Genomic DNA, 72089 nt, shown 5'->3' with positions numbered 1-72089 from the left:
AAAATAAAATTCATAATAAGGGGGATATGAATATGAAAAGTTTATTTATTTAAAAATTTTACAATAGGAAATATACGTATCATATTGGTCCATAAATAGTTCTCAAAAGTTACCATTCATGATTCTCTTCAGGATATAACACTGCCTTTACGTCTTTCCAAAGGACATGATTTCGCACTTATATTTAAACTGGGTTTTTCTTTCGGGCAATGACGTGTAATAACCATGTATCTACTTTTATTCCGCTTAATTCGTCGGATTTCAAACATTGAATCTAATTGGTTCAATTATTTTAAACATCGATTAGTTGATTACTTTAACTCTAGCATAGAGATATCATACTTCTGAAATAGTCTAAACAAATCTACATATATGAGAACTCATAAAAGAGAAAAGGGCATAAGAAGATATAAGGTAATAGTTTTTAACAAACCTAGTTTCATGATATAAACTTTATTCACTTTTCCTTATTTACAGAAGAAATACTTGAAAATGTTACTGGATTGTTCATTGTACATTTATTTATTGATTCATCAACTATTTCAATCATACTACTACTATTACTACTACTATTACTACTACTCCTACTACTATTGCTACTACTACTACTAATAATAATAATAATAATAGCCAAATGAAATGATAGTTTTAACATTAAATATAATCCTATGAAGTAATTTCAATACAATTGTAATGACATTCTTGCTTTAGATTACCTGTCAACAATTTCCTTTTCATTCAGTCCTTTAAAATGAATACACAAGTTTATTTATAACAATAAATAGATAAACTAATAAATAAACTTGAGTGAAATAATGAAACAGTTGGCATATGTATATATACTATTCAGTGTCAGTTTTACGGGATTCATATTCTAACTGTTTACTTGTGATAACAACTAAATGACAATTTATATAAAGGTGAATACATTTGGAAACGACAGGATACTATTTATTCTTCCAGATTGTTTCTATATATCAAAAAAACAAAAACGAATGAATTACAATTTATTTATAGAATAATCGGAAGTAAATTATAAAAAAAGTGGGATTTTTCGTTTGAATTTATTTATTATTATTGTTATGGGTATTACTGTTAGCTTTAAAGTAATTGTCTTGTTGACTTAGAATACGCCGACGACATAGTTCTATTTGGTGAATATACTGACAAAATTCAGAGTCTTCTGACCACTATAAGCAGCTATGCAGGCATGTTCGGGATGGGATTCTTTCCCTGGAAGTGCAAAACGTTATTTCAGGATTGGGGTGCATCGACACCTGAACTAATGATAGGGAGTGAAGTAGTTGAGCGTGTTGACTGCTTCACTTATCTTGGAAGTCTCGTCAACCCTTGTGGTCTGGTGTGTGACGAAATCTCAGCACGGATACAGGAGGCCTGTCTAGCTTTCGACAACTTGCGTCATTTATGGCGTAGGCATGATATCCATCTAGCAACCAAAGGACGGGTTTACTGCTCAGCAGTTCGTTCCGTCCTACTTAATGGCAGTGAAACATGGTCGATAAGAGTAGAGGATATTCGTACGCATATTCGCATTCGATCGTAGGTGTCTTCGAAGCATTGCTCGTATATCCTGGGACCACTGAGTAAGCAATGCAGTTGTTAGGAAACGGGTACTAGGTAAGGATGGCAAATCGATTGATGAAGTAGTGAAACTTCATCAGTTGAGATGGCTTGGACACGTGTTACGTATGCCCAACCACTGACTGCCTCGACGTGTAATGTTTTATGTTGTAGGGGTAGGAGTAGGTCGGAAGAAAGCTATGGGGGGCCAGACCAAAACGTGGAACAAATCCATGAAGTCACTGACAAGTGGACTGAGCCATGTTGGTAGGTGTAGACTACCTGGTTGGGATTCGCGAGATGATAGCAATCGATGGTTAGAGACCTTGAATGACATGGTTCAAAATCGTTTGCAATGGCGAAGGTGAATCCACTGTTTGTGTTCTGCCAAATTCTAATCTTCTTGATTCTCCAAGACTCTTTTTTTTCTCTATCTAAATTTATTTCACTGGATTATACTCCTTGAATAACATCTTCAAACCCTAATCTTTTGGATTACTGCTTATACTTTTACTACCATGATGGGTTTTGAATTGACAATTGTATGTCTGTGTTAATGTGGTATGGCAACTCGAACTGATGTACGTACGTACGAAGTTCTATGTTGTGACTGACTGACTGAATTGTCCCTAGAAACTGATTGTATCAACGGAGTAAATAATTGTTGACTTTAATATATATATATATATATCATCGACGACATTAAATTTTCTTTGGTACTATATCATCAACTGATAATGTCAACTACTAAATTAAGGAACGAATCGAGCAAAGAAATTTATTTTCAATTAATTTTTCATCATGGCTCGTGTTTTGCACATAGCTGAAGTCATCGCAATCCATGTTCACAAACCAAACCTTTGTATTCAAAAGAAGTTTGTACAACTACTCTCGCTGCCCTTGGCCATCGATATAGCGGAATTTGGGGGAACAATTTTCGTAATCCTTCCATTTTTGTATTTTACTTATTCTCTACATTCGTCTCTTGATTCTTACATAATTACTACATTATTGACCATTCATCAAAATATTTTGTTAATTCTTTCTTCTCATTTTACAACGTGGCAACAGCTTCCAATTAATGATCGATATGTCACTATATGGTTATTACGTAACGTATCTATTCCATAATGAAAAACTGATTGAAAAGAAATTTCTTTGCTCGATTGGTTCCTATTTATTTGCCGAATGTCAAAATGGGATTTTTCACTATACTTAATTAAGGTTAAACCATACAAAATGAAAATACGCTTATCATTAAATCCTAATATTCATAGTATAAGTCTCTTAGTGAGAGACAACAAACCAACTTCCAGTTGAAGAGGAAATTAGTAAAGATGCTTATGCGGATAGGACATACATTGAATGAATCATAAAACTGCATCATGAGGCAAGTGCTTACCTAGAATGCTGAAGGGAAACGGAAAATTCGAATATCAAGGAACACTTCGTCAAGAATCGGAAAAGAATGAATGAAAAGAATATGATATGAAAAGAATAAATGGCAAATGAAATTAAGTGGAGAGGATTGTCCAGGACAGATTTGGATGAATAATGCTGGTTGGTAGCTTATGCTCCTCCACGAGGGGTAACAAGCGTAAGTAAATAATTCCCTTCCCCAGTTTTTGCAGTTTCTCAAACTTGGTTTCTCAGATGAATTCCATACATGATGTCAACTGTTTTTGTACTCAAGCAATCTTTATATAAAGCCATTGATCTCTCATATCAATGCTTACACCTCAAAAAAAAAAACATTATCTAAGCAACATTTTCATTCAGTAACTTTGCTTCTGCTTATTATGAATATGATTGATATAGAATGAGATAATTGTTCACAATCAAGTTTTTTTTTCTAAACAATACATGATTTTATAGGATAATAGAACATGTTTTATTTTCACTGGAACTAGCAAACCCTGTTTCCTTTCCTTCTGTACATTGTTTTGTATGAAAGAACTGGAAAGTTTATCTAAATATTTAATAATAACGTTAGTACTACTATTACTACTACCACTACTCCTATTGTTACTACTACTACTACTACTACTATTACTACTACTACTGTTACTACTACTACTACTACTACTACTACTACTAATTGTTGTTATCATTCCACAATAATTAATTATCACTTTAGAAAAAACTCATAAATAAATGTCACCGTTATAGTCAAATCAGATTAGATTATAAAGAGAGAAAAAAAACATGTAACATTGGACTAGTTTATAATTTAGTATAATAAAAAGTATCCTGACCATTCTGTTCAGTTATGGGTATATGATTATGGATTGATTCACATGATAATTGAAAGTAGATTATTTAGAATTTATAGAGAAATTATACCTAATAGTAAGTAGTATCGGATTAGTAACATAAATGTTAATGTATAAATTGACCTTTCATAGTTGATTAATCACTGAGTAGTTATAAATGTCATGTATGTGAAATCCATCTTGGTGTTAAACGGATTTTGTTAATCAAATTACAGTAAGGTCACGAGTGTAATTAAGTTGACATCACGTGCACTATGTTGGGATGTAAGTTGATGATTTAGTGAAGCAGTATGAAGCACTGGTCCGACGTGAAATGGGTTATTACTCAGTAGTTTGTAGTGTCGGTTGCTTAGCAAGTCCACATAGGTTATTCTAGCCTCTGGATAGATCGATCCGCCTTGTGGATCAGACCTTTAGGTCAAAGTCTCCGGGTGTGGTCCCCTAAGAAAACCATCTGCTTCAGTTTGGGCACCTGGGCAGTATCACAGCTTTCACACAAATCGAATGAGATTTGTGTGGCGCATATTTATCTGGTGCTACCTTGTACCAATATTTATGTGTTTGAATAAATAATCTCAATCCACATTTTTACCCTGTCACCTATTCGTTTATTAACCTTTACTGCTTTTTATGAAAGCGTATATGTGTGCATTTCTTATCCTACTCATTACATGTCTGTAACTTATTTTTGTCCGACAATAAATATCAATTCGCGCCTTGCTAAATTGAATAGGTTCACACTCCTTTTCCGTCGCGCATCATTTCGTTTTGCTCCCTTCTCTTCGTTTCTCTGATCGTTTGTCTGGATCAACGATTGTGTGAAATATACGCATTCGAAATTCAATATTGTATTTGGTTTATTTAATTCTGTTATTCACTAATGCGATTTAAGCTGATAATTATATACGAGGATTGGCGGTAGATATATTTCAATAGCAATCATTCATACGATCTAAATGGAGTCAGATTTAAGGGTCGCAAAAAGTCAATCGATTATACATACATCCTAGTCTTATAGGAGTTTAGTCGAAGTCGGTCAGATAACGGAAATGATCGTTTCAATTTCAACAAACAATTAGAGACAGAAGTGTTTACAAAACATCTGGTTTTTAAATCAGTAGAAAATCAGATCGATTATTGGAAGCTTCCTTATCCAAATAATTGATAACTACAAAAAGTAAAAATCTCAGCAAAACAAATAGTTCTTCTCTGTATTTGCATATTACGAGACAGTGTCAGTATTTTCCGATAAAATTGGGCTAACCGGAAGTATTGCAATCGTCAATAAACAGATTAATATCTCAAGAGTTGAGATCATGAATCAATTGAAGCTAGACCATCATGGAAAACCTGGAAGCACTGGACGGTCGTTTCGTCCTATTATGGGACTCGTGGATGCGCCCTGCTGAGGAGTCCCACGGTAGGACGGAACGGCCGTTCAGTGCTTCCAGGTTTTCCATAGTGGTCTAGCTTTAATTGACTCATGATCTCAACTATTAAAATTACTATAGTATCCACAAAACCCCTTCTGATAAGAATAATATCTTCCATTCTATACTGAAATGGAAAGTTCACAAAAAGTGCAATTAGATTATCTAAAAAGCGTTTTATCATCAACAAACTGAGTGAAACGAATATTTATGATTGATTGATCACTGAATGGTGATCAATCAGTTGTAAATACCAATCCTTCGTGGGGTCAGATGAGGTCTAAATAGATTAGTGGTGACATCTTTGACTGTGAAGCTGAATTATACAGAATCGTATCTTTCAGGGGTCAACACGTCCCTCATGATAACAGCTGTATCTCGCTAACGAGTACCGAATAGCACGAAACTTAAGTCTACAGTTTCCTGTCGATTACTTTTAATCACTGACTCATAAAGTTGTTTAAGCTAGTTTTATGGATATTGTGTATAATTTTTATGTAGAACATTACATGAAATAATAAACAATTGGTTTATCTTGATTCTAGATTATTCAAAAAGTTCCCTTATCAAATCAAAACTTACTCTTACAAACAAATATTTTTGTATTAGTTGATTTTATAAATCGATCTAAGCTAGATCGTCACTGAAAACCTGAAAGCACTAGGACTCCTCTTTTATATTCATTGCCTTTAAAATTATATAATCTCTTACTTCAATCGATATTTCCTTGCATTTATTTGCTAGAATCACATACAAATGTCTCAGACTTCTTCAATTAACTGACATTTGAGTCCAAGAGTGAACATCAACTCTGAGCTACAGGTACATCTAGCTGACGAGTCACAAATAGGACGAAACGCGCGTCCTGGATTCCACTGCTAGCCACTATCCATCTTTGCTTACTATGCTAGTGAATTAAGGCTATATCGAGGCAATACTCACAGTATGAACATATGCCAATTAGAGACTGACCAGTTGCAGTCCTAAAACATCAATAGGAAGATTCAAATAAACAATACTAAGTGAATGACATTAATTTTGTTGTTGTTGTTGTTTTAATTTGTAAATATTTCATCCCTGTTTATAGTATGTAACAATCTGATGTTTAAAAGAGTTGTATCTGTCATTTGAACAAGTATTTCCTTGAATTTCATAACAAGAATATACTTTTGTAAAAATAACAAACTATAAGGGAAACAAACTGTAACAAAATAATCAATTTAAAATAGCAATATTATTGATTATGTGATGTGAGCTACTTACATTCACATAAGTAGTATCTAACGATAGTCAGGAATAGAATGTATTTCAGTAGACGATCGAGAAGGAAAGAACGGAAACGGAAAGCGATTGGTATGAAACTTACTTACTCCTGTCATTCCTCGTGGAGGAGCATAAGCCACCCATCAGCACTCTCTATCCAACACTGTTCTGAGCAATCCTTTCCAGTTGCTATCCACCCTTTTAATATCTACTTCTATTTCCCGACGTAATGTGTTCTTTGGCCTATCTCTTTTCCGTTTGCCTTCAGGATTTCAAGTTAGCGCTTGCCTCATGATGCAGTTTGGTGATTTTCTCAGTTGGTATGAAAATACAAGAATAATGAAATGTGAGACTAATATTTGCGAAAGGAACAGTCAAGTTTCAGACAATTGATTGATGTTTTTCAAATTAAGTATTTACCATATGATTCTCAGATTTTACTAAGATTTTCTGTAATGTTGGGTTTAAATACATTCGATTGTCCCCACTGGTGTTCTTGTTCATTACAATTATATTACATTACAACATGTTTCTATTGTAATTATGCAGAAATATTGACTATTGCATGATGTACCATAAGTTAATGATAAACATCTAGAAACTAATATGAACACATTTGTATGAACTATTTGTTATATCCCGAAGAGAATTATGAATGGTAACTTTTGAGAACTATTTATGGACCAATATGATATGTATATTTCCTATTGTATAATTGTTAAGTAAATAAACTATTCATATTTGTGTTCCTCTTATTATAGGCTTTATTTTGACCTAAGAACTATTATTATACGATTTACCATTCTTGAGTTATCCGTAGTTCATTAATTACTATCTCCCTTATTCACAGCCACATTTAGCTAAATCTTGTACAAATGTTATTTTCTATTTTATTGTACGACGTGGTCTGTTTGATTGGTATATAAACCCAGTATGTTTGAAATACATGATTCATCTTGCAGAGGCTGCTATTGATGTTCTGGACTTAACTGGCTGGGCTAGGCTAGACAGAAAGCAGGACCGACAAGTGCTCTAGACTGCTCGTACAGGTCTTGTGTGTCATTGGTTCGATTGATAAATCACTCCTCTCTAATTGGCGGCATCATCACTTTATATATTAATCGAGGCACAAACCACAAGGTATATCACTATTTTTTTGATTAAGTGAATGGTTTGTTTTGATAAAAATGAGGACGTTCATGGGTGTATTTAGAAATAAGATGTTCTTAGAAGTGGAATAGTAATTATTGCAATTCGCATACATAGATTGATCGACTATCAATGTAATATAAATTAACGGAGTCCTGATAAAAATGGGATAAAATAATGTTTGAATGGATCTTCGACATTGAACGAAATGTCATAATAATGTCCACCACATCAATTCAGTTTGAACGATGCTGTTTCATTGAATCGACAATTTCAGTTCAACATTGATACCTTTTACTAAAGTTACAACGGATTATGTGTAGGAATTTTATCGTAAACATTAAATTCAGCCAATAGATCTCTTTGCAACTAATTTATCATCAAGCTGTGCAATCAAATAATAATGTATGGAATTTCAAGTACGAATTCCGGGAGAAAACATAAACTCAAAATAAACATGATGATGTAATAGCAAACTGACCATGGAATAAAATAATCAAAAAGTTCTATGAATAGATACACCTTGATTGAGATCATGAATCGATCAAGGTTAGATTACTATTAAAAGCCTTAAAGCACTTAACGGCCGTTTCGTCCTAGCATGAAACTCCTCAACAGTGCGCGTCCACGATGCCTGAAGTAAGACTCAAACTTAGGACCTTCGGTCTCTCTCGCAAACGCCTAACCTGTAGACCTTTGGGCCGGCATCCAACGCTTTGTCTAACTTGAACAAATCCACGCTATTGCGCAACCATCTTCCATTGTCTTCGGTAGGTAACTGCCTCACACTCGACATGGGTGAACCCCGTTGGTCACGGATTTTCACTAGAACCCGAGAATTCCTTTCTCAGGGCCAGTCTTTGGTGAACATATGATAATTAACAGTATAGGGTAGTGGAGATTGTTGAGTTCAGACTGGTATCATGAAACGATCAATATGAACAGATATATATTATCAAAAAGTAATCAGATGACTGATTAAGAGATTAGTTTAATGAATAATGGGGTCAACTTGATAATTTATTCACGAAATTAAACACTAAATTCTAACTAAGCTTAATGCAAAATAATAAAACCATTGGATAATAGATATCATGAGTATACAGTTCTACCAAAACACTACACTTGAACAAGAACGAATGTCTAAAAACTTGCCAACTAATCGATTTGCTCTTACGAAACCATAAGTCAAGTGCCACAGTAAAAAAATTAGTGATTGAATGCATACGAAAACAATCGTAAGTGCATTGAATTTGAAATAGACAGATACTTTGTTCAATCTACTCTAAATAGCAGCTGCATCTTGCGGTGTGTTCTGTAATCCGGACTGTCTTCTCTTTTGGTCTTCAGGTGTTCTGCCTAGGCCATGCTTTAAATGTACTGAAACTCTTCTCTTCATTTGACGACTCTAACCTCTTCGACGACATGTTCCGCTACATGCTACTTATAAGCACTCCAGTTGGTAGCGTTCACCACAGGGTTAATATATTCACAGTCGGAATTTAGGGGAGGAAATCTAAGAGAGAGAGATTTTTCACACAAAGTTCACAAAACTACAGAAAGGAAACCTAGATATTTCACACTGTCTGTTGTTTGAAAATGTAGAAAACTAATTACTTTTCAGAAAAAGATATCTAACGGAAGAAGAGTGTAGGAATACTGAAATAATTATAGAATTATTACGCACAGAACCTATAATGTTTCACGAAGCAGTCTGAGAACAAACGAGAAAGTTCATGACATACATTTAACTACACTTGTATCCGGAAGAGAATTGTGAATGGTAACTTTTGAGGACTATTTGTGAACCAATGTAATATGTATATTTCCTACTGTATAATTGTTAAGTAACTAAACTATTCATATTTGTGTTCCTCTTACCACAAGCTTTATTTTGACCTATAGACTATTATTATACGATTTACCATTCTTGAGTTATCCGTAGTCCATTAATTACTATTCCCCCTATTCACAGCCACATTTGGCCAAATCTTGTACAAATATTATTTTCTATTTTATTGTACGATGTGGTCTGTTTGGTTGGTATATAAACCCAGTATATTTGGGAATAATGATTCATATTGCAGAAGCTGTTATTAATGTTTTGGATTTAATTGGCTGAGCTAGGCAGAAAGCAGGACTGATAAGTACTCAAGACTGTTCATACGATTTTGCGTATCATAGGGCGATCGATAAATCACTGCTCTCCAGTTGGCGGCCTTATAACGTTCATATATATCAACTGGGCAAGAACGCACTCAATCGATATAACAACTGGGCATGCACACGTTGTAACAACCACCTTTTAAATTGATTTTAATAAGAGTTATTTCGTGTTTAGTGTTTCACAATATGTATTATTCAATTAACACAAAATAACTCATTTTCATGAATAAGTATTCTGTCTTTTGATAACCATGTGTTATTAGCCCTTCTGTTATTAATTCAGTTTTCCTGGGTAATCGTCGCCTGGTTAATCAGTGGTCATATCATTTCATACACAGTTCTCATATATTAAATGCAACTTACCTCCATTGTAACTTCGTTCCATCAGATTGTTACAGTTTATGGTTCTATGAAGGCATAAAATTTTTAACTTTTCACAAAACTAATCATATTATTGATTTATTTTAAAAATATCCTGTATCTTAATTTTGTCTGAAATTTTTGTGAGGACGACTCACAGGGGAACTCAAGAAATCTCTAAGAAGCTCGGAAAGAGCCGATGACACTCCATTCAATCATCTATTGGAAGAACATTCCAGAAACGTGACATGTAGCTTCCATATTGGGCTAAAGCTAAAAACCACTGTATGCAGATTGGATGACTATAATAATGATTTCACTTTTACTAAAAACTATAAATATCCGAGAGCTTTGTACCATATTTCATACTGTCAGAATAACATTCCTTTTCAATCATCTGTCATCTCATTTTGTGACTTAGACGGTTCTATCGTTCGAGTGCTCAAGTAGTACGCCATATATCAATAATCTAAGCTCTAGTTATTATCATTTTTAAATTTGGACCCAATCTATTTCTTTTAATCTTTTTATTATAATTCGTTTACGAGTATTACTCTCCACAGAAATTCCTACATTATAAATTTATTCATTTTTCAATCGTCTGAATATTATTTGATCCCTTTTGTATTCTCTTAGAAACCTGAGATTTAAGTTTATATCACACTTTTTATACTAGAAGTTCCCCTAAACTTCTCTGTCCTAGGCTCTCTTTTCTAGTTGCTATCAATTACTACTCATTCTCTTGAAACCTATGTTCGATTGCCGGCACAATATGTTCTTTGGTCTACCTTCTCATATGTCTATTATCTCATATATAACGATTTTTAGTTATTTGCTTTAATTTTTAAACGAAATATGAATGAGGATATTTGAATTTCACTATATTTAGTTGTTTTCTATTCAGATATATAAGTTAATAAGGTTAATTAACATGATCATAAGTCAGTTGAAGCTAGACAACCATGGAATCATGATCTCAGCTATTAAAATTACTATAATATCCACAAAAACCCCTTCTGATATTAATCAACATATGCTCACTAGTGACTGGCTTCAGGAGACATTTCCTGGAGTTCTAGTGAGAAGCAGTGACCAGTGAAGTTCAACCGTGTCCGTTGTGAGATAGTAACTCACGGAAGACAATGGTGGATGTGTCGCTCAATTTCGTGGATCGGTTGAAGTTAGACATTAACACCGTTGGATGCCGACTGGCTCAATGGTCTAGAGGTTAAGCGCTCGCACGTGAGACCGATCGGTTATGGGTTCGAATCACGCGAGGCAGCATCGTGGATGCGCACCGCTGAGGAGTCCCACAATAGAACAAAACGGTTATCCAGTGCTTCTAGGTTTTCCATGGTGGCCTAGCTTCAATTGACTCATGATCTCAACTACTAAAATTATAATTTTAACAGGGTTTTTATTATTGCTTGATATGATAGACCTAAAATATTTAACATGGAATGAAATTCTTATAGGATGTTGTACTAAGAAAATGAAGTGTGAGTTTAATTCACTAGATTGTTGTAGCGATTAATCTTAAGAGAAAGAAGGTCAAAATATTTATTTCATGTGTTACCGAGGTAATTGAAGGTTGCCTACTGACTCTTTCTATATATATGAATGTCGGTTTTAAGCTTGATTAATTCTTATGTTATTACAAATTATTAAAGTGTATCAATAATCAATATTAAATGGCCAAATGCCTCACTTGGTACAGGTTATTTGTTACTTATCACTTGTCAACCAAACATATCTAAGATCTGAACTGAAGCTTTCATTGTGGTTGAGACTAACATCGATCATCGTTAAAATAAACGATGTTACTACTGAAAAGGCTATAACCATTTCATGTGGAACTTATTCATATTGCATCTTGGCAATAAAAATATATCTGGTCAATAGTTATGTGATGTATGCTACTTATGTTAACATAGTATATATCACTAATCAGAAATGGAATGCCTGGCAGCAGAAGGTTTAGAAGATCGAATCGAAGGGAACAGGGACAAAGAGTAATTGTTGTAGTAATGAGGGAAAGACGAATTCCGAGACAATTGATGAAGAGTTTGCAAATGAAGTATTGACCGTATCGTTTTCACATTTGACGAAACAACTCTATAAGTTTGTATTAAAATACAAATACATGTCCCCCAACAGAGTTCTCAATTACTACAGTTATACTCTTAGTAATACATTCATCACCAATAAAGGATTAATAGAATACTCTCTGAATCAATATAGTTCATTAATTCAACAAACGTAGATATTTTTGTTTCATTCAATAAGGAGAAAAATTGACAAAATTTCCCGGAAAAACAATAAAACAAAAAAAAAACATAGAAAATAGCTTTCTTTTTTCCTACCTTTTAGAAGTGTATGAAAGGGGGGAAGGGGCTTTTCCATCTAACCATTAAATTATTGGTATAATTAAAACAAAATTACAGACTAATTTTATTGCTTAAATTTCATAATTTGCTTCTCTTTTTTTCTTTTCAACGTTGGAATATATATCTAGTATATAACATTTGGGCTACCTGTTCCTGTTATCTGTTTTTGGGAAGGACCAGATAAAAACAATACACAGTTCTATCTTGACATATCTAATTGATCATGGTCATAATGTAGATAAATCGAAATCATTTCGAGTGATCTATTGTATACCTCCATCATTTCCCAACGGAGTTCGTTCCCGTCTCCTTCATAGAGCAGAAGCAATAGGAATTCATACATTCCACCCAAATTTGTATTCTATTTCATTGTGATTATTGACTCATATTACCTTTATTGGTCTGAAAATTTTCGTATAAATATTCATGTATATTAGAGTAAAGCCTGATGAAGATCAAATTGTTTGCTTACATGTGTTTGTTTTAATACATCATTATGGTTAATAATCGCATAAACTATTCAGGTTAGTTTATGAAAAGTGTACAACTTTCCGCTGTATAAGGTACAAAAAAGTTCAGAAACATCGTGGTTGCTGTCAATATACAGCGTAAAGAATGTGTATTATTCAAATGACGATTCCAGGACAGTTAAATTCTAACTAGTGATCACTCAATATTTGTCATCAGGATTGATCAAGAAGTGAGAAACAGAAACTTGTTGAAATACATTGTTCTGAGAATTCTTTATTGTACTAAAAATATAATATTGAATAAAGCCATTAATAATAATATTTATGTCTGACTATTCAATAGATTAAAAAGTTTCTATATGCTGTTTTAAGCAAAATTCTTCCACAAAATTTAGTTTTTTTTTCATTTTCTACGTGTTATTATTTGAAGATTATTATGTGCTTAATTTCTAGCAAATCACGTATCTTTCTTTATTACGGCTTGTTTAAAATAGTTATTGATGTTCACTCTGAAGCGAACGGTACTGGGTTCGAGTCTTGGAGTGAACATCAACTCTGAGATGCAAGTACATCCAGTTGACGAGTCCCAAAAAGGACGAAACGCGCGTCCGAGATTCCACTGCTAAATAACTGATATTATTTTAATATTCATTTTATTGTGTTATAAATTAATGTTATTTTTAATATAAACTAACCTAATCATACATCTAAACATAGATAATTCAATGGAATATGATATCAAATTACAAAGAAAAGAAAAGCAGATTAATGGAATTAGAGCAAAGAAAAAACGAAATCGATATTTCAGAAAGATTAAAATTTATAAGACCCATCCTCAAACAGTAGATTATATATATATATATACCCGGGCGGCCTCCCCGAATATCTGGGCTACCTATTCTTGCCATCTAGATATTTCAACAAGTTATCTGTTTCCTTGTTTGTATTAACAAATCATTATCTCAATGAATTGCATAACCTATTCAGGTACGTCTATGAAAAGTTTACGACCTTTCGCTATACAATTTACAAAAATGTACAATCGGAAATATCATGAAGGCTGGCAATATATATTGAATAAAATGAATATTATTCAGATGTCGATTGACTGGACTGCTAATTTCAAACTGGCGATTACTCAATATCTATCGTTAGGATCGACGAAGAAGTAAGAAACGGAAACTTGCTGAAATAATTTTTGCTGAGATTTATATATTGTACCAAAAATATAATATTGAATAAAGCTTTATATATAACAGCTCACGTACATTTGAGTTTGTTCACATTTAATTTGGTTAAGCCCTTTTATTGACTTATTTAATAGATAGAGTCATTTGTACAACACCAATTGTACCTTTATTATTGTTGCGTTTGTTTGAACATGTATACTTGAGCATTGCTTACTGCCTAAGCTCATATTCATTCTACTAGCTTTACTGTTAGTCATTTAAATGATTCGGTGATTCATTCATTTTCCATTCATTTTCCTATATATATATATATATATATATATATATATATATATATATATATATATATATATATATATATATCACTGAGATTTGTATCAACGGTTTAAACATATGCAATCACATCTTATTCAGTAGTCATTAAACAAAAAAAGCAACTAATGTTCAATTTGTTAAAGTAAACTATTAAGTGGTACCTGGGTCTTGAGTAAACTAGGTGAGACTATAATTTCTGGACGACCTTTGAGCGACGCTAGAGTAACCTTGAGAGCGTCCACATAATAACTAGGATCAAATGAGGGTTATAAACCTGTGTGAAGAATTGGAATTATGATTTACAGTTGATAATTAAGGTTAGGGATTAGATTTAGAGTTTTCATCACCAACTGACAATAGCTAGAATGCCAAAACTCTATTTATCCAAATAGATGAGTTTATTTCGCGCCTAAATCCGGTACCTATTATCTTATACCTGAATGGTTCGTTCAAAAGTTTTAGTCATCCCGTAAAATATTGTGACTATGATGTGGCGGTTTGTCTTATTATATTACTCATAAATAATAAGATAGATTATTATTTCGTTTTATTTACTTATTAAACTGTAAGTAGTATTCACTACAAATCGGTCTGAGAGGACTGAACGAGTTGTTTCATTCAAATATAGGGTTATCAATAAGAAGAATTCACTACCCCACTGGTGTTAGAATCCTAATCTTACTCATAATATTTAACTAATTGAATTATTGAACTGTTTTCCATTGTTATACTATCAACTCCAATCAATATAATAATTGGTTAGCTTTTCAACTAAGAATATTTCAGAAGGGCTTTTTGTGGATATTAAAATAATTTTAACAGTTGACATCATGAGCCAATTGAAGCTAGACAACCATGGAAAACCTAGAAGCACTGGACGGCCGTTTCGTCCCATTGTAAGGCTCTTCAGTAATGCACATCCACGATCCCACCTCGAGATATTCGAACCTAGGACTTATCAGTCTCATGATCTCAACTATTAAAATTACAATAATATCCACAAAAACCCCTTCTGATATTAATCAACATATGCTCACTAGCGACTGGCTTGAAGAGGCATTTCCTGGAGTTCTAGTGAGAAGCAGTGACCAGTGGAGTTCAACCGGGTCTGTTGTGAGATAGTAACTCACTGAAGACAATGGTGGATGTGTCGCTCAATTTCATGGATTGATTGAAGTGAGACAATAACACCATTGAATGCAGGCTCAATGGTCTAGAGGTTAAGCGCTCGCGCGCGAGACTGACACGTCCTGAGTCCGAATCTCGCGAGACGGGATCGTAGGTGCGCACCGCTGAGATGTCCCACAATAGGACGAAACGGTCGTCCAGTGCTTCTAGGTTTTCCATGGTGGTCTAGCCACAAATGACCCATGATCTCAACTATTAAAATAAGAATATTTCATTATTTTGTCATCTCTATTTCCTTAGAATACTTTTCAATCAAACAGTTTTTTCCGTTATGGTGAAAGATTCATATTCGGACTATCACTACAGTGACATTTATCTTTATTTTTATTAAATTGTTTCACTATATTGTTACCGGTTATGTAACGAACAAGAAGACGAGTCAGGATAGTCAAATGTATTTAAGCACATTCTCACTAAAATCTGATAACTATACAGTAAACAGTTAATTTGCAAAACAACAATCAATTGATTCAATCTTGACCGTTCTTTCTGTAAATATCAGTCCATCTTCTCTGATTTCATTGTTTATGCATTTTCATACCAACTGCACCTCTTTCCTGTTCTTTCCTTATCGATCTTTTGCCAAAATACATTATATGCTTGGCCATTATCGTTTATTACTTATGTGGATATAAGTAGTCTATACCACAGTTAAATTAAGTAATTTTATAATTACGACTTCAATTTACTGTCTAAATTAGCTTTAATATAATAAGTTTTTTTTCAGTAAATCGACTGTTAATAGAAAGAATATAAGAGTTTCGAGTGGCTTTAAAACACAATTAGAATGTGAGGTTAGTTTTTGTTGAATACAGTCTTTAAAAGTCATTTTATTATCATTATTACCACATACTGTCACAGTGCAGCTTTTATTTAAATAACAAGCAACTTTTTCGAATATGTATACTACTTCTAAAGTTATTGAATATTGATAAGATACCACGGTAAGACTATAATTTATGAACGACCTTTGAGCGACATCTTAGTGACCTTGAGAATGTTCACCTACTTACTAGAGCTAAATGAGGATCATAAAGCAGTTTGAAGAATAAAGATTATAATTTACAGCTGATAGTTAGGGCTAAAAATTACATTCATGGTTTTCATCGCGAACTGACATCAGCTTAAATACCAAAAAGCTATTTAGATAAATAGGTGAATGAATTTCGTTCCAAAATTCAAGATCTATTATGCTAAATCTGATTGCTTTATCCATAAAATATAGTCTCACTCATACTACTTATTGTTATGGATTACTGAGAAGGAGTTTATATACATAATAAGTTGCCATAGAAAGTTAATAAACTTAGTCAGTATAATATATGACTGATTGTTGCTAATGTTAACTTATAAAAGGATACATTCATGTATGAAACATGAAAGCTAAACAATACATGTTTAATAGTTGTGACAAAATTAGACATAAATGTCAACAACCCGCCCCCCCCCAAAAAAAAGAAACAACAACAACAACAACTGTGAATGTACTAATTAAAGTGGTTCACATAGAAATTTCTTTATTCATATGAGAAGGTGTAAACTTTTCCGAAAATGTTTAATAAAAAACCAAACCAGTTCCTTTCTTTCCTGAATCCATCCATAGATTACCGAAAATGTTGTCTATCGTTATTCACTGTCACTATGATAGCGATAATAATAATAATAAGTGTTGACTATCATTTTTCACTAGATTCTGTTGATTTATTGTGCTTATCTCTTTTTTGGGTGAATATGTTTACCTTTATTTGTTACATGTCTAACGTTCAACTGAAATTATTTAGACTACTGATTTACTACTACTTACTAGTAGTATATATATGTCACATTTGATATCTATTTCACATGTGAAATGTTAACATCTTAAAAACATTTAAATTATGATTTAATTGATATTTTTTAAAATTAAACTATATTTTACTTGTGAGAACATGTAATCATGGAATAATCTAGTTAAAACAACAAAACATATAAATTTATTTGTCATGTGGTAATTAGCAAATTGAAATAACTTACTTACTTACGCCTGTTAACCCTCATGGAGGAGCATAGGCCGCACACCAGCATTCTCTATCCAACCCTGTCCTGGGCAATCCTTTCCAGTTCTTTCAAGATAACATTCATCCTTTCCATATCTGCTTCTATTTCCCGACGTAATGTGTTCTTTGGCCTTCCTCTATTCCGCTTCCTTTCACGATTCCAAGTTAGGGCTCGCCTCGTGGTGCAGTTTGGTGATTTCTGTAATGTATGTCCGATCCACTTCCAACGACTTTTCCTAATTTCCTCTTCAGATGGAAGCCGGTTTATCCTCTCCCATAAAACGCTGTTGCTGATGGTATCCGGTCAGTGAATGTTGAGTATTTTGCGTAGACGACTGTTTATCAATACTTGTACCTTCTTGACGATGGGTGTAGTAGTTCTCCACGTTTCAGCTCCATACAGTAGGACTGTCTTGACGTTCGTGTTGAAGATTCTCACTTTGAAATTAGTTGAAAGTTGTTTTGAATCCCATATGTTCTTGAATTGTAGAAATGCTGTCCTTGATTTGATAATCCTCGCCTTTACATCTGCATCCGATCCTCCTTGTTTATCAACGATACTTCCCATGTACGTGAATGTTTTCACCTCTTCCAGAGTTTCGCCACCAAGTATGATTGGGTTGGTGTTCTCCGTGTTGTATTTGAGGATCTTGCTTTTTCCTTTGTGTATGGTGAGGCCTATTGATGCAGAGACTGCTGCTACACTAGTTGTCTTCATCTGTATTTGTTCATGTGTATGAGATACGAGGGCTAGGTCATCTGAGAAGTTCAAATCGTCTAATTAAATTGAAATAAACAAGTACGAAAAAATATAGAACAATCAATCCATTTTCATAGTTCAAATCATGATTCCTTTGAAGCTAGACCACTATTAGAAGCCTGAAAGCATTAGACGGCCGTTCCATTCTAGTATGAGACTCCCCAGTAGTGCGCATCCACGATCCCGCGTCGCAAGATTCGAACCCAGGACCTACCAGTCTCGTGCCGGAGCACTCATGCTTTCAACTATGAAAATACTAAATCTCCACAAAACCCCTTCTGACTATAATCACTCCATTATCATTTCTACAAATGACTTACACAATTTTTTTGGTGTTATTTTATGTTTTCTTGTATATTTCATCTAGTGGTCTTTTTTCTTCTACTGTTTCTATAATCTAAAGGTCTCAATCTGGATATCTCAAATTTTCTTGTTGTATCATTTTGAGTAAATTAATCAACTTCTTAGATTATCTATCAGCAATATTTCCCTTTCGGTACACTATAAATGTTTGATATAAGAATATGAACTTAACAACACATTATTTATAGAGACTGATTGTTACTACCTGCCCCCCTACCTCTATTTTATTTCTAAAACTCATTATTGTATGTTTTTTTAATTAGTTCTACATTGATAATTTCGTTATTTTGGCAAATTTTTAATTAGCGTTAAATTCTTTTGAAGGTGTCGGAATAATTAAATACATTGGTTAAATTATTTAGATAGATGAGGTAATCCAATCTATAATTTACTCATACAGCTAATAATCAAATCCTAACCGGATACATTTTTGGTAACAGAAAGATATATACGTATTGACACATAGAATAGCACAAATTGTTTAAAGATTTTTAATCCGAAAGGATTTTGTGGAGATTTTCAGTATTTTCATAGTTGATAATCATGAATCAATTGAAGCCAGACAACCATGGAAAACCTGGGAAGCACTGGACGGCCGTTTCATCCTATTGTGTGACTCCTCGGCAGTGCACATCCCCGATTTTTATCATATTAAAAGACTAATAATTGAACGAGGAATATTCTTTTCGATAAATTCTCTTCAGGTTCTACAATTATATATCCAAATTAATAATTCGTAAAATGGTCAGGTTGAGAGTAAAGTTCATCGTTTAAAGTTAAAACATGTGGATTTCAAATTTTATGGTTGAATTCATTAGTCAATTGAAGCTAGACCACTATTGGAAACCTGAAAGCACTAGACGGCCGTTCCGTCCTAGTATGGGACTCCCCAGTAGCGCGCTATCACGAACGCGCTCTGCGAGATTTGAACCCAGGACGTATTAGTCCCGCGAGCGAGCGCTTCACCTCTAGACCACTGAGTCGGCCGAAATCTAACGGTGTTAATATGTAACTTCAGCCAATCTACGAAATTGAAAAACCATCCACCATTGTCTTCAGTGAGTTACTATCTCACAAAAGACCTGGTTGAACTCCACTGATCACTGCTTCTCACTAGAACTCCAGCACTTGCGCGCGAGATTGATAGGTCCTGGGTTTGAATCTCGCGAGGCGGGATCGTGGATGTGCACTGCTGTAGAGTTTCACAATAGGAAGAAACGGCCGTCCAGTGCTTCCAGATTTTCTATGGTGGTCTAGCTTCAATTGCCTCATGAATTACTAAAATCTCCATAAAACCCCTTCTGAGAATTTCGGATTGTCAAACCAAATAGAATAAAATTGTTAATGTTAATATGACTCATATGGAATGTTAATTTGGATCTGCTTATATGTTAAATCAAAATGTAAGATCCATGATCAGAATAAATATGGGTCGGATAGAGTGAGAGCATTAATAGTGCAATTACAATTCGATCAAATGTTTAATGGAAGACTAAATTGTGAGAAAAATTAGTAAGGCATAATAAAGAGATGAATAACAACTGGAACGAACTGGAAAGGATTTTCCAGGACAGAGTTGGATGGAGAATGCTGGTGAGCGGCCTATGCTCCTCCACGAGAGGTAACAGGCGTAAGTAAGTAAGTAATAAAGAGAGATAAATATGAAGTGAATGAATCACGTATTGTGGAGGTTAACAGTGATGATTAATTAATTAATAATACAAAGATTTGTGAATAAAGACAACAGTGATAACTATATTTTACTACGAAAAGTCGTAAGTACAATAGTCAAATTAGGTCAACCAATAGCTAAGATTACTATTGATTAATCGCCCTTGAGTTTGGTCAGGAGAGGAGAAGTGATTTTAGATATTTCTTTTGTGCGCATAGCTCCAGTTTCTTCATCCAGATAGTTATCGCTTCAGCATGGTTAAGGAAAAGTCTGGTGAAGAAAGTGAATAGCTTGACATTGACCTATTTAGTGCAAACTGGTGATAGTGCCAGTATAGTACAAATTGTTTGTCAATTAACAATTGAATTATCAATGATAGAAATAAACGTCATACGAAACAACCAGTCATTATGCATTTCTTTCTTTTGTGACAGAAGGCTATTTTGAATCACTAAATTTTCATTTGTATTCTACTTTCCTCCAAAATTCTGAAACGTTTTGTTAAATCCAAAATGGCAGATAGTATACAAAAATTTTGAAGTTACCCGTAGTAAAGGTTGAAGTAAATTTTTTTATGGATTGTATTAATTTTTAATAGTTGAATTCATGAGTTGATTAAAGTTAGACCAACATCAAAAACTTGAAAGCACCGGATGGTCATTTTGTCCTAGTATGTGCGGAGAGTTTGCTCTCCCTCTCCAAATGCTCTCACATGGACACGCATATACAGCCTCTGCAAGAGAAATCCTGCTCACTGCCTTCTCGTGGCATTACTGTTGTTTACGAAATTGGAAGGATGGAAAGCGAATGTCCAACGCTTTACCCGGGTTGGTGGACACGGAAAGTCAACCTAGGGCAGTTGAAAAACCTTGATTCCAAACCAATAGTGCGCATGGGCTCCAGTATCCTGAGGGAAAAATGGCGTATGAATCAATCGTTGGTCACCGGCTACCATGGGACTGCATCTCCTCACGATGCTCCACTGCCTTGTGGATCGGATCTTTAAGTCAAAGGCTCCAGGTGTGGCCCCCTAAGGAAACCACCTGCTTCAGTTTGGGCACCTGGGCGGTGTCATAGCCCTCACACAAATGAAATGAGATTTGTGTGCGCATATATATCTGGTACCCCTTTGTACCAATATTTATGTGTTTAAATAAACAAACAAATAAGTGTGAGACTTCCTAGAAGTCTATATTTTAATTTCAGAACTAATGTTAAATAGTTTCAGATCACTTTCTGTTAGAATACTTCCTCAAAAAGAGCTGTTCAGTGTTTTTTCTTTAAAGACTTTTTATAACAAAGCAACTTTCAAAAGTAGACTGTGATAATATAAATCTAAATAAAAGAGACAACAAGGATTCTTAGGTTTATATTTTCTTCAGGATTGTTTTTCGATAGTCTTTTTTTGTGAATACATCAGACTTCGAGTCTTTCACGACAAAAATAATACAAATAAGGCTTACATAATCGCTAGTATGTTGAATCTTTTAATTTACCTTGGTTGATTTAAGGTTTAGCATAATGGTAAACATCCAGTTTGTGAAATAATTTAATATTCCTTTCCATTATACAACAAAATTTGATAGAACTAGAACGGAAGGCTCAAGACAGAGTGGTTTGGAGAATGCTGGTCGGCGGCCTATGCTCCACTGGGAGTAACAGGCGTAAGTAAGTAAGTAAATTTCCATTATACTTTCATCACTTAAATGAAGCTTAATTAATAATCAACGTTATTCGCGGATGATATTGGTCACGAGATGAGACTAATTAGGTTACCACCAACAGTAAGGAAGTACTGGATATTTGTTTTGTCATAGTATACGACTCTGAAGTTATGGATACCTAGGACTTTACCAGACATTAAGTCCTTCGATATTTTATGGAGCATCCAACCTTTAAACCACTTTGTCAGAATTTAATATATGTCACATTTTCAGAGTCAGTCAATTCGTGATGTAGTGAGATCATTCAAATGGTAGAAACAAGTAATCACATTACTAATGAGAATAAAGCCTTCTACACAACAATTCAAGTATTCCAATAACGTAGATATTTTAAGAGTTCTTGGCGACCATTTCGTCTTGTTGAGTCAAGTTGATTATCATTGATAAGATTATATCTTATCTAGACAGTTGTGTGCCTAGTGTAGTCGGTTCTTAAAAGAAATACACTGAGTAAATAATTTCATGAAATATAATTACAATAATAATCTTGTATCACTTCAATTCTCTGGGTAGGTTACTTAGCTAGTCAACACGCACCTACAATTGAAATAAAGGACGTGTGCTAATTCGTTATTAATCTTATGTCCGGCTTTTTATCACGTGAATTATCCACCAATCGAAATATGACTTTTCCGATCTTAACACTGTGACAAATCAGTGACGTTCATTCCATAAAATAGAAAATAATATTTGTACAAGATCAAGCCAAATGTGGCTGTGAACGTGGGAGACAATAATCAATGAACTGAGTATAATTTAGGAACAGTAAATCGTGCAGTAATAATTCATACGTCAAATGAAGCTCATAAAAAGATGGATATAGATCTACACAATCTAGTAACTCAATAGTTAAACCATAAAAATATATATAGAATAATCGTCCATTAATAGGTCCCGGAAGTAGATATCCGTACTTACTACTTCACAAAGATATAACATTAAGTCTTTTCATTTTGTATTTTACGCCACACTACTTATTGATGATCAGTAGTTTGAAATATTTAGACATTTTAGTGAACTTATATAGAGTTGGGTACAAACGAATATAGGTGATTAGTATTGCTTGAAATATGTCTCAGATAAACTTATCCATTTCTACCATTAGTTTATTGCATCAATTATCACTTCCGCCTGCAGTATCATTTATGTATCCTTTTGTTGTTTGATCCTTCTCATATGGTTCACTGTTTTAAATTTTGTTTGTTTTGAACAGGTTACTCAATTTTGGAACACACTGAGTAATTTATCTTGGTTAATTCAGATGGGCGAATCTCTTTTAATTGTTTCATTCAAAGAAAGTACATTTTCTTTCATTGTGTTATGGCAATTCAGTTGACATGAGCGAAACTTGCAATTCAAAAACTTTTAAATTTCTTATATACCTTCCATTTGCTATTGTAGTGTAGGGCCAGTGGGGTCACTAAATATCGAACAGATCATCGATCCCCGTAAAGGTCAAGGACAATCAATGCACATCAGTTAATCATACACCATGGACTAGCCCATGCAGCAGTGGTTCTACTTTCTCTTCTATCTACTTTAACTAATATATTTCTATAATAGCGTCCTTCGTGTTGTACAGTCTCCAAAGCATCTATGGTCCCTTGATACGTCGATGGGGCAATCCGCGTAAGGTGCTGATCGCGAGGTGGGACTTCGAAGTAAGCTTGTTTGTTACACCGTTCCCGTCTAACTTGAGTAGGCCTCCAATCATTCGACATAGATCATCAACGTTGATGGTCTACAGTAGTGATGAATTATCAAACCAACTTTTTTATTTTTTAGCTTCACGATTTCATGCACAATTCAGTTTTTTGGGTAGAACTGCTAAACGTTTCTTGAATCGGGCTAATAGGTTTTTTATAACTTACTACTTACATTTGTATAGTATGTTAATGTTATTAACTCCAATTCGTTTCTCATTGTTAACAGACTTCTATCATTAGAAATATGTTGGTTAGTCGGGAAAACGCGGCAGTCTGGATCATTAAAACACTGGACATTACTTTATTTCCTAAATATCGTAGTTAAAACGTAGTGGATTTTTGAGATTGTAATTACTTCAACCAAATTATTTAAGAGTGTAAGTTTATGAAATTGCTGAAAAACTCAATCCTTAAACTCAGCTATAATTTGGTACGGCAGTTTACTAACATCTTGAAAATTGACTCTTACACTACCACATTGGTAACATGAGTAGTATCAGTTCGCTTGAATAACAAACTAGATAAGTTAACAGGTTTCATGGATTGAAGTAAACATCTATTGGTATTCACAATGGTTTTCCTTTGTTCCTGTTCGAAATAATGAAACATTTCCTGAAGTTTTACTAGTCTTATATACATATTATCAGAAGGGGTTTTGTGGAGATTTAGTATGTTCGTAGTTGAAAGCGTGAGTCAATTGAAGCTCGACCACCATGAAAAACCTGGAAGCACTGGACGGCCGTTTCGTCCTATTATTGGACTCCTCATATTATCTGTTGACTCAACTATAACCTCTAATTAAATGCGTTTTAAGAAATATGTAACTAATTACACAAAATTCAGTTGACTTTTTGAAACTTTATTACACATAAACGATAACTTTATAGATTAAACCTGCTTAACGGTTTTTGGTGAACATTGTTCTATACCTTACTTCATTTGAATATCACTTCATATCATTCTAGATTTACATTTGTTTTTAACTTTGTATTTCACGATTAACATGAAGGCTGTTCATTGTTTTCCAACTTTGATGTTTTTGCTATTATACTACTTGTTATTTATCAGTAATCCGATACTTATACAGACAATATAATGGTGTACTTAATCGTTTCATAGCACCGATTCTATTATTATATTCTCTTGTCTCACTGATTGTTTCAGTATCCTACTAAATTCGTATTTTAATATTCATTTCTGTTTTGGTCTTCTTAACATGAACTACTCTTCAACAACCTCATCATTATTAAACGATATGGTTGTTTCTGAAAGGTAACACCCAGAACGCATTCTAGTTAATTGTTGATATTCGTTGTCTAAAGTAGGCGTGATATATTAACACGTTATACGCCAGATAATCATTTACTCACATCTATTCAATAATGTAATGTTTATTCCATTCTGTGCCACTTATTTTATGAAGACATTTAATGTATGATTTCTCATTTATGCTGTGTTACAATCTGGTATTTAATTCATGTGATCCGTAATATTTTTTCATTTGAATCAATCTACACATGTAATATTTCCTAATTACTAGTATTATTCAAAGCGCTGATAACTATATAATGACCCACTAGCAATTCCGATCCAGTAAAAAAGGATTTAGTTCCAGCAGGAGCAGTTCAGGCAGTAAAATCCGACTCAAATGTTCCTCGTTACACAGTTAGGTAGTAGGTGTAACCTAACCAGAAAACTTTGGTGGCCATTGGACTACTCAGAGTTCACTCTTCGAGACTTTCAAATCTTGACGGGTTACCCATTGTTTATGCTTATGTATATGAAATACATGAATCTTGGCTCAGTGGTCTACAGGTTATGTGTTCGCGAGAGAGAATGAAGGTCCTGGGTTTGAGAATCACGTGCGGGATCGTGGACAAACACTATTGAGGAGTCCCATACTAGGACAAATTAGCCAATGAGTGCTTCCAGACTATTAATAGTGATCTAATCCTGATTGTTTTATGATACCAGTAAAATCTTCAGTATCGACCTCGAGTTTCATTTTGTCTAACATTTTTGTCTACTGAAAAACATATTAGTAGTATAAATGTAATCAGTAAATGTTCAACCATGTTCGGAATAATCATGAACATTTAAGTTATTCAAATGAAATAGTGCAACTAAAAAAAATGAAAATATATTTACAAATAAAAAACCCGTGTTAGATTGTCATATACGTTAAATATTGAACAAATGAAGTCATTGGTATGTAAAATGAATATTACTATTAGATGTGGAGCAGTTGTAAACCATATTCAGCAAATTATTATCATTATCCGATAGTTTACACATTACATTTATGAAACTTATTAAAATGAACGAAATCATATGAATATAGGATTATATATGAAGAAATACGAAGGATACATATATTCAAGGCACATTTATGGCCTCCGTTTATTGTACAAGTCAATAATATAAGCATTCAATCATGCATATTATCTTTGGTATGTAAATTTACGCATATGATATGTATCTGCCCATTATTAAATCAAAACATTTGAAGCCGATTCGATTAATTGAAAGATGATGATGACGATGTTATCTAATTGTTGCATAGTTTGTTGCCGAAGAGATCCTAAAGCAAGTTCAATATCCATTAGTTTATTGTACCAACGATAAGTTGCTACAAAAAAAATTTGAAAAAGAAGCAACATGGAATAATATATTTGTATGAAATATAGGTCAAATACAGTCACAAGTGATTACAACAAGTGTTTTAAAAAGGGTTTTCATAGAAAGAACATGGGATAATGAGATGATAGAGATTTGTAGCTCAGGTGAACGACTTTGGTAGAGTTTTGTTCTTTGAGCCGGATGGTATGGTCATGCAGTTTTCATCGTTTTTCAGAACGACATCTTCAACACAAACTTCAGGTAGAAGTTTGTCGATCCCGCCCGCGAGGTTCAAACTCAGGACATTCAGTCTCGCGTGCTGACGCCTAACCTTCAGACTACTGAGCGGGCATCCAACTATGTTATTGTCTAACTTCAATCAATCCATGAAACTATTAAATTACTACAATCTCCACAAAACCCCTCTTTCTGATAATAATCATCGTGTGCTCACTAGTGACTGGTTTGAAGTAGTGTCCCCTAGAATTCTGTTGAGAAGCAGTGACCATTAGAGTTCAACCGTGTTTGTTAAAATGCAGTAACTCACTGAAGACAATGGTTGACGGTGGATCAGTTTCGTAGATTGTTTGAATTTAGACATTAACATGATTGGATGCCGGCCGGCTTAGTGGTCTAGAGGTTAAGCATTCACGTGTGAGATCGAAGGTCCGGGTTATGAATTCCGCGAATGGGATCGTGGATGTGCTGTTTATGAGTCCCATACTAAGGCGAAACGGTCGTCTAGTGCTTTCAGTTTTCCAATAGTGGTCTAGCTTAAATTGACTCATAAATTCAACTATAAAATTACTGCGATCTCCACAAAACCCCCTTTCCGACAAAAATTATAATTCTTGAGAAAATGCACACACTACAACACACTTACAGTGTAGAAAAGTAGGGAGGATATCTATTTCCCAAAAAAACGGCTACCTAATCGACTTTATCAAAAAATATCAACCCGACTCATCGGTAGAAACAAAATCAAGTACGGAGACCAACAAAAGGATCATCCTACCACACGTAAAGAACACATCAGAAATTACAACGAGATGATTGTAACCATCTGCAATATGTGTAGCACACAAACCAACAAAATCACTCCAATCAATTCTTTGCAAACCAAAGGACGAAATGAAAAAAGAAGAAAAATCGAACATCATCTATAAAATAAATTGTTCCCACTTCTAAAAACACTACATCGGACAAAGTAGACTCCCCCTTCGTCTTCGCTTGTACGAACATCAATTAATGGTCAAACGCCATAACATATTCTCGCTTATATCAATGCATGTGGACAACTGTGGACATACATTCGACTGGAACAATGTTGAGATCTTGGATGGAGGGAAGAATAAAAGCATCAGGGAATTTTTGGAAGCTTGACACTAAGGTCAATCAGCAATCAACAAACACATTGAAGTCAGTTCAATGAAACCTTCAAAACTAAACCATCCAGTTCAGAGAAAAAACTCCACTTAAAAATGACACATTCAATATTACTACTTCCACTAATTATCCATTAGTAGTGTAGTGAACAAGAACACGACCGGGGACAATCGAATGTATTTAAGCACGAAATTATAGACTATCTCACTAAATTCTGATAACCATACAATGAATAGTTAAATTGCAAATTAACAACCAATTGTCTCCATCTTCACTGTTTCTTCTATTCATATCAGTTAATCTTCTCTAATTTCATTGTTCATGAATTTTCCTACCAATTGCACTTCATTTCAGTTCTTTCCTTATCGGTCTTCTGCCAAAATACATTCTATGACTGACCCTGACCATATACTACTTATATGGATATAAGTATACTACACTACAGTAGTATTTACTGTTTTCTTTCTTCAGAGAGAATCAGATAGTATATGTACGTGTGTTTGCCTGTGTGTGTATGAAAAAGTTACACACATACAACCTAATTGTCCAAATGTCTAAACAATAAATTCCCATTTCCTTTACTTGAAATTATGTTTATTATTATAGTAATAGTGTAGTATTACCATTGGCATAATTCTCTTGCCTTTACTATCAATCAATTCAAATGAATAAGTACATCATCTGGTCAAGTGATCATTTCCCTTTGTAATTCATTATAGAAAAAGAACTTGTTTCATTTGGTAGAAACTACCATGTTAGTTACTGAACAATTTTTTCTCCCATTCACTATTTACACATGCCAACACATACACACACACATTAACATTCTGGGTCTTGTTTCTTTCAACTGTAGAGTAATGTGTGTTAGTTTACAACTTTTTTTTCTTTTTCTTTTCATTATCAATTTTATAGAAAGTGGTAATGGAATATATATGAACAGTTAATTGTTATTGTCAAGAGAAGTCAATCCTTAAAAATTTCCGGTTGTTTTTTTTCATCCATATACCTTTTACTACTTGCAAATTATTATTATTATTATTATTATTATTATTATCAGGAGGGGTTTTGTGAAGATTTCAGTATTTTCATAGTTGAAATCATGAGTCAATCGAAGCTAGACTGATAGGTCCTAGGTTCGAATCTCGTGAGGCGGGATTATGGATGCACACTGCTGAGGAGTCCCACGGTAGGACGAAACGATCGTTCAGTGCTTCCAGGTTTTCCATGGTGGTGTAGCTTCAATAGAATCATGATTTCAACTATTATTATCATTTATTAAACGCGATGGCGTTTGAAGCAAAAAGTACTGGGTTCGAGTCCCAAAGTGAACATCAACTCTAAGACGCAGGTACATCTAGCTGACGAGTCCTAAATAGGACAAAACGCGCGTCCCAGATTCCACTGCTAGCCACTATCCATCTTTGCTTATTATTATCATTATTATTCAGAAAATTAGAAATTTTAGTGTTTAGAAATTTTATGATTAGATTACATTAGAAGAAATTATAATTTCATACTACTATTATTTTATGAGTGAGAAATGAAGCTGGATAAGAAAACAGCCTACATCATCCATAAAGAGTATTAAATAATTAAAAACACCAAGTTCAGAGAATAGGGCCACTTCTTATTCTTTAGCTGTAGAATCGTATATATATATATATATATACAGAGAATAGGGCCACTTCTTATTCTTTAGCTGTAGAATCGTATATATATATATATAATAGGCATATAATTAATAAATGGTTATCGTAACAATCAACTCCACCTGTAGCTCTTCTAGAGTTACTGCCGGTCCCATGCCCGGGTAAAGAAGGAGGGTTGCGCATGGGGTTAGCGACCCCAATCCGGTAAGAAAAACTAACAAGAAAAAATAATTCAAACCATTTAAACTTTGCCCTGGGATTTGAAGGAATAATTATGACACCTCATGACGAAAACCGAAATTTTTCGAAAGTCACGAGGCAGATATGAAAAAGATGAATAACAACTGGAAAGAACTGGAATGGAAGGCCCAGGACAGAGTTGGATAGAGAATGCTGGTGAGCGGCCTATTCTCCTCGACGAGGGGTAACAGGCGTAAGTAAAGTAAGTAAGTATCGTAATAATCATTTCAATGGTTGACTAACCAATATCACTCCATAGTATAAACTATAAACGAAATTTCCTTTATAATGAATAAGAACCATAGAATAAAGTTAACATTCACTTACTTCTTACGATTTTCATTAATCATATTTGAAATAAATTGATTATTAACACAAATAGAATGGTTGTTTCGTCTTAAATTACTTTCATCAATATGACGATCATAATTGATCACTGGGAGTAATGTTGTAGCAGGAGTAGTAGTCGTTGTCGTTGCTTGTGATCCATTCAATTTGAAGCTTCTTTGTTCTCCATTCAAATAATAATCCATATTTTTAGGTGATATAGAATTAGAATTTAATTCAGATCCAGTAAATATTGATCCAGTTCTTGTTAAACCATCATTTATTTGTCCACTACTTATTCCACTACTTGAAATTCCTGTACTTATGGAACTATGGTTATTAGTAATATTTAAACTACTATTATTATTGTTGTTGTTGTTTAAATGAAGCATTGAAGATTTATGCGGGCTATTCAAACTACTACTTAATGTAGAAAAGCTGGGATTCATTGAATGACCGGATAATTGTGTTACATAACTTCTTGTATTAGTTATCATGAATTGATTATCAACAGTAGTACTATGATTATTATTATTATTACTAAAACTATTGTTTGTATGATAAGAATTTACATCCCCATATTGTTGTGAAATGGTACTACCATCTATAGAATAATATGCACCAAATGATGATTTATATTGTATATCATGATTAGGTACATCATATGAATGTGTAGAAAATGGTGTAGATAATGGATTTAAAGCAAGTAATGGATTTATATTTGATAATGTTCCATTATTGATAAAATCATATGATGTGGTATTGTGTTCTTTTGACGTCGCCGTCATCGTCGTCTTCGTCGTCGTCGTCGTCGTAGTAGTAGTAGTAGTAGTAATTACAGTTGTATTACAATGTTCATTATTCTCAATAAATATAGGATATTTATTCATTGAATTCAATTTTGATTTTATTCGTGTATCGGTTAACTTTGTAACAGTTGCCATGGAAACATTCGATGGAATTTGTATCCAATGTTTCATACGTCTTTTATGATATATATCTTGTTCAATACAATTTGGATTAACTAATAAACCATTACAACTACTACTATTATTATGTTTATTAAATTGAAATAAACATTTATTACCATTAAAACAAAATCTTCTCCATGTATCAATTGTTTTATTAGACCATATCCAAAAACCTGATATAATACCAATCATTAAAGTCATAAAATGTTTTAACATATAAATAGAATATTCCGGTTTCGATGGATTCCATATGGGTAATGCAACGGGTAGAATTGGTTCCACTTCTTCATTATATTGACCAATATCATAATGACAATGACATGCAATACCTAATTGCCATATATATGTATTACGTAATTCATAACCAATGATAAATAATACAATTAGATTTGGTATAGTATATAACATACCATAGATACCAATACGTATGATTAATTTATCCAGTTTATGGATTTCTATGATACGGGGTCTTTGTAATTTAATCGTACCACGTATATGAAATAAGGCAATGAATCCGATCATCATGAATAGGATACCAATAATTAAATAGATTAATAATGGTATAAATGTAAATAATAAGAATGGTATAGATTTATTAGATTGTATAGTACATAAACCACTAATTGGATCACCTTCTACAATAGATAATAATAAGGCTAAGGCTGTTTGACTTGCTGGTAATGACCATGCAATAAAATGAAAAACCTAAAAAAGAAAAAGGGGAAAAACATACATAAAAGCATCAGTAATTATTTTTCATTCTCTTAAGTGAATGACTAGTTTAGGGTACTGTACTTATTCAGATCCTTTTATTGAATCTGGATCAATGGTCTTGAGATCAATAGTTTGCGCTAGACTGAAACTTTTGGGTTTGGGTTCCATGTACGGGATCGTGGATGTAAAGTGCTGATGAGTCTCATACTAGGAAGAAAGGGTCATTTAGGTTCTCAATGGTAGTCTAACCTTGATCCATTCATGATATCAATCACATCTATGTGAAGGTAACCATCTTCAATAAACATTCAATATCTAGCTTTTTTGAATACTTTTTTCTATCTTTATTAGAAGGGGGGTTTTGTGGAGATTTTAATAATTTTATATAGTTGAAATCATGAGTCAATTGAAGCTAGACCATCATGGGAAACCTGAAAGGACTGGACGGTCGTTTTGTCCTATTGTGGATCTCCTCCTAATAGGTCATGGGTTCGAATCTCGTGAAGCGGCATCGTGGACGCGCACTACTGAGGAGTTTCACAATAGGACGAAACGGCCGTGTAGTGCTTGCAGGTTTTTCATGATGGCCTAGCTTCAATTGACTCATAATTTCAACTCTATAATACTTTTTCTATCTATTTAACGGATCTTTACTGGATAGAAAAGATTAGTTTCTAATGAAGGTTTCAATTTGATCATCCAAAGTTATTTACATATGTCTTCTATGAACATGTTATTGTGGAGCAGCTTCATTTTTCAGATGAAAAGAAAGGAAATTAAGTGAAAGTTATAGTTTAAAATGAAATCCTCAGTGAAAATTATGTTCTTTTATGCAGTTTTCACTTAATAAATGAACGAAAAGAGCTAGCACACATATTGGACACTGAAAAGCAAATGGAATATAGATTCAGGGACATTTATCCTATACCTAAAATCCGTTGGGGTTTCCCCTCATGGGTTTGAATCCCATCGCCGTTGCCAAATTTGCTATATTTGAAACGATTACGAGTTCACTTAGTCTGCAAACGGAACAGAGAATTGTGACCGGAGACTAATAAGCTAGCTATTTTGATGCGTTTCAGCCCCACTAAATAGAGAGAGAAGTCGAAGTCCGAACGGGGAATAAATATATTCCGCAAGCAGCTAGAAGTACAACCGATCCAACAGGCACAAATTAAACGTATATATGCAACATAAAACTGTCTTTGGGAAGCGTTACAAAATAGCATACTAAAAGACACAACGGACCAATAGCATTTAAGATTTCCCCAGGTGGGAAACACAACATGAAGGTGCTTTTGGCGCGAAAACAAAAAAATTCAAAATTCCAAAATAAAATTACAAAAATAAGGTATTTACCATATGAGTTCTGGGGATCTATCATCCCCAACATTAACCTTAAGGATCAAAAGGAACAATGTAAAAAGTTGATCACTCCCTTTGGCTGTCATCATGATATCATGAGTTCAGCTTAAACTTTTTTGCATTTTTCTATATTCTTAAGAAAAAACTTTTATTATACTCTACAACACCTTAAAAACTCTATACTCTGATATCAGGTGGTTGGTGGTTGTTAACAATGAAGCTACATTTTTAAGAGGAGAAGGAAATAGTCCGCCTAAAATAATCTAAGTGAATAGCAATTAAGTTCATCAACTATATGTGGTATACAACTAACACTAGAATTCAGGACAAGTATTTCGTCTTATTTTGAACTCGTCAGTTGAATGTACTTGGATTTTAATACTGATTTTCACACTAAGACTCTCATGAAATACCCTTCACTTCAAACGATTCACGCGTTATTCATTGACCTACTGAGTTCTCATGGCCACCAACTTATTCAACCGGTATATATATATAACTCCGCATGTAGCTCCTCCTGGGGCTACTGCCCGTCCCAAGTCCGGACAAAGGAGAAGAGTTAGGCATGGAGTTAGCGACCCCATCTCGTAGAAAACTAACTCGCTAAAAAAACGCTAACCAGAAAACGTTATATACATATATATCACTATGGTTTTACAATTAGACATTGTAAACAATGAAATACACTATTAAAGTACAATCTTTTTTTATTACCTGAGAATATTTTGATATTGCTTCACTGCCCCATTTTAAACCTGCAGCTAATAACCATGTCAATGCTAATATAACCCACCAAATTGATGCTGCCATATTAAAAAAATAAATCAATAAAAATACAACTGCACAACTAGCTCTACCATTTAATGCATAACGTAAAATTTTTGAACGTATTAATTGATTTGGTGATTTTAATAAATTCGAAGTTGTTTTACTTGTTATCATTGATAATTCATTAGTTGTCATTGTTGCCTTAGCAACTGTTGTGGTTGTTGTTATTGTATCTGGGTAAATGGTTACACTTTTTAAATTTTCATGTATATTAGTTGGATTGTATCCAAACCAATCATGATTATGATTATTATTCATAGTGGTTTGGGTGAGATCATTTTGGAGATTCTCATATTGATTTGGTAAACTATCACAAGCTATAGCTTGATGTCCCATAAATACACGAATTAAATAACCCATGGATATCATAAAATAACATAAAGATAAATAAATTAATGGTAATTCAGGATATTGAAAACGATATGAATCAATAATGAATGTAAATATTGTAATCAATGTTGATATAGCACAAAATATTGACCAGATACCAAGCCAAAATGTTGTAAAATGATATGATGAATTGATTGGATAATAGGGTGTATAACATGGCATTGAACAATCTTTTATATCAGCTACGGTTATCTATAAAGAAAGAAAAGAAAAAAGAAAAAAAATGTAAACAAAATTTATTTGAATAAAATTAGAAAAAAGTTTTATAATAAGAAGGGGGTAAGATGGTGGTTGGAGGTGGTCAACAGAAAACCCTGGACCCGAGTTTCGTGCTACTTGGCACTCGTCAGCAAGGTGTACCTGTAATCTTGAGGGAACTAATGCTCCCTGACAGATTCGATCCCGTGTCACTCAGCTTCACAGTCAGAGACGTCTCTGACTGGCCACCTAGACTGGTGGCCACATCGCAACTTGATCGATAGCATTCGATCAGCACTAAGAAGGACTTGACACGCATGACATTGACCACCACCCAGTGATCAATCAATTGTGAATAAGAAGGGGGGTTTTGTGGAGATTTCAATATTTTCATAGTCGAAATCATAAGTCAATTGAAGTTAGACAATCATGGAAAACCTGGAAGCACTGGATGGTTGTTTTGTCCTAGTATGTGCTCACTAGTGACTGCCTTCAAAAGGTATTTCCTGGAGTTCTAGTGAGAAGCAGTGACCAGTGGAGTTCAACCGGCTCTGTTTTGAGATAGTAACTCACTGAAGACAATGGTGGATGTGTCGCTCAATTGCGTGTATTAGTTGAAGTTAGACATTATTACCGTTGGATACCGACCGGCTCGGTAGTATGGAGGATAAGAGCTCGTGCGCGAGATTGTTGTTACTATGTCTGATTCCTGAATGCAGTGTCGTGGGTGCGCACTTTCGAGGAGTTCTGCCTTAGGATAGAATGGCTGTCCAGTATATTCACATTTACAATGTTGTGCTAGTTAAGATCAGTTCTTGATTTCAATGGTGAAAATAACCATAAGTTTAAAGATGATACTCATATAGAATATCGTAGTTTTATATTATGGAGTGAATTGAGCTAGATAACCATTGCATAGACGTTTACTTCTGGTTTGACACAAGTCAACAGAACCCATCTATATTCTTACTTAGAAACAATTGTATCAGTACTTCCTTGTTTCCAATTATTGTCTACTTAAGGTCAGACTTTGATGTAAAACTAAAATCCAATAATCGTCACAATCTCCTTATACCGATGTAGAATAGTTTTATTTATTTATTTATTTATCTAAACACATAAATATTGTTACAAAGGGGCACCAGATATATATGCGCCACACAAATCTCATTTAATTTGTGTGAGGGTCCAGGTGCCCAAACTGAAGTAGGCGGTTTTCTCAGGGGGAAACACCCGGAGCCTTTGACCTAAAGGTCTAATCCACAAGGCAGTGGAGCGTCTTGAGTAGATGCAGTCCCATGGTAGCCGGTAACCAACGATTGATTCATACTCCATTCGTTCCATCAGAATCCTGGAGCCCATGTACACCATTGGTTTGGAATCAGGGTTTGCCAACTCCCCTAGATGGACCTTCCGTGTCCACCAAACCGGTTAAAGCGCTGGACATACGCTTTTCGTCCTCTCAATTTCGTAAACAACAGTAATGCCACGAGAAGGCAGTGAGTAGGACTTCTTTGGCAGAGGCTATATACGCGTGGCCATGTGAGAAGATTTCGAGAGGGAGAACGGACTCTCCACACTCTCGGCCGTACCAGGGCGTTGGGGGGGGCAATAGTTTACATGTTCATTAATAGTGAATCCACAACATTACGTTTCATACCATTAGTAAATATATGCAGGAGTAGTTTATACATACTAAACAACTATTTGAATCCTAATACTTAAATCAACAAATCTTATTCATAATTCAAATGGTTATTGTCATTCAATTTAATTTTATCTAACATTACATTAAATGTTCTTCGATACAACAAATAGTACAATGATTATTACCAATTAATCAATCAACCAATCATCAATGTACATTTAATAATACATTTGTAATTTCAATATACCAGACACCATTGAAAAAGGGGGTTTTTTCGTTGTTGTTGTTGTTGTCCGATTTCCTCTACGACGACGAAAATTTATTTAGATACCAAAACAGTGTACATGTACACATGTGTACAATGGTAGAATCTATACAATATTGTAACTCGCAATGATTATTCATTAACTTTACTAGAATTGTTGTTATTCATGTTTATAATGGCCACCTATAGTGTTCAATAATCAATGATATTATGTTGTTGTGGTTGTTGTTTCCTTGCTATGTTACATGTTTTCAAAAGATGTATTACATTAATTTACTTTAGTGTATTACATAATAATAGAAATGATAAATGTATGCTTAATACATTCTAAAATAAATGATTCATATATTTTTGTCCAATTTTGTCGGGTAGAGATAGGTATATACTTCAGACAATGGATGGATGGTTACTCAGTCATTCATGGATTGATAAAAGTTAGACATTAACATCATTGTATGCAGGGTTAGTGGTCTAGAGGTTGAGCGTTCGCACGAAAGACCGAAGGTCTTGGGTTTAAATCACGTGTGCGAGGTCGTGGACGTGTACTACTGAGGAGTTCAATGCTAGGATGAAACGGCCGTCCAATGCTTCTAGGTTTTCCATCATAATCTAGCTTACATCAACTCATGAATCTAACTATTAAAATTACTACAATCTCCACAAAGCCTATACTGATAATAATCTATGTATGCAAAATTACAAATGTTATGCTTTATTCTTTATCTCTTGGTGGTGATTTAGTTCATTGCATCTAAAATAAACTGACAGTTTTATTCTATTGATAGAAATACACTTGTATAATCGGTTTAACTGCTAACTATATTTCATCTGTAAAGTTTTCAACTCAGCTATAAACAAATTCTATTTTCTGATAGGTAACTAAAACCATGATAAGTTTATCATTTCAAAAATGAGTCGTATGGCGGCCTGCTTGAATCTCTGGGCTACCCGTTTCTGCCGTCTAGATATTTCAATAAGTTATCTGTTTTGCTTGATTTAAATATCATTGTATTTATTAATCGCACAACCTATTAAGATACGTTGATGAAAAGTTTACAACCTTCCGCTGTAAAAGTTAGAAGAAAGCCCAATCGTGTGTGTTGACAATATACAATGAAAAGAATGTATACTGTTTAGATGTTGACTCCTGGGTTGATAACTTCCAGCTGGCGACCACCTAACATTCGTCGTCAGGATTGACCAAGAAGTAAAAAACAAAAACTTGTTGAAAAACTTTGTTCTGAGAATTTTATGTAAAAAATATGATATTAAATAAAGCTAATAATAATAATAATAATATACTATTTTTTTCCTAATTGAAAAATAGATGGGGAGGGAGACGTGGAGAACTACGAAAACCATCATCCAGAAGATACAGGTGTTTATTAACAGTTCTCTACGCGAAATACTTCGGATCCGTTGGCCAGACACCATCAGCAACAAGCTACTGTGGGAGACAACAAACATGTGGATAGGACACACATTGAGGAAATACCCCAACTGTGTCACAAGACAAGACCTCACATGGAACCCTCAAGGTCAAGGGAGAAGAAGAAGACCGAAGAACACATTAGGCCGAAAAATAGAGGCAGACATGAGAAGAATGAACAACAATTGGATAGAACTAGAAAGGAAGGTGAATGACAGAGTGAGTGGGTTGGAGAATGCTGGTCAGCGGCCTATACTCCATCGGGAGTAAAAGGCGTAAGTAAGTAAGTAATTGAAAAATAGACTTACTTATTAGTAGTCAAGTTTGTTCTATACAAATAACTTGATAAAATACCATTATTTACTTCTTAATACCTTACTGTATTAATTCATTTTATAAAATTAATGTAAACTCTCACGATATATATTTTTAGTAATTTGATAAATTGAGAACAATTTTTTCCATGGTTACTAATTAGGTGCTTATATCGAATTACGACTTTGTTTTAAAAAAAATAAAATATAATCTTCATTGTCCAGTATACTCTAATATAACGTAAAGAGTTCCTGTTAACTAGCCAGTATGCTTAAAATAAAAATGTCATATGAATGAATGCATAATAATATAAGTTTACGTCTGCTTTTTCCAGACAATTATTTGTTCAACCAGATCTGTTGGGAGATATCAACTCACTGAAGACATTGGTGAATGGTTGCTCCATTTCGTGGATTGGTTGAAGTTAGGCATTAACACCGTCGGACGCCGGCCGACTTAGTGGTCTATCGGTTAAGTGCTTGCGAGCGAGACTGATAGGTCCTAGGCTGGAATCTCGCGAGGCGGGGTCGTGAATGCGCACAGCTGAGGAGTCCCATAATAGGACGAAACGGCCGTCAAGTGCTTCCAGGTTTTCCGTGGTGGTCTAGCTTCAATTGACTCATGATTTCAACTATGAAAATCTCAGATGATTGCTGAATTACTCACTGATTCTTGATTTGACTAACTTTAACAATCATAACTTCTCATCAGAAGTTTTAAAACTATCTATGTAAGCAAACATATATGGCCAAACACTATCATCAACAACCTTCTATGGGAGAGAACAAACCAAATTTCAGTGGAGGAAGAAATCAGAAAGAATCGCTAGAAGTCATTAGGACACACATTGAGGAAATCATCCAACTGCGTCACAAGGCAAGACCTCACATGGAATCTTGAAGGCTAATGGAAAAGAAGAGGACCAAAGAACACATTACGCCGAGAAACGGAAACAAATATGAAAAGAATGAACAACAACTGGTTAGAACTAGAAAGGAAGGCCCATGATAGAGTGGGTTAGAGAATGCTGGTTAGCGGCCTATGCTCCATTCGGAGTGATAGGCCTAAGTAAGTCACAAAAGTAGACATATATGGTTAACTAAAACATTCTTTATATTTATCAAGTATTGAAGATTAATTTATTCTTACCTTTTCATGACTATTCATTCCTAAATTTTTAATATTTATTAATGGTGGTCTACAATCACATGTACATTTTAAATGTAAATTAGGAAATGTAGTTTTTAATTGACTTATATTATCATTTTTTATGGCTTCTTTAAATAATATATAACTAGCATCATCATTGAATTGATTCTTTAATTCTATATCTTCTATAGATAATGTTTTAATTTGATCATACTTTTCGGTTCCTAGGGAATTAGATGTTCCTAGGGGATCAGATATTCCTTGTATACTGTTTGATAATTCATTCAATTGATTTATTGATGATTGATTTATTGATTGAATAGATTGATAATTTTTAATATTAATTGATTGTAATTCTAATTGTTCTTCATGGGTTAAATTACGTTCCATACATAATATACCTTGAGGATTATTATATTCTGGAAATTGTTCACAATTCATACGTTCTGGCCATGGAAATTCATAATGTTCCATAATTGGTGAACAACCAGCTTTAACACGTTGACATATAGAACGACATGGTGGTAAAAAATGTGGATAACCTTTAATACATATTGGTGTATAAATAGAACATAATAAAAATCTTAAATCTTTTGAACAATTAATTTGAACTAATGGATAGAATTGATGAGCCTGAAAAAAAAGAAAACATGAGAATAGTGATTCTTTAACAGAAATACCTTTTCAAATATTCCAAAAATCATCAACTGAACACAGAGTCGTTTATAAAATTCAGCGAAGGAACAAATCAGGAAGAAACGCTACAAGTGGATAGGACACATATTGAGGAAATCACCCAACTGCGTCACAAGGCAAGCCCTCACATGGAATCTTGAAGACCAAAGGAGGAGAGGAAGACCAAAAACAAATTACACCGAGAAATGGAGACAAACATGAGAAGAATGAACAAAAATTGGATAGAACTAGAAAGGAAGACCCAGGACAGAGTGTGTTGGAGAATGCTAGTCGGAGGCCTGTGCTTCGTTGGGAGTAACTGGCGTAAGTAAGCAAGTAAGTACATTTATAAAAGCAAATTAAACTTACGTAACAAAAATTGTCTTTTATAATAAAACCATTTAAATGAATTTGTTTAGAATTGGACAAAGGACTTTACAATTAAACAATAGTTCCCGTAATAGAGAATCATGGAAAATCATATTGTATAGTAACTTCACAGTCTCATACATCTTAACAGTGTTATGTTTTTACTGTGATGAAAGATTGAAGTTAAAGTTCTAGTCAAGATGAAGAACAATAATCACTGTCATAATAAGTGGCTTTATTTTCACAGATTAACATTTCAAATGTTTATGTGATCCTAAAATTACTAATCTATCCATGAATATTCCATTTCATCTGGGAGATTGATGACCTCATTGATCGGGATCATTGTTAAAAATCTTTAGGTGAAATGTAATGCGTTGCATTACTTATATTCACGTGTAATCAGTCCTGTTTTCTATACTGAATTGATCAAGTTTATAAAAAAGGCTGACAAAAAATACCAAACGTCTATCTTTATACCATTCATGCCCATGTGCAAATTATTCACTTAACAGACTGAACTATTTAAATGTAACTTATTAGAACTGACACACAGTTAGAAGTCGTGGATCTACTTTACATGTTGGATAGCACTGGTCAGCAAGATGTATTTGTGATGCTAAAGGAAAATCTGCATACCAAGGAACTTGATCGATTGAATTCTGATAGATATGATACTGTTCATTGTTCAGTGACCAAACAGGGTATGAACGACTCGCTTTCAACCTCTCTAAGGCACTAGTAAACGTGTGTTGGATTCGCACATGAAGCATCAGCATACTAAAAACTCCAGACACAGTAAGAAACAAATTGTTTAAAGTCGGGATCCTGGGGTGTTTATTAATCCCATCAAGTATATAACATAAAGATAGTACCCATGATGTTGAGTCTCTTATATAAATAGTTTTCAAACAGTTCAGCTGTTCAGTGGTGCGAGTATTGATCAAATGTGACAGTATTTACTACTCAGTGGTCAAACAATGGAAAAAAAGGATCATTGGAATATTAAGACTATTGGGGAAAAATTACCTCACTGATTGAAACATATTATCTACTCAGTATGAAAAAGCAGTTAAAAGTGTCAAAGTAGAGTAAAAATCTCACTATTATCAATCCAGTTAAATCTCCTTCAGAAAAATAAATCAAAGATCAAAGCTGTTATCAATATTTAATAGGTTTACAACGTTACAACAATTTGGTATTATTTACTTGAATCTTCTCATTGACTATTAACACTGCAATTGATCAGTCTCTTATTGGCATATGTGCATCCTGTGCTTATTGCCTCGATATAGCTTTAATTCATAAACATTGTCAACAAAGATGGATGGTGTCTAGTAGTGGAATCTAGAACGTGCGGACAGTACTGGGTTAGAGCCCCAAAGTGAACATCGTCTCTAAGATGTAGATATATCCAGCTGAAGAAATCAAAATAAGACGAAACGCGCATCCTGGAATCCACTGCTAGCCACTATCTATCTTTGTTTATAATGGCAATGCTTTGTTGCTCCTTAATGTTATATCTTGTCTTTTTTTCACTATGAAATCTTTAAGTACTTAGTTACAGAGATAATAATGTTTTATACTAAAAGGATGCTATAAATACAGCTAGTTACAAAAAATAAGGAAATTGGAAGAAGATCCTTGAAGTGAGTAAAATCTATAAAATCAAAGCAAGAAACAAAAAGAAAGGAACTGACAAGTGGCAAAAAGTTTGTATTCTTTATCTTATATTTTAAATAGTCATTAATAACTATCCATATTCTCTGATAATTTTCAATTCATGTATACATTTTAACTCAGTGAAAAGTTTAGGTACACTAATTTACAAATAAACATAATAAGATAAACCTGTATAGATATGTGATTGTGTATATCACTTGATTATATTTATATGTATGTTGTGTGTATTGAAGTGTGGTCTACTTATATCCTCATCAGTAGTATATGATGATGGTCAGACATAGAATGTATTTTGGCAGAAGACCGATAAGGAAAGAATTGAAATGAAGTGCAATTGGTAGGAGAATGCATAAACAATGAAATTAGAGAAGATGGATTGATATTTACAGAAAGAACAGTGAAGATTGAGACATTTGATTGTTATATTGCAAATTATCTGTTTGAAGATGGTTATCAGAATTTAGTGAGACAGTATTTAATTTGTGCTTAAATACATTGGGCTGTCCCCAACGAGTGTTTTGTTCACTACAGTATGTGTATTACTGGTTTTTTTGTATTACATAATTATTTATATCTTTTTAAACCATTTCAGTATAAATCACTTTGGAAACAATCATCTGAACACATACACCCCCACATACATACGTACACACACATAAAGACACATAATAACTGTCAATCAAAACACTAAGCAAAAGTAACTGGAAATTAAAATGAACAAGAAAAAAATTTTTTAATTTCATCTCTTTTTGTTTTTTCTCTTGTTGTTGTCCTGAGTCACAGTATCCTTCCTATTAAATATAAATAGTAATTTAGTCTTTCTTTAAGTTAATTTCTATTCCTTAATACATTTCACCTTTAATACTCAACTATAATCATTGTAATTAATTATTGATATGAATAGGGTTTTGTTTTGAGATAAGATGGTGGTTGGAGGTGGTCAACAGGGAACCTTGGACCCGGGTTTCGTGCTACTTAGCACTCGTCAGCAAGGTGTACCTGTAATCTGACTATGAAGCTGAGTGACATGGGATCGAATCCGTCAGGGAGCATCAGTTCCCTCAAGATTACAGGTACACGTTGCTGACGAGTGCCAAGTAGAACGAAACCCGGGTTCAGGGTTTCCTGTTGACCACCTCCAACCACCATCTTACCTCAATATATAGTGCACCCAGTGTCGAGCCACCTAGACTGGTGGCGACATTGCAAATTGATCGATAGCATTCGATCAGCACTAAGAAGTACTTGATACACATGACATTGATCACCACCCGGTGATCAATCAATTGTGAGGGTTTTGTTTTAATAAGAAATAAATATTATGATTAAATGTTTATGAGGTAGGCAAAGATAGATAGTGGCTTGAAGTGGAATTCAAGACGCGCGTTTCGTCCTATTCGGGACTCATCAGCTGGATGTATCTACATCTCAGAGTTGATATTCACTCGATGACTCGAATCCAATACTGCCCGCTTCAAACGCCATCACTTTATCCACTTACCTACTGAGTCCTAATATCCACTTGCTTATGCAATGGGGTGAAGTTATATTCACTTGGTGTTGTATACTTGTATCTTCCCATTAATGTTTAGGACTGCAATAGATCAATCTCTTATTGATATATATGCATCCTGCGCAGACTACCTTGATATTGCCTGAAGTGGAATCCACTGCTAACCACTATCCATCTTTATTTATAAAGCTTATGACTTCAGGAAATATCGGGGCAATCCGCATAGGATGACAACAAGTGACTGATCGACTGCAGTGCTAAACATCAATGGGAAGATACAAGTAAACAACAACAAGTGTTTATGAGATAATTTCATAACAAAAAAAGGGTTAGTAACTAAATTTCAGAGATTAATTGTCTTTGTTATCATAATTAATTCATATTATGTTAATAGTTATAACAGATTGAAGCTAATTTCTTACAGAAATAATCTACTGTAAATGAATAAATTTTGTATAAATATTTATCTATGACAAAATATAATTGTTTACAGTGAATTCAATTAGTATTGTCAGTTTGAATCATCCCATTGATGTTTAGGATTGCAGACTGGTCAATCTCTAATTGGCACATATGCATCCTGTACGTATTGTCTCGATATAGCCTTAATTCATAAGCATTATAAGCAAAGATGGATAGTAGGTGGCAGTGGAATAGGACGAAACGCGCGTCCTGAATTCAACTGCTAGTCACTATCCATCTTTGCTTACAATTGTATTCATTAGTTAGTAATATAATGAATTAAACAGAATTTTTTTTTTGATTAATGGATTTCTGTTTCCATTTGAAAAAAAGTGGTTAATATTTTTGACAGCAGTTCATTTCCTGTTCACATGACAGCGCAAACATCTCTCTCTCTCTTCATATAGGCATAAAACTTAATATTATGGTGTATCGGGAACATATTTTTTTCCGGGAGATTGATATAAATGTCAATCAATATGACACCTTTAAATATTATCATTCAGCTATACGACTAATGATTGACTTATTATTAATGTAACTAAGATATACTTACTAAGATAATCTGGTTTAATATTGAATAATACTTATCAGAATGTATTAATTTTACACTATGTTCTGTTATGTAGTTGGGAAAAACAATCATTATAGTATAGAAAGTTTGTGTAGATTGTTGAATGTTATTGATATCATGATAATTATTTAAAGCCAGGAAGAGCAGAACTGCTGCCTTGTTCTAGTAATGGATTCTTTAGCTGTGTGTATTCACAACTATTTCAGGGAACAAACTGATGGCTTTTAGGTTGCCTCCAAATGCCCTGGTACGGCCGACGGTTGGGAGAGTCCGCTCTCCCTCTCCAAATGCTCTCACATAGCCTACTCACTGCCTTCTCGAGGCCGGGAGTGTTGTTTACGAAATCGAGAGGACGAAAAACGAATGTCCGACGCTTTAAGCGGGTCGGTGGACACGGAAAGTCCACCTAAGGGAGTTGGAAAACTGATTCCAAACCAATGGTGAACATGGGCTAGAGTACCCTGAGGGAAAAAATGGCGTATGAATCAATCGTTGGTCACCGGCTACCATGGGACTGCATCTCCTTACGATGCTCCACTGCCTTCTGGGTCAGACCTTTAGGTCAAAGGCTCCGGGTGTTGCTCCCTAAGAAAACCACCTGTTTCGCTTTGGGCACGTGGGCAGTATCACATCCCTCACACAAATCAAATGAGATTTGTGTGGCGCGTATATATCTGGTGCCTCTTTGAACCAATTTTTATGTGTTTAAATAAGTAAATATAAATAAGGTCGTATGACGAGCATTTAATCTTTAAACCAATGAGTTGCCATCCAGTGGCTTAAATGTCTTAATTGAATCAATTCACGACATTGTACAACCATTAGCTAACATTATTAATTAGTAATTGCCTCAATTCTCTGAAGGTTGGAGTTCCATTGATCATGATGCCTCATTGGAAATCGGGGAATTACATTTGCAAATTAATCACTGATGAACATATTATTATTAGTGTAAAAGGTTTATAGTACTCCCTGTGTATTTAGTAGTTCTCTATGAATTGAATAAATTTCTAGATTCACCTATCTACATAACAATTAATTTACCATAATTAGTAGATTTTACGGATCATTGTTGAACGATCAGTTGAATGGAACTCCTCACTAAACATCAATGCTATTGAATATGAGAAAGAATTCGACAGTGTGGATAGGAGAACATTATGGAACCTTTTTCGAAACTATGGTGTACGGAATTCATACAACGAACTACACTGCAAAGTCACGCATGCAGGACAGCTGACAGACACATTCCAAGTGAGGACCGGAGTCAGACAAGGATGCCTACTCTCCCATTTTCTTTTTCTTCTGATGGTTGACTGGATTATGAAGACCTCGACATCTAAGGGGAAGCACGGAATACAATGGACAACCTGGATGCAACTAGATGATTCAGACTTCGCAGATCAATTAGCTCTTCTATCCCATACACACCAACAAATGCAGGTTATGAAAAACTGTGTAGCGAAAACCCCAGTGTCTATAGGCCTCAAAATATACAAGGGAAAAATCAAAGTTTTCAAATACAACACAGCGAACACCGACGAAATCCCACCTTATAGAGAAGCTCTGGAAGATGTGCAATCTTTCAAGTAGCTGGTCAGCATCATCGATGAACAAGGAAAATCTGATGCAGACGCAAATGCAAGGATTGGAAAAACAATGATAGGATTCCTAAAGTTGAAGGACATATGAAACTGAAAACAACTGTCAACCAATATGAAAGTGACAATCTTCAATACGAACGCCAAGACAGTCATACTGTACAGAAATGAAACTCCGAGAACTACTACAAACATCATCAGAAACGAACAAGTATTTATAAACAATTGTCAACGCAAGACACATAATGTCCGTCGGCCCGATACTATCAGCAACAGCCTTCTGTGGAAGATGACGAACCAGCTTCCAAATGAAGAGGAAACTAAGAAAATACTTTGGAGATGGATAAGAACATACATTACGGAAATCATCAAACTGCATTACAAAGCAAGTGCTAACTAGAACCCCTGAAGGGAAACGGAAAAGAGTAAAACCAAAGAACACATTGCGTCGTGAATCCAAAGTAGACATCCGAAGGATAAATAACAGCTGGAAACAACCGGAAAGGATTACTCAGAACAGAGCTAGATGAAGAATGGTGGTGGGTGGCTTTAACTCCTCCACAAGGTGTAACAGGCATAAGCAAGTAAATAAGTAATTTTTTATATATAGTTGAAATCATGAGTCAATGGAAGCTAGATCACCGCAGAAAACCTGGAAGCAATGGACAGCCGTTTCGTCCTATTATGGTACTCCTCAGCAGTGCGCATCCACGATCCCGCCTCAGGAGCTTCGAACTCAAGACCTACCAGTCTCGCGCCAGAGCGCTTAACCCCTAGACCACTGAGCCGGCTGGTATTCAACGGTGTTAATGTCTAACTCCAACCAATCCACGAAGTTGAGCAACCATCCACCAATGTCTTCAGTGAGTTACTATCTCACAACAGACCTGATTGAACTCCACTGGTTACTGTTTCTCACTAGAACTCCAGGAAATATCTCTTAAAGTCGTGGATGCGCACTACTGAGAAATCCCACAATAGAACGAAACGGCTTGCCAGTGCTTCCAGGTTTTCCATGATGATCTAGCTTCAATTAACTCATGCTTGCAACTATGAAAATATATAATTATTAAATAAAAATATTTTACATAAAACAAAGGATCAGATAGCAAAACTAGAATGGTCTAAAATGAGAATATACATTATGTAAATTATGATTTCAATCATTTTCTCCTATACCCTATATGAACTTTCTTCATATTTCTTCTTTGGCACATGACAAAAAAAAGAAAATGTACTTTACTATAATAAATTAAAAAAAGGTAACAAAAATTGATTATTGTGTGATATGCCATTTTAAATAGAATTTTACTTTCCTTTTTTATCGTTTAAAAATCTTTATTATATTATGATAGACATTTTCATTGAGAGATGAATATTTTTTTCTTTTTTTTCCAGATTTTACTTAGCTACAAATTTGTTGTTGTTATGGTGGTGGTGGTGATGGTAGTAGTGGGGGTGTTTTTTTCCCTGTCCATTTTGGTAATTCTTCACTTACCCATTTTATTCTTATCACATAACTATCAACATTGAAATTGTCTTATGGGAAAAAAAAGAGCCATTTCGAAAGTTAATAATGTGAAAAAATTTATTTGTAAAACCTCAGCGAATGAATTTGAAGTAAATCCATTGTTTCGCTTGGAAATCTGGTCCAAGCTTTTTCAAGGAAAAGATTTCCATGACCGATGACCTTTGATTTAGCATCCGGATGCTTAACTTCTTAAATGCTGAGTTGGTATCCAGTTGTGTACATATCTAACTTCGATTATTTAACGATATTGTGTGACTATCTTATATTGCATCTGGTGGATAATTGTTTTAAACCCAACGTGACTGAACTCCATTGACTACGATTTATTACTAGAACTCTGAGAATTGTATCTTGAAGTTATTCGCTAGAAAGCATATGGTTATTATCAGTATGAAGGATTCATGGAGACTGAAGCAGTACCTAGGCCCAATTCCCCTGTATGGAGTCATTGATATGCACTACTGAGGATTTATCATGGAAGTCTGATCAGGAAATATTTCCTTGAAAAAGCTTGGACCAGATTGTCAGGCGAAACGTTGGATTTACTTAAAATTCATTCGCTGAGATTTTACATATATATTATTCCTATTTAATGTCTTACATCAAATGGGCGCCCAAATACTGTGAATCTTGTGGAAAAAATTTAGTTTTAAATAAGTAAAACGGTAATTTAAAATGAATGTGAAGGTTAAACTTGTTCAAGGACATAAATTTGAATATGAAAGGAAATTCATAATAAGATAATGACTAATGATGTATAGAAGGATAATCTCTTTTTGAGTGAAATCTTTTGTAGAAATATATTTTTTATGTGATGTATTTATTTCCAAAGTCAAATTCATGAGCCAATCTCAGCTAGACCACCATTGAAATGCCGGAAGAACTGGACATCTGTTTAGTCCTAGTAAGAGACGACTCAGCAGTGCAAATCCACGATCCTGCACGCATAATTCAAACTGAGGACCGTCAGTCTTGCGCAAGAACGTTTAACCTGTAGACAATTCAACCAGGAACCGACAATATTAATGTCTGACTTCAATCTATCCATGATCTTACCCAACCCTCATGCGGTATCGTGGATGCGTACTGCTGGGGTGTCTCATACTAGGACGTAAAGGCCGTCCAGTGTTTCCAGGTTTTCGCTGATGGTCTAACACTGATCGCTTAATGATCTAAATTAAAAATCAACAATCTACACAATCCTACATTGATGATTAGTAGGATAGTTACAAATATATAAGTTTTTATACAAAATTATACGAATTTATACGAAATCATAATACACCCATTATTAAACACATGATGATGATGATGATGATGATGATGATGATGATGATGATGATGATGATGATGATGATGATGATGATGATGATGATGATGATGATGATGATGATGATGATGATGATGATGATGATGATGATGATGATGATGATGATGATGATGATGATGATGATGATGATGATGATGATGATGATGATGATGATGATGATGATGATGATGATGATGATGATGATGATGATGATGATGATGATGATGATGATGATGATGATAAACAATATTTTAATACAGTCAATTAAAACAATAAAAAATTTGATAGTAACATAACTATTAAATATTCATTTTCACAGTTTCTTAACCTATCCATCTTCCATTCTACTTGTTTTCTTTCACCTTATAAATCATACCACCCACCCACCTATGGAAGAAATTTTCCCTTTCTTGTATATATTAGGGATTATATTTTTCATGGGTTGTATTAAAAAGGAAACTTTCTTTCATTGTTTTAAATTGTTTTGTTAATAAACAGTTTGGTTAGGGTATGTATGAGTTATTCTAATGAAAATATTAATAATAATTATTAGTAACACGATTATAGTTAACTTATTATATACTATGAGTACACTACAGTTAATTATCTTATATTGGATAAGCCTTAATAAGTATAGTTAGATTACAGATTGAATAGAAAGATAGACAGATTTGTAAATAAGTTTATATATGGCAATATGTATATATTCATATTATAAACTGACATTACCTAGGAAACTAATGAGTTGTGTTTAGAATACTCAACTGTCAACATTCACTGTATATCAGAGGATTGAATCAAGGACTCATGGATATCACACAGAGACTTATTTAATTATTTATGCCTGTTATATTTTGTGAAGGAGCAGAGGCTGTACACCACTATTCGCCATTCAACTCTGTTCTGAACAATCCTTTCAACATGTTTTCAGTTGTTATTCATCCTTTAAATAACTCTTTCTGATTCTCGACTAAGTGTGTTATTTTGACTTCTTCTTTTTTGTTTCTCTTCAAGATTCCAAGTTAGGTCTTGCCTTGTGATATAGTTTGATTATTTCCGTAATGTATGTTCCCTAATTTCATTTTCAACTGAAAGCTGGTTTGTTCTCTCCCACAGTAGGTTGTTGCTGATGGTTTCTGGTCAGTGGATATTGAGTATCTTGAGTAGACAACTGTTTATAAATACTTGTACATTTTTGATAATGGTTGTGGTAGTTCTCGAAGTTTCAGCTCCAAACAGTAGGACAGTCACAGAAAGTTACTTGTAAAACATTGATAGGATGTTACCTTACCTGACAGGCTTATTACAAGATCTGTGTGTTATATGTAAACAATGTTGAGAAATTGTAAATTAAGAAGAAAAGCCGCTGCCCAGTACATCGCTGAGATTTTTCGTGATATAAACTACATTTAAATCATAGGAAATATTCATACATTCACCTAATGCAACCCTTAGGTAATAGTTGCAAAATTGTAATTACATAAGAGTTTCATGTAGTAGCTCAGAATGATGTACACAGACTTTTACGTGCGTATGTATACAGTTAGATATTAGATCATGTTTTCTACATTTATTGTGCACTATGTACTAAAGAGTCATGTTTGTTGAAAGATAATATTCACAATCAACTGGTCTTTAGGTATGTTACTATTAGAGACAAGAATAATAATATTGTTTAACAATAAACAAAATGAATGGTGATTATAATTTTGGATAGTGATTATTACTGGCGCATGTTTCGTCCTCTTTGGGATTGGTCAATCTGTTGTACTTATATCTAATGTCCCATATTTACATGTGAGCTTAAACCCATCAGCTATCTCACATGTCACATTACCCAGATAATTACTCACGACAATGTCAAATCATCTAGCCTAGAAGTTTTATTTCAACTTAATTAATAGGGTTTAATTAGCTCAGTCGACTAAATAATACCACTGCTTGCTACCCTAGTGACGATAACGCTTTATAAATGTGTAGTTCACCAAAGCGTGTTATAGTTATCGTTCGCTTTTTACTTTAATCAGAAATAAGGATCGTCAGATTCTAACACAGTGGGGTTATGTGTAACTAATCACAAATTCAATCCCTCATAGGTTCATAAGCGAACATAGATTATTATTTTGATACTAAGAACGAAACTCCATCAAAATCATCCATCTGAGCTACAAATCTTCTCCACCATCTCAATGACAAATACTGTTAATAATGAAGCTGTAAATAGATTTAACGAACAGGAATGCTTTATGACTGTAATTTCACTAATCTGTTATTTGGTTTTATCTTTTATTAATCCATCTTTGTCGATTGTAATGTTTATTATTTCTTAGAATACCGTGTAAGTGTTTTAAATGAATAGTGAATAGTTTAATTGAATCAAATAATTGAAATATATATTGACCCTAAGCTTTCCAGAACTGGATTAAGTAAAGTGATAATTAAAACACTCAAACATCAACCACAAAGTTATAAGTTCAAAATGAACTTAATCTAACTTTATTTGGGTCAGGAAGTGACTATTATTAACCTCTGAACACATTCATACACATAATTATACATGAGCAAAAGGTTACACTGTTTTCATTGGTGAATAACAGGAAATAACTAATCAAAGATGGATTGTGGCTAGTATTGGAATCTAGGACGCATGTTTCGTTCTATTTGGGGCTAGTCCGCTGGATGTACTTGCATCCTAGAGTTGGTGATCAGCCCAGAGCTTGAACCCAATACCATCCTCATTGAATGCCATCACATTATCCACTCAGCTGCTAAGTCCTGATAAGTTGCAGTCCTGAACATTAATTGGAATATTCAAGTAGACAATACCAAGTGAAATTAAACTTTACCTCATTACGCAAGCAGATAGCTATCAGGATTCAGTAGCTAAGTGGATAATGTGATGGCGTGTGAAGCGAAAGGTACTTTGTTCGAGTTCTAGAGTGAACGTCAACTCTGAGCTGCAGGTACATCCAGCTGACTAGTCCTAAATAAGACGAAACGTGCATAAAACTGTATTCCACTGCTATCTACTATCTACCTATGTTAACAATGCTTGTGAATTAAGGCTATAACGAAGCGATATACACAGTATACACATATGTCAATAAGAGACTGATCAATTGCAGTGCTAACCATCAATGAGAAGATTCAAACGAACAATACCAAGTGAATTTAGAAAATACCTAACTTAAAGTTTTGTTATTATTTACAAGTAATAACCATGACAATTTCGGGTAATTTTTATTACTTAGTTACTGTATCAATATAAAGTTTATCTTTAATAACAATAAATGATATACTATCAGTATAACATTCTTCTGTTTATCTTTTTGTAAAGTAAATGTAAATAAGTAGTATATTTTGAGTAATGACATAGAACATTGAACTATATATGTAATCTATGCTTATCAAGTACACTTATTATTTACTATACTACTGATAAAATGTAATATTTATTTTGTTATTAGTATCAGTATTGCTACTACTACTACTACTAATAATAATAATAATAATAATAGTACCAAAATAATAATAAATCCATAGTCTCAACTATTCAGTGTAGATATACCCCTATCACTAATCTTGTATATGTACCTATTTATCAAGCAATCCCTAATCTTTTCTAAATATCTAATTATTTAGATAAAATTGCAGTACTGGTATACCCAGGAATAAATACATGGGTGGTCTATTCTCTTTACATTTCAATATATATAAATTCTTCTTTTTTATGGTTTGTTAAACCATACTACTATTACTCCTTCTCCTTCTCCTTCTCCTCCTCCTCCTACTACTACTATTACTACTACTACTACTACTACTACTACTATTACCAATACTACGACTGTTACTACTACTACTACTAGCAATAATTATAATAGTGATAATGATAACAATGATTATTACCATCATATTTATGTATATAAAGAATAAAACTTTTCCATGTTTTTTATGCCTAATTTAATAAGTAATATAGTTTCTCATCTTTAAAAAAATATAAAATTTAATGATACATATACATAGGTACTTGTAACTGATAGGGAAGATTTTATTTATTCTTAATTATTGATAATAAACTGTACTTTCATTAGACTGGTTTACTTGTTACCCATCATAAAGGAACATAGGCCACCCAACAGGATTCTCTATTCTTTGCATTATATTGGCTATACTGACTAATTTTGTGGAATAATTTGCTTTCACACTGATTTTTTGTTGTTGTTGAGGATATATGCATTAACATTGTGTTCTATTTACAATCATTGACTTTTAATGATTCAGAACCTTTTATATTAAAAATTTACTAAAATCTCCACAAAATCTCCCTTCTGATAATGATCATATGCTCACTAGTGACTGGTTCCATCAGGTATTTCCTCGAGTTCTAATGAGAAACAATGACCATTGGAGTTCAACCGCGTCTGTTGTGAGATAGTAACTCACTGAAGACATTGGTGGATGTGTCGCTCAATTTCGTGGATCGGTTGAAGTTAGACATTAACACCGCTGGATGCCGGCTCAGTGGTCTATATATATATATATATATATATATATATATATATATATATATATATATATAGCTAGACCACTAGGGAAAACCCGGAAACACTGGACGGCCGTTTCGTCTTACTATGGGACTCCTCGTGGATGAGTATTGGTGAGGAGTCCCAAAATAGGACGAAACGGCCGTTCAGTGCTCTCAGGTTTTCCAAAGTGATCTAGCTTTAATTTTTTCGTGATTTCAACTATCAAAATATATAGCTGACAGAGATAAATCATTTAAAGTTATTTATCGTATTCCTACTTGTTTTCCTTATGAGGTTAGATCTCGTCTCTTACATATAACAGAAACTATAGGAATTTGATCCAACAATCCAAGTCTTTGTGTTCATAAGAAATTTGTAACACCCTTATCCCTCCCTTGGCCTTAATAAATAATTTTATTTTCCATACTCTTTCTTCGTTTATTTTTCTTCACCCCCCCCCTGTCAATTATTTACTTATAATTTTTCTAATATTCGCTTCACCGTCCAATTATCTAAACACTTCTTATTACGTAATCTTATAATTTCTATGAATGTTATTTCAGGGTCTATATTTTTCTAATCATTGACCTATTTTCCTATTATGTAACATTGATTCAAGCCTCTTATTATTATTACTTATCACAACTAGTACACCTGTCATTACACTATCAATTTGTACTTTTAACTTATTCTTAATTTTGATTATGTGATCTATTCCACTGTTATCATTGACTCATAAACTGCCTTGATTGGTTTAATAATTTCGTATATGCACATAAATATTACTATATATTAAAGTAAAACCTGATGAGAATCTCATTGAAAACAATATTGTTCGTTTATATGTATGTTGTTCTAAATCACAATATGGGAATTTTTCAAATACGTACTTGAAAGTTAAAATCTAGAAAGCCATGTGTAATTCTTGGCTTTAGTCCCAACTGAAGTCAATAGTGTATATGATCGAAGAGTGTCAAGTTGGAACGAAATGAACGTATATTACTTTCTGGATTTTAAGAGGTTATCAACTTAACATATATAAACTACATAGTTTTAAGTAAATGAACTCATAAAAAGAAAAGAATCTTTTTGAGATGGTGGAGAAGATTTGTAGCTCAGGTGGGTGATTTTGATGTAGGTTTGTTCTCTGAGCTGGATAGTTTGGTCGTGGAGTAATTCAAACACTTCACTTCTACACGAAATTCATGCTGCTGATGTCGTTCAGAAGGACGACGAAAGCTCCACGACAAAACCATCCAGCTTAGAGAACAAACCTACATCAAAAGAATCTTTTATGGAATGATTTATTCAATGACTGAATGTATAGTACTAGATTAGTTAAATCTTCTTTTAAACATTTGTCAAATATAATGGAGGTTTATAACATAAATAGATGATTGCAGTGAAATAATGTTATTGATGATGTCCGGAATAAACATGAAACTCTTTCATTTAACTTATCATGTTCAATAAAGTTGTATGTAGCGATTGATTCTCAAGAAAGTACAAGTATTTATAAACAGTTGTTTACGCAAGATACTCAACATTCACTGACCGGATACTATCAGCAACAGCGTTTTATGGAAGAGGACAAACCAGCTTCCAGCTGAAGAGGAAATTAGTAAAAGACGTTGTAAGTGGATCGGATATACATTAAGGAAATCACCATACTGCATCACGAGGCAATCCCTAACTTGGAGTCCGGAAGGGAAGTGGAAAAGAGGAAGGCCAAATAATACATCAATTCGGGAAATAGAAGCAGATATGAAAAGGTGGAAGAAGAACTGGAGAGGACTGCCCAGGACAGGGTTGGATGGAGAATGCTGATGAGCGGCCTATGCCCCTCCACGAGGGGTAACAGGAGTAAGTAAGTAAGCAGTTGATTCTAGAGTAAATATAAATTCATATTACTTATTATGAATGATCAGGGTATACTAGTTGAATTCATGAGTTAATTCAAGCTAGACTACCATAGAAAACCTGGAAGCATTGGACAGCCGTTTCATCCTAGTATAGGACTCCTCAGTAATACGCAAGTTGTTTAAAATAATCATTTGAAATTATAAAATAGGTATGAATCAATCTCAATCATAAAGATCACCATAGTGTTTCCCCTGGACTGTTACACTCAGTGAAATTGTAACATATTATCTATGACATAAAAGATAACTCGCGCTAGCTAATGTCAAGATCCAGATCTTTTTCCCTTTTACTTCTAAACAGTTAACATCAAATAGAATCCACTACTCTTTTTGATAACTTAACCGACTGTCTACAATCCTAGGTTGTTTGACACAATTCAATCGTTTCTACACAATAAACATTTAGAAATTATTAGAGAAACACTTACTTCTAACCCTGCTTCTTCTTGTGTTTCATGATGAAACATATTAGGTAATCTTGTATATTCATAATACATTCCTTTACATAATATTAATGTAATTGGTTCACAACGATGTGTTTCTATTTCATTATGTGATGATGATGACGATGATACAGGTGCAGATATTGAAGATGATGATGACGATGACGATGATGCCGATGATGATGACGGCAACAATGAAGAAGATAATACATCATTTAATGAAGACATCATTAAATGACTATCTATTAATGGATCATTTTTTGTATAATCTGTATATTCATGAAAATTATTTAATGAATGATCATATTGATTCATGGTATTCATCTTAGATATTAGTTCCGATGATAATTGATTATTTTTTGTCATTGAGTTCAAATTATAATAAGCATAACAATTAGGTGAATTAATTGAATAAAAATATAATAAAAAAGTAATGAGTAACTTGTATTGTTTTCTTTTCATGGTATATTTTGATGACGTCATAGTTACTAGATTGATATGATATGTGAAACTAAGCTGAAATGAAAAAAAATATTTTTTTTAATTATTTTCAGAAAGGGGTTTTGTGGAGATTTTAGTAATTTTATACAGTTGAAATCATGAGTCAATTGAAGCTAGACAAACATGGAAAACCTGAAAGCACTGGATGGCGGTTTCGTCCTAGTGTGGGATTCCTCAGCATTGCATATACACGATCTTGCCTCGCGGAATTCAAACCCAGGACCTATCAGTCTCGCGCTCGAGTACTTAACTGAGAGACCACTGAACCGGCCGGCATCCAATGGTGTTAATGTCTAACTTCAACCAATACACAAATTGAGCAACCATTCACCAATGTCTTCAGTGAGTTAATATCTCCCAACAGACCTGATTGAACTCCACTGGTTACCGTTTCTCACTAGAACTCGAGGAAATACCTGATAGAGCCAGTCACTAGTGAACATATGTTGATTAATATCAGAAGGGGGATTTTGTGGAGATTTTAGTAATTTTATATAGTTGAGATCTTGAGTCAATTGAAGCTAGACCACCATGGAAAACCTGGAAGCACTGGACGGTCCTGAGTTCGAATCTCGCGAGGCGGGATCGTGGATGCGCACTGCTGATGAGTCCCACAATAGGACGAAATGACTGTCTAGTGCTTTGAGGTTTTCCATGGTGGTCTAGCTCCAATTGACTCGTGATCTCAATTATATGAAAGAATTTATTTATTTATTTATTATTGTTTTAAACGATAGATTAAAAATCAATAACAAGTAAAAACTAAACTTATACCAGTAAGCAAGTTAACTTCACCTATAGTTTTTCTAGGGTTACTGGCTGTTGTCTTAAGCTTGGGTAAAGGAGGAGGGTTGGATATGAGGAAAGCAATCTTATCCTGTAAAAAACAATCTTGCTGAAAGAAACACTAGCCAGAATAAGGTAGTAAGGAAGTTAATAAATATTGTAACTCAATAACTTAGTAGGTAATTCATAACAGTATAAGTAGTAATGCATAGATGGATAAGTTATCAGTCGATTAAATTCAAACAAGATGTAAGATAATTATTCCATTCTGTTGCTAACCACTATACAAATTGAAAAAAGTTTATTATTAGATACTGATATTGAAGTATCCTTTTTAGAGGTCATCATTGTCAACAATGTTGTAAGCGATATCATCATAATTTGTTCTTCTAAAGTACATACCTATTCGAAATTATATAATAATTACAGTTCACATTGAAATAGAATAATCTGACTCCCGTTACTTCTTTTATTGGTGGTTTATTTAGTATGAAAAGGTGGTCGAGCAATATACTGAATTGCTTCAAGTTAGATATTATTACTATAGGATCCAGGTTCAAAGGTTCACAAGTTAAACGTTTTCGCGTGACTGGATGTCCTGGGTTAGAGTTCGGAGTTCAAGATCGCTGACCCACATCACTGAAGAGCCGCATATTAGGACGAAACAGCCATCCCGTGCTTCCAGGTTTTCAGTGGTAGTGCTACGTTGATCGGTTCATGATCTCAGTCAAAAGGTTAAAGTGGCTACCGGACAAATCTTATAAATTATTATGTACAGGCTATAACACCATACTAGTTAGAACATTAGTCAGTAACAGTTTATATCCCTCAAGTTCAACACTCGTACATTACTTTAATTTATGGATTCATTTCATGTAAATAACAATTACAGAGTTACATAATCAGTTTTAAACTACACTGTTTGTATAATATCTTGTGGTAGTACCCAGTTGTATTAACCAAAGTAGGTGAAGTGAAGTGCAAAACTGTGATTTAATGTTTAAAAGTTAAGTTAACTAAACTCTACGACACTATGTCTTTCCTCTGACAAAAAATTAAACATCTTTTAAGATGGTAAATATTATATCCGATAATTGTAAATATGAAAATACCATTCAGTATTTACTCAACATAATTTGTTAAGACTATAGGCTATCAATATATTTATAAACAAGTTATATGAACAGGTTTGAATTATTTTTTCTGGCCATATAGTAACAGCCTACGGTGAGAGAGGACAAACCAGCTTCCAGATGAATAGGGAATTAAAAAAAGACGTTGGAAGTGGATAGGACATACATTAAGGAAATCACCTAACTACTTCACGAGGCAAGCCGTAACTTGTAATCCTGAAGAGAAGCGGAAAAGAGGAAGACCAAAGAACACAATACGCCGGGAAATAGAAGCGTATATGGAAAGGATGAATATTAACTGGAAAGAAGTGGAAACGATTGTTTGGGACAGGGTTGGATGGAGAATACTGGTGGGAGGCCTATGCTCCACCACGAGATGTAACAGGCTTAAGTAAGTATATGAACAAGTTATAAAGATACAAATAAAGTAAACCTACTTTACACATCCTTAAATTGTTCAATATATTAATACATACATAAATATAGATGTATTAAAATAAAAACGTCCTTCAGAAGAAAAATTTAGACTTCCCATACATTTTCTTCTTTCTACAATCACACAATCTGTATATGGAATATCTAATTAATAATAATAACTCTTCACTATTAAATAGTAATAATTCTAGTTTTATTCCATTTTTTTAAAATATAAACTGTCCATCATTATCCTTATTATTATCATTTCACAATTATACTTTTCATAAATCTTCAAGAATGCCAATAGGGACTTTAAGATTTCTTTAGGTAAAAAATTAAAACAGGATAGAAGAGGGAGAGAGAAGGAGAAGCAGAGAGAAGGAGAATGAGAGAGAAAGAGAGAGGGAGAGGGAGAAGGAGAGAGAAGGAGAGGGAGAGAGAGAAAGAGAGAACAAAAATAGGAGGGTAAATAATAAATGGAATAGTACATAGTTCCATTAGTTTATCTATAAACATCTCTGTGTCAATGTGCCTATATATTCATAAAACTAGATTGGGATATAAAAGTTGGAATACAGAATGTGTATTATATATATATATATATATTAGAAGGAATGAGAAAAATAAGAAAAAAAGGATGGAAAAAAAAGAAGAAAAATGTAGACTGATTTCGTGCTGAAAATTAATTATAATAAAAAATCAATATCAAATTATGATTTATCCAAAATGATTTTAATGTTAAATTTTATAAAGTTACTAAAAATAGAAAAAGAATTATCGGGAGGGGGTGGAGATTTTAGTAATTTTTTATATAGTTGAAATCATGAATCAATTGAAGCTAGACCATTATGGAAAGCATGGATGCGCTGGATGGGCTTTTCCTTGTGGGACTCTTCAGCAATGCGCATCCACGATCCCGTCTCGCGAGATTTGAACCCAGGACCTACCAGTCTCACTCCAGAGCACATAACCGATAGATCACTGAGCCAGCTTGTATCCAACGGTGTTATTGTCTAACTTCAACTAATCCACGAAATTGAGCAACCATTCACCAATGTCTTCAGTGAGTTAATATCTCCCAACAGACCTGGTTGAACTCCACTGGTTACTACTTCTCACTAGAACTCCAGGAAATACCTTTTGAAGCCAGTCATTAGTGAGCATATGATCATTATCAGAAGGGGCTTTTGTGGAGATTTTAGTAATTCTATATAGTTGAGAACATAAGTCAATTGAAGCTAAACCAGTACTTCCAGGTTTCCCATGGTGATCAATTATAGAACTAGTGAAAATGAAGGTAAAATAGGATATAACTATTTCATTTCGTCTCTTCAGATGGGTATACTTATGTTATTATCCGAGATCAAGTCTTGAATTTTCTTCTTTTTAAGAGAAATTTAACTATAATTCTATTAAGATAATCAAATGAAATTTAATTTTTGGTGTTATGAATGAAGACTTGGTGAGGATAACCAATTTATCATTTAATGCAAAATTACAGAGTGTCATCGTAAAATATGAAAACTATACATCAAATACATTATTTGCGCATCATCTTCCAGTTGTCTCTGTTACAAACTTTATTGTCCCTTCATTCCTGTTGTTGTTTTGATTGATTCAAGTTCTCTTCTTTATTCTCTTCACTTTATTCTTCTGGTCACAGGCATTTCACTTATGATTGGTGCTACATACTACTTGTATTTGTCAACATAAGTAGCATATATTACATTAGGACTTCAACATACAATGAATTTGTAGTACAGTAAGAGTTTCTTTTTAGAATATCACAGTTGAAAAACCACTATTCCACCTAACTAGATTAACTCGACAGATAGCGAATAGTACCGAAATCGATCATCAATGACTATATTATTATTACTTTGAAAAGTGATTTACGCAATCAACTGATAACATTATTGATGCTACTCTGAGACGAATTGCTTACTTACTTACTTACTTACGCCTGTTACTCCCAATGGAGCATAGGCCGCCGACCAGCATTCTCCAACCCACTCTGTCCTGGGCCTTCTTTTCTAGTTCTTTCCAGTTCTTGTTCATTCTTCTCATGTCTGTCTCTATTTCTCGGCGTAATGTGTTCTTTGGTATTCCTCTTCTCCTTCGACCTTCAGGATTCCATGTGAGGGCTTGTCTTGTGACACAATTGGGTGATTTCCTCAAAGTGTGCCCAATCCACTTCCAGCGCTTCTTCCTGATTTATTCCTCCGCTGGAATCTGGTTTGTTGTCTCCCACAGTAACTTGTTGCTGATAGTGTCTGACCATCGGATCCGAAGTATCTTGCGTAGACAGCTGTTAATAAACACTTGTATCTTCTGGATAATGGCTTTCGTAGTTCTCCACGTCTCTGCCCCATACAGAAGAACTGTCTTGACATTTGTATTGAAAATTCTAACCTTGGTGTTGGTTGACAATTGTTTTGAGCTCCAGATGTTTTTCAGCTGTAGGTATGCTGCTCTTGCTTTGCCGATCCTCGCCCTCACATCTGCATCTGATCCACCGTGTTCATCAATGATGCTGCCCAGATATGTAAAGATTTCCACATCCTCCAAAGCTTCTCCGTCAAGTGTAATTGGATTGGTGCATATTGTATTGTATCGGAGAGTCTTGCTTTTCCCTTTGTTTATATTGCGACCTACTGCTGCTGAGGCTGCTGCTACACTGGTCGTTTTCTCCTGCATTTGTTGTTGCGTTTGTGATAGAAGAGCCAGATCATCCGCGAAGTCTAAATCGTCAAGCTGCATCCTGCCTGTCCACTGTATCCCGTGCATTCCTCCAGATGTTGACGTCTTCATAATCCAGTCGATCACCAGGAGAAAGAGAAAGGGTGAGAGTAGGCAACCTTGCCTAACACCGGTCTTTACCTCGAACGAGTCGGTGAGTTGTCCTCCGTGGACGATTTGGCAGTTTAGTCCATCATAGGAGTTCCGTATGATGTTGACTATGAGACGAATTGAGGATGAACAAAATAACAATTTACATTACTATTCACATTAGTGCTTGTCTATTAAGAGATTTGATATGATGGAGAAGATTTGTAGCTCAGGTGGGTGATTTTGATGTAGGTTTGTTCTCTAAGCTGGATGGTTTCGTCATGGAGCTTTCATCGTCCTTCTGAACGACATCATCAGCACAAACTTCAGGTAGAAGTGAAGGGTTTGAATTTCTTCACATGTAGTTCACAGCTTGTCCCGTAAACCTCGATATTGATTAGTTCTTGTTGACCTTAAATCGGTCATTGTTTCTTACACTTGTTGGTAGAACATACTGACGATGACACTCGTGGAGACAATAAAGTTGATATAATTTACACTAGGTCAAGTAATGTATTTGCATACTTCATAATTGTTTTTCTTTCTCATTTTTATTAGTGGTATATACATATTGAAGTGGCTTTTCAGCAGAATAGTAAACTTTCTCTTATCATAAGGTTAAAGCTTACTCTATTATTGTTTAGACAATTTAAATTAGTAAAAAAACACACTATTATTTTCAATTACCCACTTAAGTCATTACTATTATGATTATTATTTACTTTTTCGATAAGTGTCTTGTTGTTCTATACAATAGACTTAGTAGTTTAAAAAGTAAATTTGAAGACTAGTTGCCATAGCAACCAATACACATTGGTTCGTAATCTGTTTTCAACTTTTTAAAAGTCTACAATAAGCATAAAGTTCCCGTTTAATGATTTAGTAAATTTGACTTTTGAGACATCACGGATAAATCTAGTAATAAATAAATGTACCATAGATTGTAGTTCGATTAAAATTGTACAGCACATGATCATCTAGTTGATTTGCACGATGATGCAGAATGCTTGATGGTTTTGTTTTGACTTTCTTTAAGAAGGAAATGTAAATCTGTTAGTGAAGTTTGATAGTAGCTTGAAGTGGTATCTAGTGCGTGTGTTTCTTCATATTTAGGACTCTTTAGCTGGATGTGCCTGTATTCCTGTGATAATGTCCTGGATTCGTTCTGAATTCCATTGCTAACTACTAACAAACTTTGCTTAAGAATGATTGTGACGTAATGGAAATGTTGAGGCATTTCTCTCAGTATGTACATATGCCAAAAAGGGACTAATTAGTTTTAATTCTTAAAATCAAAAACGGAAAAATTCAAATCTGAACAAATGCAATAGAAATATAACATAAAATGTAATATATATAAATTGGTAACCAGTGGAGTCCGATCCGTGTCAGGTGGAGAAAGTTATCCACCTCAGAAAATGGATGAAGGGTTATGCAGGACCATAGATCGATTGAAGTCGGACACTAACACCATTGGATGCCAGCTCAGTGTTTAAAGATCAAACATTCACGTATGAGACCGAAAGCGTTGACTATAATTGGTCGATTGAATAATTTTTGAATTTCAACAGTTTTTTTTAATGATTTCAATGTTTGTTTCTTTTGCTGAAAACTATTATGTATTGTCAATGTTTTAAGTGGATAATGAATCGAATGAAATGAAACATTTAATTTACAGAAGTTTTATGGATTATCTTAAATGAATATCTGTCTCACACTCAGCACAGATAACACTCCACTGGTCATGGTTTCTTACTAGAACTGCAAGGAATTCATTTTAAAACTAGTCACCCGGGCTTGGGACCGGCAGTAACCCCCAGAGGAGCTACAGGTGGAGTTAGTCACTAATGAGTATATAATTATTATCAATATAGGAATTTGTTAATACTATAGTATTTCCAAAATTGGATTCATTAGCCAATTAATAAAATTTTTCAACTAAAATAAACAAAAGACAATTAAAAAGCAAAGATCAATAGTGGTTAACAGTAGAATCCAGGACGCGCGTTATTTGGGACTCGTCAGCTGGAGGTACCAGAGTTGATGTCCACTCTGGGACGCAAAATTATGACCGTTTACTTCAAACGCCGCTGAGTTATCCACTTAGCTACTGAGTCCTGATAACCACTTGCTTGTGCAATGGAGTGAAGTTTAAATTCATTGAGTATTGTTTGCTTGAATTTTTCCATTGATGTGTTAGCACTGCAACCGGTCAGTCTCTTATTGACATATGTGCGTACTGTGAGTATTGCCTCGATATAGCCTTAATTCACAAACATTTTAAGCATAGATGAACTCAGTAGCTGAGTGGATAACGTGATGTTATTTGAAGCGAAAGATATTGGGTTCGAGTCTCAAAGTGAACCTCCACTCTGAGATACAGGTACATCCAGTGAACTAGTCCTTAATAAGACGAAACGTTTTTAAAACTGGATTACACTGCTTAAAATTATTAACCTTTATTTACCAAGAATATATAACTAAACAGTTTTTCTTTTTTAATTTTCTTTCGAATGAATTTCTGTTTAAGTAACTTAGATTGCATTAAGATAATATTGAACTCAATCAAACATTATTAGTGGTCAATGTAATCACAATATGAAAAAGTTAATTAACATGAAAAGTCAAGCAGTTGTTTAAATAAACAAATAATTTCCTTTATTTTTAATTAAAAAATTAATTACTTCAGATGGGGTTTTGTTGAGATTTTAATGATTTTATAGTTGAATTCATGAGTTAATTAAAGCTAGACAACCATGGAAAACCTGAAAGAATTGGACGGCCGTTTCGTCCTTTTGTGAGACTCCTCAGCAATGCGCATCCATGATCTCGTCTCGCGAGATTCGAACCTATCAGTCTCGCGCGCGAACGCTTAACCTCTAGATCACTGAGCCGGCCGGCATTTAATGGTGTTAATGTCTAACTTCAAACAATTCTCGAAATCGGGCAACTCATCCACCATTGTCTTCAGTGAGTTATTATCTCATAACAGACCCCCTTGAACTTCATTGGTCACTGACACAGTGGTCTAATGAAACTAATCAAATGACTTAAAATGAATTAAATTGTATTTCTTTCATTCTATTACATAGACAAAAATAATGAATACATATTATGTATAGACTGATAGGTTCTGGGTTCGAATCTCGCGAGATGGGATCGTGGATACGCATTGCTGAGGAGTTCCATAATAGAACGAAACGGCCGTGCATCCCTTTCAGGTATTTAGATATTATCATGATTATTTACAAATTCACTACATATTTTATTATGAATATATAGACTTAGTTATCTAATCCTTTAAGAAAAAGGGATAAGGATAATTTACAAATAATAAAACAATAAACATTCATCCTATAAATTTCCATCCTAGTTGAATTCACTGGAATTGACTCATCTAATTGATATATATAGATAGATATAAATCATTTACTATGTATATATATGTTGATATGGTTCATAATGAGTAGTATTAAAAGTTATTATGATTATTATTATTAGTAGTAGTATTTAGTTTACATATTAAACATGTATCTTTTTATCAGAATCTTTCAATATAAAACGAGACCTACTGGGTATACTACTGTCACTACTACTACTACTACTACTACTACTACTATGATACATGCAGTTAGACGTGTTATATGTATGCATCAGTATTAACATTATCATGTGAGACTGAAGCCATGGTTGTTCAATAGTACTAATAACATGGAGATAAGTAAACTATTTATAAAATTGAAAAAAGAAAAAAAGATTTAGAGAGAAACTTTATTTCATCAAGAGTTTCTAATCAATAGTATATAAGATATTAATAAATAAATAAACAAAAATAAATATTTCTATCAATCATTAATGCTAAATTAATATTAGAAGAGTCAAATATTACCCTATAACTCTATCTATCCATCTCTAACTAAATAACTAAATGAGAGCGAGAGAGAGAAAGAGTGTAGGAGAACTCTATCTATCCATCTCTAACTAAATGACTAAATGAATGAGAGCGAGAGAAAGAGAGAGAGAAGGAGATAGTCCCAGTAAACGGATATCCAACAGAGTTTATAAATGTTTACTCTTACTTCCTAGCCATGTCTATATATTTAGTACAGAGAGTTTTCTTGAATATACTACAACACAAGCTAACATACTTCAATGTTTAGATAGTAAGGTTAATGAAATGATGATATCATTACAAAACAACAATCATACACACTTAAAAAGTCATCTACATACATCTACATATACGTATATGGGTACATGTATGCACAATAAATGCATATTAGTATTTGATTAAACATATTTCCATTATAGTACTTTCCTTCTATAATGATTATTACTGTATTAAAGTGTAAAGTGTACAAAATGTATTTTTTAAAAAATAAATTGTGAAAAGAGAAAAATGTAAAATCGGATGAAAAATGGGAGATGTACTTTCTTTTTCTCACTCTCCCCCCCTTTTTATTTTTTCTATGTTTGTCTCCTATTTTTTTTCTTTTTTTCATTTAGAGACAGACATGTTTCTTCAGTCTAATTTTCATTTTTAAAAACAAGAGGGGGGGCATCCAGGAAATGGAATGGGTGTAAATAAAGATTAGAAAACAAAAAGACAATCTAATTTTTATTTAAAATGTGTACTTATATTCTTGATACCAAAGTATACAATCATCTATATCGTTTATAGTTAAATTATGGAAAAGAAATATTTTTAATCTCTCAGATAACTCTTAAAAATGATATGACCTGAAAATGGTATGGATAAATAGGACGGAACGCGAGTTCTGGATTCCACTACTAGCCACTGTCCATCTTTGCTTATAATGTTTGTGAATAAAGGCAATATCGAGGTAATACACACAGTATGAACATATGGCCAATAAGAGACTGATCAATTGCAGTGCTAAATATCAATGGGAAGATTCAAACAAGTAGTACCAAGTGAATTTAAACTTTACCCCATTTCACAAGCAAGTGGATATCAGCATTCAGTAGCTTAGTGAACAACACGATGGTGTTTGAAGCTAAAGGTACTGGGTTCGAGTTCCCGAATGAACATCAACTCTGGAATGCAGGTACATCCATCTGACGTGTCCCAAATAGGACGAAACGTGTGTAAAACTGTATTCCACTTCTTGCCGCTGTCCATCTTTGCTTGGTATACATAAATGTTTAAAAATTGATTTTAATTGTTTTGAAATAATAGTAGATCACATAAACACTCAAAATGGTTTGGATTATCCCATGATTGATTATTTGACTAAAATTCGATCAGTCAGTCTTGCCTGATATACGTCAATTCTTTGCGATTCGCCTCGCTACAACCATTGTAAGACCAGCTAGTATAGAATTGGTTGGATTTGGCTAACAATCGAATTTAGAATGCACTTTTGCCACATTAGGGACTCGTCAGTGGGAAGTGCATGCATACCAGAGTTGATTTTCACTCTGGGACTAATTCCTTGTATGAACATAAAGTAAGCACCAACTGATGAGTCCCAAATGAAACGAAAAGCTCGTCTTTAACTCCACTGCTAGCCACACTCCATCTATATATATATATATATATATATATATATATGTTTATCTGAATACTTCGGTTGCTCTGCCTTGAATCACGCAGTTAGCACCGATGCCCTCAAAATCACAGATACTCCTTGATAAAGAGTGTCAAACAGCACCAAACATGTCTAAGGTTTCCTATAGACTAATTCAAACAATCCAATTCTTCAACATGGTTCCTATGATGTCGAATCATTTGGATTTGTTCCTATATTAAACATGACCGATTGAATTTGGTCAGCCATAAGGAGTCAAACAAGCGACATATCAATCACTACTCAGTAATTAATCAATGATTAACAAAGAACTTCATAAAACACCGTCGTCTTACAGCAAAACTGTTGTCTATACTAACAGAAGTCCTAGTAGAAAAAATACTTCAATAATTTACTTTGTGTCTACATTTAAAGAAAATCACAGCTTGAACTAAAATATGTGTCATACTATTTGACGGGCCCCAAAACAGAATGTAGTTGTTTGTCATTACAGAATTTATACTGCATTCTTTGTAGGTAACAATTGATGTGTTGTATTGGATAATCTTGCTTTTCTCTTTGTGTACATTGAGACCTACTTCTGCTGAGGCTACTGCTACACTGATCATCTCCTGCATTTGTTGTTGCGTGTATGATAGAAGAGCTAGATCATCTGCGAAGTCTAGATCGTCCAACTACATCCTAGCTATCCATTGTATCTCAAGCTTCCCGCCAGATGTTGACGTCTTCATGATTCAGTCGATCATCAGGAGAAACAGAAAGGGTGAGAGTAAGCAAGTTGCCTGACACCAATCTTTACTTCAAACGAGTCTGTTTATTGTCCTCCATGTACGATTTTCCAGTTTAATCCATCATAGGATCTCAAATTTATCTCGAAATTCATCCACTCACTTGACTAAATACTATTTCGGCATTATAGCTAATATCAGTTCGTAATCAAAACTTTAAATCTAGTTGCTAACCCTAACCATCAACTCTAAACCATAATTCTTATTCCTAACACTGCTCTTTATAACCCTCATTTAGTCCTAATTAATAGATTAACATTGTCAAGGTTATTTTAGAATCTCTCAAAGATCGTCCATAAATTCTAATCTTACCCAAAAGTTTTTATTTCAAACTTCATTCCATTTCTATTACATAATTATAAATCAGTTATTATTCAATATTATATCCAATGTATAGTTAACTAATATACTGCCTAAGTTGTAGATTGCTAAATGAATACAAATAGAATGATATTAATTAATTTCTCTGTGGGATACTAAAATAGTTAAGAAAATAGTAACTAAGGGAAAAAAAATTTTTTAATTTTTGTTTATAAATTTGATTCTAATTAAAAATAAAATAAAAAAAATGTTGACGTTACATCATTAATTCAACTAATTATTATTTTTTAAAAAAGAAAAAAAAGAAAAAAGAGATAAAAGAGAAAAAAAGAGAAAAAAGGAAAAACCAAAAAAGGAAAACCCTAATTCATTTTACATATGTTAGGTGATATTGAAGATTAAGCAAGTATCTCACTCTTTCTATAATCTGTTCATTAATCAATCTATTTATGAGAGATTATTTGAATAATTTAATGAATTACATAATAAGTCAGTTTCTTTTTTTTTCTCTGGAAAATTAAACAGCTTGGAAACACATTGTGTCTATATGATTATGTAATATTTTAATCAATATTATGTAATAAATGTTCACATGATGTCGAATAAATAGTTACTTTTTATCAGAAGGGGGGTTTTGTGGAGATTTTAGTAGTTTTTTATATAGTTGAGATCATGAATCAATTGAAGCTAGACCACCATGGAAAACCTAGGAGCACTAGACGACCGTTCCGTCCTATTGCGAAACTGCTCAGCAATGCGCATCCACGACCCCGCCTTGCGAGATTCGAACTCAGGATATATCAGTCTCGCTTCAGAGCATTTGACCGATAGACCACTGAGACGGCCGGCATCAAACATTGTTAATGTCTAACTTCAACCTGTCCACCAAATTGAGCAATCTACCAACAGACCCAGTTGAACTCCACTGGTCACTGCTTCTCATTAGAACTCCAGGAAATACCTGATGGAGCCAGTCACTAGTGAGTATATGATCATTATCAGAAGGGGGCCCCACAACAGGACGAAACGGCCGTCCAGTGCTTCCAGGTTTTCCATAGTGGTCTAGCTTCAATTGACTCATGATCTCAACTATTGAAATTACTATAATATCCACAAAACCCCTTCTCATATTCTCTATGTCTAGTTTCTCTATCATCAGTAAATAAAAGTATTATCATTACTTTTCCTTCGTTAATCATCTAATTGACTTCATTATACCTTACTGAAGTTATATGGCAACTTGTAGTATGGTAAAATCTTGAAAAATGTTACATCAAATATGAATGACTGATCGTCTGACTAATCACTGACTAAGTGATAAATTTATACAAGTCTAATCAAAAAGATCACTTACAATAGTCTATGATTATGTCGTTTTATTCATTCAATTGTCCCCATTCGTGTTCTTGTTCACTACACTATTATAAAAAGTCAACAACTAGAAAGTATCCAAGAATATCTTTCGATAGGTTTATGGTTGGTCAACATAAATACAAGCGTTTTAAACTACGATGATTAAAGATCGTCGAAGCGATGTTGTGTCATTTCTTTTTCGTAGCAATTTAGACGGCATAGTCAATTTGTAGACAAAGACGAACGAAAACATGGCATTTTAAGCGGACGTTACTGGGTTCAAGTCCCGTAATGAACACCAACTCGGATGCAGGTACATCCCGCTGACGAGTTTCAAACAAGAGGAAACGCGCGTTCTGGATTCCACTGATAGCTACCATCCATTTCTGCTTATAATACTAACTATATTTACATAAAGGATTGTATTGAAATACAAGTTGTTGTGATACGAGTAACTGAAGATTAGGATCTGACACTTAACACAATCTGGTTTCAGAGTTTCTACCAATTTTTTTCGATTTGAAAGCTAAAATTATTAGGTCGGAACACTGTTCTGATTTATTTGACATAATCAAACCAATCCTAGATCTTAATTTCCAGTTATACCATAAATAAACCACCTGTATGAATAGGTCGTATATAATCATTAAATTGGATAGCTAACTCCTTCGTGTCCATTTTCGCCTTTTCACCGGTGAACAATCTATATACAACCCTTAAACTATATTGCTTCTCTCAGTGATCACGATATGTTTTTCACTAAACAGTAAATCGAGATCCAGTTGATTTACATTTTCAATTAAAGTCTGTTCAAATAACGACTACGTTCGTTTGCTTGGGTTGATATTTTAACTGGAAATCATCGTTATTTCATTTGTTAAGTGTGTACAGCATGAGTTAACAATGTCACTGAATATGACACTTATCTAAATGACTCAACATATAAATGACTCTTAACTAGTGTAACTAATGTGTACAATCAAGAGAATGTATAAGGCCTGGTTTTCATTCTTCCTACTACTTCTGTGGTCGCGTTTGACATAAAATTCAAACATCTGAAGTTGTGAGCTACTTAACTACTGACCTATTTAGATACTGAATGATCCCGTTTTCTTCAGTTGTTAAATTCTTCCAGTAATATAACAATTGACAAATTCGAGACTTAAAAACTCTTTTCTTCATTCATGACTTTAAATTTGTTTTAATCTTTAATGCACTGTCACTGAACTTGGGAAATGATTAGAAGCATTAAAATGGAAGTTTCAAATTACGAAACAGAAATTTCTTAAATGTTGTACACTCACACACAACTCTGTGAAAATTTTAAACATTTTGGATTCTGTAACTGATCTATGTAAGATACAGACTTCCAATTAACTGTCCATTAGGATAGAGAATAGCTGAGCAAATTGGATCTATGTTTGTACATAATAAAATACCTTTAGTTGTAATTAGTATAATCGTATATAACCTATGACTCTATAAATCACAAGTAACTCCCAAAAGTTTATGAATTTTTTTAAAAATTACTGACATCTAAGTTGAATGATTACTTGTTCTGGTAAAAAAAGCAAACGAAATAGTTGCCAGTTTGGCAGATCACCTTACCTGGACAACGTACAGTATACTAATATAGTATGCTAATGTATTACTAGCTATATATATATATATATATATATATATATATATTTGTGAAATAGGCTCTAATGTATACAATCATAAGGTGTTGTTACTCTTCTATAATGAAGTCTATTTAAGTAGAATATCTAAATTTCAAAGACAACATATAAAAAGCCTTTTCAATTAAAGATAATTTGTAACTAGCAATGGAATCTAAGATGTACGTTTAATACTTTTTGGGACTCGTCAGCTGAATAAACCTCCATCTTAAAGTTAATATTCATTCCAAGACTTGAACATAGTACTATTAGCTTCAAAACAAAATCAATACTTATAAATTATATAACATATTGTTACAGTAAGAATAATGTCAGTCAGGTACAACGTAGGACCAGACACATATATGCATCGGTCCAAGTTGCCATACCTCGTTATCACAACAAGATGAACACCGGATTCATATAAGTAGTTAATTTAGTGGTTATAATATATAAATGATAAGTTGTATACAAGGTTATAGTATAGGAAGGAAGAAAGTTATGAAGCAATTTTAATCTCAATGTTTAAGGGAAGAAAAAGAGTGTATACACCTATGTCAATGTGATCGATTCTGAGCCATGTCACCCAGAGTCTCCAACCATTTATTACGATAGTC

General features: G+C 33.9%; 1 protein-coding gene across 1 annotated transcript; it reads right to left on the bottom strand.

Annotated features, from left to right (window-relative positions):
* Positions 1-26134: 26134 nt before the first annotated feature.
* Smp_155340 (frizzled, putative) lies at positions 26135-40230 on the bottom strand (the record flags this gene model as incomplete). Its single annotated transcript, XM_018791878.1, has 6 exons — positions 26135-26156; positions 30255-30734; positions 31182-31930; positions 34019-34714; positions 39527-40159; positions 40207-40230. The coding sequence occupies 6 exons, from the start codon at positions 40228-40230 to the stop codon at positions 26135-26137; spliced, it is 2604 nt and encodes an 867-aa protein (XP_018644984.1).
* Positions 40231-72089: the final 31859 nt, after the last annotated feature.

Source organism: Schistosoma mansoni, assembly GCF_000237925.1.
Source record: "Schistosoma mansoni, WGS project CABG00000000 data, chromosome 1 unplaced supercontig 0034, strain Puerto Rico, whole genome shotgun sequence".
Taxonomy (NCBI): domain Eukaryota; kingdom Metazoa; phylum Platyhelminthes; class Trematoda; order Strigeidida; family Schistosomatidae; genus Schistosoma; species Schistosoma mansoni.
Note: the sequence above shows the minus strand (reverse complement) of the source record. Positions and strands in the feature narration are given on the sequence as shown.